The 72089-nt window shown below is 41.0% G+C and overlaps 1 protein-coding gene across 1 annotated transcript; it reads right to left on the bottom strand.

Annotated features, from left to right (window-relative positions):
• Window positions 1-30781: 30781 nt before the first annotated feature.
• Window positions 30782-71346, bottom strand: pdia4 (protein disulfide isomerase family A, member 4). The gene is made up of 10 exons (XM_043690136.2): window positions 71142-71346; window positions 52671-52842; window positions 47080-47285; window positions 41017-41155; window positions 40543-40748; window positions 37862-38020; window positions 37267-37418; window positions 36759-36915; window positions 33720-33953; window positions 30782-31483 (listed from the first exon to the last, which is right to left on the bottom strand). Exons 1-10 carry the CDS (start codon window positions 71221-71223, stop codon window positions 31068-31070), a joined length of 1923 nt encoding a protein of 640 aa, XP_043546071.1. The 5' UTR covers window positions 71224-71346; the 3' UTR covers window positions 30782-31067.
• Between the last annotated feature and the right edge of the window lie 743 nt (window positions 71347-72089).

Here is a 72089-nt window from a genome sequence, read left to right as displayed (position 1 = left end):
ATCTGAATTAAACTCCATCTGCCACTTCACAGCCCATTGGCCCATCTGGTCCAAATCCTGTTGTAATCTGAGGTAACACTCTTTGCTGTCCACTACACCTCCAATTTTAGTGTCATCTGCAAACTTACTAACTGTACCTCTTATGCTCGCATCCAAATCATTTATGTAAATGACAAAAAGTAGAGGACCCAGCACCGATCTTTGTGGCACTCCACTGGTCACAGGCCTCCAGTCTGAAAAACAACCATCCACCACCCTCTGTCTTCTCCCTTTGAGCCAGTTCTGTATCCAAATGGCTAGTTCTCCCTGTATTCCATGAGATCTAACCTTGCTAATCAGTCTCCCATGGGGAACCTTGTCGAACACCTTACTGAAGTCCATATAGATCACATTTACTGCTCTGCCCTCATCAATCTTCTTTGTTACTTCTTCAAAAAAATCAATCAAGTTTGTGAGACATGATTTCCCACGCACAAAGCCATGTTGACTATCCGTAATCAGTCCTTGCCTTTCCAAATACATGTACATTCTGTCCCTCAGGATTCCCTCCAACAACTTGCCCACCACTGAGGTCAGGCCCGCCGGTCAGTAGTTCCCTGGCTTGTCTTTCTGCCCTTCTTAAACGGTGGCACCACGTTTGCCAACTCCAGTCTTCCGGCACCTCACCTGTGACTATCGATGATACAAATATGTCAGCAAGAGGTCTCGCAATCATGTCTCTAGCTTCCCACAGAGTTCTCGGGTACACCTGATCAGGTCCTGGGGATTTATCCACCTTTAATCATTTCAAGACATCCAGCACTTCCTCCTCTGTAATCTGGACATTTTGCAAGATGTCACCATCTATTTCCCTACAGTCTATATCTTCCATATCCTTTTCCACAGTAAATACTGATGCAAAATATTCATTTAGTAAATAGGTGCTATTTGAAAGATTTTCTCGCTTTAAAATCAAGACTACCTTGTTCAACCATTTTCCTTTATTCTACTAATACCTTTCCTGTATCTTTTTAATCCTATTCTTGTACTTACTTAGAGCACAGAACATAGAACAGTACCGCACAGAAACAGGTGGCCCATCATATCAAGCTGACCCTGACGTCATTCTAACTAATCCATCAGTCTGCAATGGTCTGTATCCCTATATTTCTTGCCTGTTGTAGATTCACCGCAGTTCAGCCAGTCTATGCTGACCATAATCCCAAACTAAACTAGTGCCACCTGCCTGCGCTTGTCCCATATCCCGCCAAGTATTTCTTATTCATGTACTTCACCAAATGTCTTTTAATCGTAACGGAACCTACATCAACCACTTCCTTTGGAAGTTCATTCACACACGAACCACTCTTTGTTTAAAAAAAGCCATCCCTCATGTCATTTTGAAATCTTTCTCCTCTTATATTAAAGATATTGGCACAGCAGGTGAAGCAGCATCCAAGGAGCAGGAGAATCATTCCTGACGAAGGGCTTATGCCTGAAATGTCGATTCTCCTCCCCTTCAGATGCTGCCTGACCTGCTCTGCTTTTCCAGCACCACACTTTTTGACCCTAATCTTCAGCACCTGCAGTCATCACTTTCTCCTTTCACTAAAAATATATCACATAGCCTTGAAATCCCCCTCCCTAGGGAAAAGACACTTGCCAATCACCTCATGATTTTATAAACCTCTATAAGTGTCACCCCTCAACCTCCAACACTCCAGTGAGAAAAGTTCCAGCCTTTCCATCCTCTCCTTATAACTCAAACTCTCCACTCCTGGCAACATCCTGGTATAGCTCTGCTAAGCCTTCTCCAGCTTAATATCCTCCCTGTAATAGGGCAACCAGAACTGGACAAAATGCTCCAGATGAGGCCTCACCAATATCCTGTAAAACCTCAACATCATGTCCCAACTTCTATATTCAGAATATTCTATAGGAATATTCTGAAGGAAAGTGTGCTAAACACCTGTTAACCAGCCATTTACACGTTACACAATCTTCACAGAATTATGTACCTGGACCCCTAGGTGTCTACAACGCTACCTAAATCCCTATTTTTAAATTTATAAGTCATACCCTTATATGTTACACCATATAACATATAACAGTGGAGCAGCACGGTGGATCAGTAGTTAGCACTGCTGCCTCACAGAAACAGGGATCTATCTAACTCTCTGATTAACTTATATATCTCAATTAAGTCACCTTTCAACCTTATTCACCCAAGTCCTCCAGCCATTCCTTGCAAGACCTTCTATACCAGGCAACATCATAGTAAATCTCCTCTGACTCTTTTTTAAAAGCTTCCACATCCTTCCTATAATGTGGTGACGAGGACTGCATGCAATACTCCAAGTGTGGCCATACCAGAGTTTTGTACACCTGCAGCATGTTCTTATGGTTCTGAAACTCAATCCCTCTACTGATAAAAGCTAATACACCATTTGTCTTCTTAACAACCCTATCAATCTGGGTGGCAACCTTCAGGGATCTATGTACATGAACACCGAGATGTCTCTGCATGTCCACGCTACCAAGAATCTTACCATTAGTCCAGTACTCTGTATTCCTCTTACTCCTTCCAAAGTGAATCATCTCACAGTTTTCTGCATTAAATTCCATTTGCCACCTCTCAGCCCAGCTCTGCAGCTTATCTATGTCCCTCTGTAACCTACAACATCCTTCAACACTATCCATGACTCTACTGACCTTGGTGTCATCTGCAAATTTACTAACCCATCCTTCTACGCTCTCATCCAGGTTATTTATAAAAATGACAAACAGCAGTGGACCCAAAACAGATCATTGCGGTACACCACTAGTAACTAAACTTCAAGATGAACATTTCACATCAACCACCATCCTCTGTCTTCTTTCAGCTAGCCAATTTCTGATCCAAACCAATAAATCACCCTCAATCCTATACCTCTATATTTTCTGCAAGAGCCTACTATGGGGATCTTAACCAAATGCCTTACTGAAATCCATATACACCACATCAACTGCTTTACCCTCATCCATCTGTTTGGTCACCTTCTCAAAGAACTCGATGAAGTTTGTGAGGCATGACCTACCCTTCTCAAAACCATGTTGACTACCCCTAATCAACTTATTCCTTTCTAGATGATTATAAATTCTATCTCTTATGACCTTTTCCAACACTTTACCCACAACCGAAGTAAGCCTCACTGACCTCTAATTACCAGGGTTGTCTCTACTCCCCTTCTTGAACAAGTGACCAACATTTACTATTCTCCAGTCTTCTGACACTATTCCTGTAGTCAATGACAACATAAAGGTCAAAGCCAAAGGCTCGGCAATCTCCTCCCAGGCGTCCCAAAGAATCCTAGGATAAATCCCATCTGGCCCAGGGGACTTATCTGTTTTCACGCTTTCCAGAGTTGCTAATACCTCCTCCTTGTGAACTTCCATCCCATCTAGTCTAGTAGCCTGTATCTCAGTATTCTCCTTGACAACATTGCCTTTTTCTAGTGTGAATAGTGACAAAAAATATGAATTTAGTGCATCCCCTATCTCCCCTGACTCTATGCACAACTTCCCACTCTATCCTTGATTGGCCCTAATCTTACTCCAGTCATCCTTACGTTCCTGATATACCTATAGAAAACCTCAGGGTTTTTCTTGGTTCTATCTGCCAACGACTTCTCATGTCTGCTCCTGGCTCTTCTTAGCTCTCCCTTTACATCTTTCCTGGCTAACTTGTAACTCTCAAGTGCTCCAACTGAGCCTGCACATCTTATCCTAACATAAACCTTCTTCTTTGGCACAGTGGCTCAGTCATTAACACTGCTGCTTCACAGCGCCAGGGACCCAGGTTCGATTCCAACCTTGGGCAACTGTTTGTGTAGAGTTGTGTAGAGTCACCCTGTCTATGTGGGTTACCTCCAGGTGCTTCAGTTTCCTCCCACAATTCAAAGATGTGCAGGACAGGTGAATTGGCCATGCTAAATTGGCAATTGTGTTAGGTGCATTAGTCAAGGGTAAATATAGAGTACGGGAATGGGTCTGGGTAGGTTACTCTTTGGAGAGCCGGTATGGACTTGTTGGGCTGAAGGGCCTGTTTCCATACTATAGGGAATCTAATCTAATTAGAATCTAATCTTCCTCTTGACAAGACATTCAACTTCCTTAGTAAACCACAGCTCCCGCCCTCAACAGCCCTGCCTGACAGATACATACTTATCAAGGACCTCCAGCAGCTCTTCCTTGAATAAGCTCCACATTTCAGTTGTGCCCACCCCCTGCAGTTTCCTGACCCATCCTATGCATCCTAAATCTTGCCTAATTGTATTATAATTGCCTTTCCCCCAGCTATAACTCTTGCCCTGCGGTATATACCTATCTCTCTCCATTGTTAAAGTAAACATAATTGAATTGTGGTCACTATCACCAAAGTGCTCACGTACCTCCAAATCTAACACCTGGCCAGGTTCATTACCCAGTACCAAATCTAATGTGGCCTCACCTGTTGTTGGCCTGTCTACATACTATGTCAGGAAACCCTCCTGCACACACTGGACAAAAACTGACCCAACTAAAGTACTTGAATATGGTATTCCCAGTCAATATTTGGAAAGTTAAAGACCGCTTAACAACTATCCTGTCACTCTCGTTCCTATCAATAATCATCTTTGCTATCTTTTCCTCTACATCTGTGGGCCACAGAAAACTCCCAACAGGGTGACCTGTCGTTTCCTGTTTCTAACCTCAGCCCATACTACCTCAGTAGATGAGTCCTCAAAGGTCATTTCTGCAACTGTAATACTGTCCTTAACTAACTATGCCACACCACCCCCCTTTTGCCATCTTGTCTGCTCTTCCTGAAAAATGTAAATCCCGGAATGTGCAACAACCATTCCTGTCTCTGCTCTACCCATGTCTTTGAAATGGCCACAACATCAAAGTCCCAGGTACCAACCCATGCTGCAAGTTGACCCATCTCATTCCTGAATTAGAGATAGTCAGCATGATTTTGTGAGGGGCAGGTCATACCCCACAAGCCTTATTGAATTATTTGAGGATGTGACAAAACACATTGGTGAAGGTAGAGCTGTGGATGTAGTGTATGTGGATTTTAGCAAGGCATTTGATAAAGTTCCCAATAGTAGGCTCGTTCAGAAAGTAAAGGAGGCATGGGATACAAGGAAATTTGGCTGTCTGAATACAAAATTGGCTGGCCCTTAGAAGACAGAGGGAGGTAGTAGATGGAAAGTATTCAGCCTGCAGCTGGGTGACCAGCGATGTTCTGCAGAGATCTGTTCTGGGACCTCTGCTCGTTGTCATTTTTATAAATTACTTGGATGACAAAGTGGAAGGGCGAATTAGTAAGTTTGCTGATGACACGAAGGTTGATGGAGTTGTGGATAGTGTGGAGGACTGTTGTAGGTTGCAACAGGAATTTGGCAGGATGCAGAGCTGAGCTGATTAGTGGCAGATGGAGTGCAACCTGGAAAAGTGTGAAGTGATTCATTTTGAAAGTTCGAATTTGAATGCAGGTTACAGGTTTAAAGGCAGGAATCTTTGTAGTATGGACAAACAGAGGGATCTTGGGGTCCATGTCCATAGATCCCTCAAAGTTGCCACCCAAGTTGATAAGGTTGTTAAGAAGGCATATGGTGTGTTCACTTTCATTAGCAGGGGAATTGAGTTTAAGAGCCGCGAGATTATGGTGCACCTCTATAAAGCCCTGGTTAGACCACACTTGGAATATTGTGTTCAGTTCTGGTTGCCTCATTATAGGAAGGATGTGGAAGCTTTAGATAGGTGCAGAGGAGATTTACCAGGATGCTGCCTGGACTAGAGGGCATGTTATGTGAAGAAAGAGTGAGGGGCTAGGTCTTTTCTCATTGGAGCGAAGAAGGATAAGAGGTGACTTGATAGTGGTGTACAAGATGATGAGAGGCATAGATAGAATGGATATCCAGACTTTTTCCCAGGGCAGAAATGGCTATCAGAAGAGGACATAATTTTAAGGTAATTGGAGGAAGGTTTAGGGGAGATGTCAGAGGTAGGTTCTTTATTCAGAGAGTGATGGGTGCATGAAATGCACTGCCAGCAGTGGTAGTAGAGTCAGAGACATAAGGAACATTTAAGTGACTCTTGGAGAGGCACATGGATGATAGTAAAATGTGGGATATGTAGATTAGTTTGATCTTAGAGTAGGGTAAAAGGACAGCACAACCTCAAAGAGCGAAGGGCCTGTACTGTGCTGTACAGTTCTATGCTCCATTTTTTCATCTAAATCATTTGTATAAATGACAAACAAAAGTGGACCCAGCAGTGATCCCTGTGGAACATCCCTGGTAATAGGCTTCCAGTCCAAAATACCACCCTCCACCACCAGTCTCTGTCTGCTGCCGTTAAGCCAAGTTTGTATCCAATTGGCAAGTTCGCCCTGACTATCACGTGACCTAACTTTATTAATTAGTCTACCATGTGGAACCTTGTCAAAGGCTTTGCTAAAGTCCATGTTCATGTGTCTGTTTGAATGCCTCCTAAACATTGTTAACATACCTACTTCTATCATTTCCCCTGGCAGTGTGTTCCAGGCACCTACCACCCTCCTTGTAAAAAACTTGCCTTCCTCATCTCCCTTAAACTTTTCCCTTCTCACCGTAAACCTATGTCCCCTAGTATTTGATATTTTCCCCTGGGAATTAAGACTCCAAGTACCTACCCTATTCATGCCTCTCATAATTTTATACACTTCTGTTTGGTCAACCATCAGCCTATGACACTGTTGTGAAAATGATCCAAGTTCCTGAAACCTTTCCTAATAACTAATAGACTCAAGTACAGGCAATATCTATCTTCTCAAAAGCCTACAGTGTGATGACCAGAACTGTACACAGTATTTCAGATGTATCATTATTCAAATAGCTGCCCTGTAACACTGCCATAACCTTTTGCTTTGTAAGCCTATGTATTCCCTCCCATGAACCATCTCCCCCTTTGTTTGGTTTAAAGCACTCTCTTGATTCAAGAGCACTCTCGTGCCCCAGCATGATTCAAGAGAAACCAATCTCACTGGAACAATTCCCTTCTACTCCAGTCCTGCTGCCAGTGCCTATGAACCCATTCCTCCAAACCAATCTTTGAGCCACACAGTTAGCTTTTTGACTTTATTTACCTTATGCCAGTTGTGTGTGGCACAGGTAGAGTCATATAGTATGCAAACAACTCCAAGTATGATCCAACTTACCCATACGACCAGAAATGCTAAGTTCATCTAGTCCCATTTGCCCGCATTTGGCTCATATCCCTCTAAACACATCCATCCAGATGCCTTTCACATGTTGTAATTGTACCAGCCTCCATCACTTCCTCTTGCAATTCATTCCACAAAAGCACCATCCTCTCAGTGAAAATGTTGCCTCTTAGGTCCCTTTTATATCTTTCTTGGCTATTCATCCTATCCATGCCCTTTATGATTTTATAAACCTCTGTAAGTTCATCCCTCACCATCCAACACTCCAGGGAAAATAGCCCCACACTATTCAGACTTTCCCTTTAGCTCAAATCCTCCAACCCTGGCAATATCCAAGTAAATCTTTTCTGCATCATTTCAAGTTTAACAACATCCTTCCGAAAGCAGGGAAACCAGAACTGAATGTAGTATTCCAAAAGTGGCCTAACCAATGTCATGTACAGCCACAACATGACCTCCCAACTCCTATACTCAATGCAGTGACCAATAAAGGCAAGCATGCCAAAAGCATTCTTCACAATCCTGTTTACTTGTGACTCCATCTTCAAGGAACTATCAAGTTGCGCCCCAAGGTCTCTTTGTTTGGCAAAACTCCCCAGGACTTACCATCAGGTGTAAACGTCCTGCCCTGATTTGCCTTACCAAAATGCAGCACTTCGCATTCATCTAAATTAAACTCCATCTGCCACTCTTCAGCCATTGGCCCAGCTGATCAAGGTCCCATTGAATTCTGAGATAATCTTCTTCACTGTGCATTACACCACCAATTTGGACGTCATCTGCAAATTTACTAACCATTCTTTCAAAATTTACAGACAAATCATTTACATAAATGACAAAAAGCTGTGGACTCAGTACTGATCCTTGCAGCACCCTGTTGGTCGCAGGCTTCCAGTTAAAAAAACCTCCACCACCACCCTTTGTCTCCTACCCTCAAGCCAATTTTGTGTATATATATTATATATGTCTAGCTCTCCCTGGATTCCATATGATCTAAACTTGCCAATGAGTCTACCATGCTCACATCCATATAGACAACGTCCACTATTTTGCCTTCATCATCTTCTTTGTGTTATGGACCAGGCCAGACCCCCTCAAAACATTTCAAGGAATTAGCCCAGACCCTAACTTTGCTAGTTGTTTTAAGCAGGTGTAACACAGATATTCCAGGAGTGATGCAGCTGGTCAAACCACTTATTTTTAAACAAAACAGAACTTATTTACAAGATTACTGAAGAACACAAACAAAAGAGAACAGACTACTTAGTAACTTAACCTATCCGAAAACCCAACTAATCATCCCAACTTAACAATGCTGTTACAAGAATGGATTAGTAAGTTTGCCGATGACATGAAGGTTGGTAGAGCTGTGGATAGTGTGGAGGGCTGTTGTAGATTGCAACAGGACATTGGCGGCACGGTGGCACAGTGGTTAGCACTGCTGCCTCACAGTGCCAGAGACCCGGGTTCAATTCCCGCCTCAGGCGACTGACTGTGTGGAGTTTGCATGTTCTCCCCGTGTCTGCGTGGGTTTCCTCCGGGTGCTCCGGTTTCCTCCCACAGTCCAAAGATGTGCAGGGTCAGGTGAATTGGCCATGCTAAATTGCCTGTAGTGTTAGGTAAGGGGTAAATGTAGGGGTATGGGTGGGTTTCGCTTCGGCGGGTCGGTGTGGACTTGTTGGGCCGAAGGGCCTGTTTCCACACTGTAATCTAATCTAATCTAATCTAAAACTGGGCTGATAAGTGGCAGTAGGAGTTCAATCTGGAAAAGTGTGAAGTCATTCACTTTGGAAGGTCAAATTTGAATGCAGAATACAGGGTTACAGACAGGATTCTTGGCAGTATGGAAGAACAGAGGATTTCGGCGTCCATGTCCATAGATCCCTCAAAGTTGCCACCCAGGTTGATAGGGTTGTTAAGAAGGCGTATGGTGTGTTGGCTTTCATTAGCAGGGGGATTAAGTTTGAGAGCCGTGAGGTTATGATGCAGTTCTACAGAGCCCTGGTTAGACCACACTTGGAACATTGTGCTCAGTTCTGGATGTCACATTATAGGAAAGATGTGGAAGCTTTAGCGATGGTGCAGAGGAGATTTACCAGGATGCTGCCTGGACTAGTGGGCATGTCTTATCAAAAAGGTTGAGGGATCTAGGGCTTTTCTCATTGGAAAGAAGAAAGATGCGAGGTGACTTGATAGAGGTTTACAAGATGTTGAGAGGTATGGATAGAGTGGATAGCCAGACACGTTTTCCCAAGGTGGAAATGTCTATCACAAGGGGGCAATTGGAGGAAGGTTTAGGGGAGATGTCAGAGGCAGGTTCTTCACACAGAGAGTGGTGGGCATGTGGAATGCACTGCCAGCAGTGGTAGTAGAGTCAGATACATTAGGGATATTTAAGCGTCTCTTGAATAGGCACATGGAAGATAGTACAATGAAGAGTATGTAGTTAGTCTGATCTTAGAGTAGGATAAAAGGCCAGCACAGCATTGAGGGGTGAAGGGCGTGTACAATGCATACTGTTGTATGTTTTATGTTCCTACCCATAACAACCCCATGGCACAAAAGGTAGAATCAAACACAGGGTCTTACAGGATCCTCCTCATGTCAGAGAGAGAGAAGGATCAGTGTGGACCTGCTTCTTTGGGTCCAGCAGCTTTTACAAGTGCCTGACTGCTTTCAGTGAATAGTCAGACTGTCAAAAAAAAACAAACCAAAGAAAAGCTGAACTGGGAGAAATGGCCGCTTTCTTTTCATTGTGCATTTGTTTTTTTTAATCTTAAAATCCTTTTACCTGAGGCAATATCTGTTAGCTATAATCAACTTGGCCCTAAAACCAATCGAAACCCAGCCTTTTTGGGAGTCTGTGCCTTTTACAACCTCTCTGAAAAAACAAGCTAAGGGAAACATAACCTTGTTAAAGGGGCAGCATCATCACAGTTGTCACTTTTTTCAAAAAAACTCAACCAAGTTAGTGGGGCACAATTTCCCACACACAAAGCCATGTTGACTATCCCAAATCAGTTCTTGCCTTTCCAAATGAATACAGATCCTGTCCCTCAGATTCCCCTCCAACAACTTGGCCACCACCAATGTCAGGCTCACCGGTCTATAGTTCTCTGGCTTTTCCTTCCCACCTTTCTTAAATAATGGCACCACATTAGCCTCCCTCCAGTCTTCTGTCACCTCATCTGTGACTATTGATGATACAATTATCTCAGCAAGGGTCCAGCAATCATCTCCCAAGCTTCTCATAAAGTTCTGGGATACAACTGATCAGATCTCGGGGATTTATCCATGTTTATGTGTTTTAAAATATCCAGCACTTCCTCCTCTGTAACATAACTCTGTTCAAGTTATCACTGTTTATTTCTCCACATTCTCTAGCTTTCATATTTTCCACAGTAAATATTGACATGAAATACTTATTTAGTAACTCACCCAACCCCTGCAATTCCACACATAGACAGCATTGTTGAGCTTTAAGAGGCCTTATTCTCTCCCTGGTTGCTCTTTTGCCTTTAATATATTTATCAGATGTTTTTGGATTCTCCTTATCCCTATTTGCCAAAACTACCTCATGTCCCCTTTTTGCCCTACTTACTTCCCTTTTGAGTATACGCTGATTGCAGGTATACTCATTGAAGGATGCACTCAATTCTGTCTATACTGCCAGATGCCGCCTCCTTATTCTTAACCAGAGCCTCAATTTCTCTAATCATACAGATTCCCTACAATATCTGGATTACTCCCTGCACCATGATGGAGGATGAATAATGGATGGATCAGATGAATGCGTGGCTGAGGTGTTGGTGCAGGTGGCAGGAATTTGCATTTTTTGATCATTGGAATCTCTTCAGGGGTAGAAGCGCCGTGTACAAGAAGGTCAGTCTGCACCTGAATTGAAAGGGGACCAATATCCTGACGGGGAGATTTGCTAGTGCTACTCAGGAGGCTTCAAAATAGTACAGCAGGACCCAAAGACATAGTGAGAAAAGGCATAAGTCTGAGGCTAGTACAGCTGAGAAGATCAGCAAGTCAAATAGTCACGACAGGTAAGAGCAATGCAGAGATCAAGGTAATACTGAGAAATTAAACTGCAATTATTTCAAAAGAAGAGGGCTGCCAAGTAAGGCAGATGAACTTAGGGAATGGTTGGGAACATGGGACTGGGATATCATAGTTATTATAGAAACATAGCTCAGGGAAGTGCAGGACTGACAGCCTAATGTTCTAGAGTATTGATGCTATAGGAAGGATAGAAAGAGGGAGAAAAGAGGAGAGGGAGTGGTGTTTTTGGTCAGGAATATTTTTAAGGCTATACTTGGAGAGGATGCTCCTGGGAGTACATCCAGTGAAGTTATTTCAGTGGAACTGAGAAATAAGAAAGCAATGATCACCTGATTGGGATTGTACTGTTGGACCCCAGTCGTCAGCAGAAATTGAGAAGCAAATTTGTAAGGAGATCTCATATATCTGTCATGATATGATTGTAATGGTTGGGAATTTTAAGTTTCCAAACATGGACTGGACTGCCATAATGTTAAGGACTTGGATGGAGAAAGACTTGTTACGTGTGTACAAGAAAATCTTCTTATTCAGTACATGCTCCTACTAGAGAAGGAGCAAAACATAATCTTCTCTTGGGAAATAAGGTAGGGCAAGTGACTGAAATGCCAGTGGGGTGCACTTTGGGGCCAGTGATCATAATTCTATTGGTTTTAAAGTAGCTATGGAAAAGGATAGACCTAAACTAAAAGTTAAAGTTCTAAATTGGAGGAAGGCCAAGTTTGAGCCCATTCCAGGCTCATCAGTTGCCGCTACACTTTGGCTTTGGATCCTGAAGAAGTCACCTTCTTACAGCCTTCCACCTTCACTGTCGATGCAGTTGCTGCTGATTCTGCTATGACTGAGCTCTCCTCGGATGGTAAATAGAAGGAAAAATTAAAAAGAAAACCAAAAATGAGAATAAAAGAAAGAAAAGTGGACAGAGTGGACAAGCCCCAGGCTCAGGAACCCAGATACTGCCTACTCCACTACCAACATCTTGATGCCAGGTCTTGAGTGTTGTTGAAATTCTTGTCATCCAGGTATTCGGTGACCGAAGTTAAGTTACTTTGACCTGTTGCTGTAACCATCATATTTACATGGATGGTTCAGCTCAGTTTCCAGTTAATATTGGTAGTGGTAATTCAGCTATGCTAATGTCAAGGGATAATAGATAAATACCCTGTTGTTGGAAATAGACATTATTTTGCTCACAGCCACAGACTGCTTTTGTAATTTCGGAGTCATGAATGGTGCTGAACATTGCTCCCTAATAATTGCACATTCCTAATGCATCATGGCAAAACTTCCAGACCCGACAGACCTGTACGTTTAAGATAATTACATAGTATTGAGTGACATTCCAGCATCAACTTCAGTCAATTTATCTTATGGAGTAAGTGTAACGTGCTTAGCCAATTGTGTTTGCAATGTACTTTAATATACACAACCCAGAACACATGTAACTCTGATATTGTCGTTATGCGAATAGTGTTGTTAATAAACATGCTTCCTCACCTAAGGACCCCAAAACTGCATTGGGGCAGCACAGTGGTTAGCACTGTTGCCTCACAAAACCAGGGACCCAGGTTCGATTCCCCCTTGGGCGACTGTGTGTGTGGAGTTTGCATATTCTCCCTGTGTCTGTGCAGATTTCCTCCGGGTGCTCTGGTTTCCTCCCACAATCCAAAGGTGTGTAGGTCAGGTGAATTGGTCATGCCCATGGTGTTAGGTGCTTTGGTCAGGGGTAAATATAGGGTAGGGGAATAAGTCTGGGTGGTTTACTCTTCGGAGGGTTGGTGTGGACATAAAACATAGGAGTGGAAGTAAGGTAATTCAGCCCATCGGGTCCACTCTGCCATTCAGTCATGGCTGATGGGCATTTCAGCACCACGTACCTGCAATGTCCCTGTATCCCTTAATTTCTAGCGAGATTAAGAATTTATCAATCTCTGCCTTGAAGACATTTAACATTCTGGCCTCCACTGTGCTCCTAGGCAATGAATTCCACAGGCCCACCACTTTCTGGCTGAATAAAAGTCTCCTCCTTTCCATTTTAAATTGACCCCCTCTAATTCTAAGGCTGTGCCCACGAGTCCTAGTATCCCCACCTGACGGAAACAAATTCCCAGCGTCCACCCTTTCTAAGCCATGCATTATCTTTTAAGTTTCTATTAGATCTCCCCTCATCCTTCTAAACTATTAATGAATACAATCTCAGGATCCTCAGCTGTTCATCGTATGTAAGGCCTACCATTCCAGGGATCATCTGTGTGAATTTTCACTGGACATGCTCCAGTGTCAGTATGTCCTTCCTGAGGTGTGAGCCCAAAATTGGACACAGTATTCTAAATGGGGCCTGACCAGAGCTTTATAAAGTCTCAGTAGAACATCACTGTTGAGATAAATGACAAGATTACATTTGCTTTCTTAACCATGGACTCAACCTGCAAGTCAACCTTTAGAGAAACCTGGACTAGTGCTCCCAGATCCCTTCGTACTTTGGCTTTAGGAATTTTCTCACCATTTAGAAAACAGTCCGTCTGTCCCTGTCTTCTGTTTTCGGAAGTGAAAGACCTTGCATTTTCTCACATTGAATTTCATCAGCCTTTTCTTGGACCACTTTCCTAAACTGTCTAAATCTTTCTGCAGCCTCCCCACCTCCTCAGTACTACTTGCCTGTCGGCCTAACTTCGTATCATCAGCAAACTTTGCCAGAATGCCTCCAGTCCCTTCATCCAGATCATTAATATATAAAGTGAACAACTGCATCCCCAACACTGAACCCTGCAGGACACCACTTGTCACTAGCTGCATTTCCAAAAAAGAACATTTTATCCCAACCCTCTGCCGTCTGTCAGACAGCCAATCCTCAATCCATGCCAGTAGCTCATCTCGAACACCATGGGCCCTCACCTTACTCGCAGTCTCCCATCGAGGCACCTTATCAAAGGCCTTTTGGAAGTCTAGGTAGATAACATCCACTGGGTCTCCCTGGTCTAACCTACTTGTTACCTCTTCAAAGAATTCTAACAGGTTTGTCAGACATGATCTCCCCTTACTAAATCCACACTGACTTGTTCTAATCTGACCCTGCACTTCCAAGAATTTAGAAACCTCATCCTTTACTATGGATTCTAGAATTTTACCTACAACCGAGGTTAGGCTAATCAGCCTATAATTTTCCATCTTTTGTCTTGATCCTTTCTTGAACAAGAGGGTTAGAACAGCGATTTTCTAACCATCTGAGACTTTCCCTGACTCTAGTGATTTTTGAAAGATTACAATCAACGCCTCCGTTATTTCTTCAGCCACCTCCCTCAGAACTCTAGGATGTAGCCCATCAGGACCAGGAGATTTATCAATTTTAGATCTTTCAGCTTTTCTAGCACTTTCTCTTTTGTAATGGCTACAATACTCAACTCTGCTCCTTGACTCTCCTTGATTGTTGGGATATTACTCATGTCTTTCACTGTGGAGACTGACTCAAAGTATCTATTAAATTCATCACCTATTCCTTGCCTCCCTGCATCAATTTGGAGTGGCCAATTTCTACTTTTGCCTCTCGTTTGTTTCTTATGTACTGAAAGAAACTTTTACTATCATTTCTAATATTACTGGCTAGCGTACCTTCATATTTGATCTTCTCCTTCCTTACTCCTCTCTTAGTTATCCTCTGTTTGTTTTTGTAGTCTTCCCAATCTTCTGATTTCCCACTGCTCTTGGCCACTTTCTAGGCTCTCTCTTTTTCTTTGATACATGTCCTGATTTCTTATGTCAGCCATGGCCATCTAATCCCCACTCCCTGGATAATCTTTCTTTTCTTTGGGATGAACTCTGTACTGTGTCCTCAATTACACCAGGAACGCCTGCTGTCTTCACCACTGGACTCTGATTCCAGTCGATTTTCGTCAGTTCCTCTCTCATGTCCTTGTGATTACCTTTATTTAACTGTAACACCATTACATCTGATTTTGCCTTCTCTCTTTCTAACTGCAGTTTGAACTCTATCATATTATGATCGCTGTCACCTAAGTGTTCCCTTACTTTTATAAAGTCTGGTTCATTACATAGCATTAAGTCCAGCATAGCTTGCTCCCTTGTGGGCTCCATCACAAGCTGTTCCAAAAAGCCATCCTGTTAGCATTCCATGAATTCCCTTTCTTTGGATCCACCGGCAACATTATTCACCCAGTCCATTTAAATATTGAAATCCCCCATGATCACCGTGACCTTGCTTTTCTGACATGCCCTATCTATTTCCCGGTACATCTTGCACCCCGGTCCTGACCACTACTGGGGGTTCTGTACCATAACTCCCATTATGGTTTTTTGCCTTTGTGGTTCCTCAACTCCACCCACACAGACTCCACAGCATCTGACCCTATATCAATCAGCGCCATATATTTAATTTCATTCTTAACTAGCAAGACAACCCAATCCCCTCTGCCCATCTCCCTGTCTTTTCCATAAGTTATAAATCCTTGGATGTTTAACTGCAATCACGTCTCTGTGATGCCTACCACATCATAATCATTCACAATGATTTCTGCTGTTAATTCATCTACTTGGTTTACAAAATTATGAGGGGCATGGATAGGATAAATAGACAAAGTCTTTTCCCTGGGATCGGGGAGTCCAGAACTAGAGGGCATAGGTTTAGGGGGAGAGGGGAAAGATATAAAAGAGACCTAAGGGGCAACGTTTTCACGCAGAGGGTGGTAGGTGTATGGAATGAGCTGCCAGAGGAAGTGGTGGAGGCTGGTACAATTGCAACATTTAAGAGGCATTTGAATGGGTATATGAATAGGAAGGGTTTGGAGGAATATGGGCCGGGTGCTGGCTGGTGGGACTAGATTGGGTTGGACCGAAGGGTCTGTTTCCATGCTATACATCTCTATGACTCTATGAGTACCACGAGCATTCAGGTAAAGCACCTTAATGCTAATTTTCTTTTCCTCGTGATTTCCATCACCTCTAGTAGTATATCCTAAGTTATCCTTCCTTTTTGCTTCACGCTAGTCTGCCTAGAACTTAAACCCTGCACACATGATAACCTGCTGCTTATCTTTCTACTTGACCCCATACTCGCTGTTGCTTTCCTTTTCCCTTCCCCCTGACTCATAAGTCCTTGTGACCACCTTATATATCCTTTACACCAGATCGGTTCAGGTGGAGACCGTCCCATCGGTACAGATTTCCCCGGTTACAAAACTGATGCCAATACCCCATGAAATGGAATCCCTCTTTCCCACACCAATCTCTTAGCCACACATCTACTTCCCTAATTTTCTTATCCCTATGCCAATTAACACGTAACTCGGGCAGTAATCCAGAGATTATGACCCTCGAGGACCTGTTCTTCAAATTTCTTCCTAGTGCTTGACACTTCCCAAACAGATCCTCCTTCCTAGCCTTGCCTATGTTGTTTGTGCTAACGTGGACCACAACTGAATCCTCTCCCTCCCATTCCAATATTCTTTCAAGCCGATCGGAAATGTCCTGTACCCTGGCACCGGGCAGGCAACACACCATGCGGGACTCCCGATCTGGATCACAAAGGGTACTATCTGACCCCCAAATTATAGAATCCCCTATAAAAACTGCATGTCTTTTTGCTCCCCCTCTTGAATGGCCTTTTGCACCATGGTGCCGTGGTCAGCTGGCTCATCCTGTCTACAGCCCTTTTCCTCATCTATACAGGGAGCAAAAATCTCATACCTGTTGGACAAGGTCAAGGGCTGAAGCTCCTCCACTCCTGATTTCAGAATCCCCCTACCTGCCTCACTTACAGTCACATCCTGTTGTTCCTGATCACTAACTGAATTTGAATTACTTAATCTACTTGGTGTGACTGCCTCCTGAAACAGAGTGTCCAGGTAACTTTCCCCCTCCCAAATGTGCCGCAGAGTTTGAAGCTCAAGTTTCAGATCATCAATTCTGGTCTGGAGTTCTTCTAGCAACCAACACTTGCTGCAAATGTGGCCACTGCTGTTCACAATGGGATCAGCCAGCTCCCACATCATACAGCTACTGCACATCACCTCTCCAGCCATCTCTACTTATTTAATTAATTTATACAAATTTATGAGTTAAATAATTTTTAGTACTTCTCTGTCATCTTATTCAACTAACCAACTAATAGTAAACTTTTAATCAATCACATGATACACAAGAAATATCTATTGAAACACCTTCCGTTAGCAAAACGTGAGAGTCCTTTTATTTGGTTAAAGGAGGAGGGCGGATGGGAGCCAAACACATGTAGTGTCTTGGGATTCAGCTGCTGCCAAAATATATACCTGAAACTCCAGAGGTAAGTTTTTATACTAAAAAAAATACCTTCCTGTGGGGCACTGGTTCTGGCTTTTGCTCCTCCTGCTCCAATTGCTGCCGAAAAAATGAAGAAGCCTGAAACTACTTGTTAGGCCAAAGGGCCTGTTTCCATACTGTAGGGAATCTAATCTAATCCAACTCTGTGTGGTCTCACCAGGACCCTTTCCTCTAAATCCCTTGAAATAAGTGCCAACATTCCATTAGGCTTTGTAATTACACACTGCATCTGTGTTAGTTTTCTGTCTTTCACGCACAAGTACACCAAGTCCCTTTGAGTGCAGCATGTAAACCAATCGCTGAAAATAAGCATCCGGTTGCAGCAGGCAGTGAAGACAACAAATGGTATGTTGGCCTTCATAGCAAGATGATTCCAGTGCAGGAGCAGGGATGTCTTGTAATTGTACGGGGCTTTAGTGAGAACACACCTTGCAGTTTTATGTGCAGTTTTTGGTCTCCTTACCTGAGGAATGATACTCTGGCTATGGGGAAAGTACAAAGGAAGTTTACCAGACTGATTTCTGGGATGGCAGGACTGATGTAAAAAAAGAGAGTGATACAATTGTAATTTACTTTGTTTTGCACTGTATTGAATTTTAATTGTCATTTCAATTATTTAGTTGCAATTTATAAAAATATTGTTACAGATATGAAAGTGTCTAAAATTCAGACCCTGAACTGAATGCAGTAGGTGGAACAAATTCAGGGTCATGAAGAGTTTTAGAACATAGAAAAGTACAGCACAGAACAGGCCCTTTGGCCCACGATGTTGTGCCAAGGTTTAATCCTAATGTAAAATATAATAACTTAACCTACGCACCCCTCAACTCACCGCTATCCATATGCATGTCCAGCAGTTGCTTAGATGTCCCCAATGACTCTGCTTCGATGTCCCCAATGACTCTGCTTCCACCACCACAGCTGGCAACGCATTCCATGCATTCACAACTCTCTGCGTAAAGAACCTACCTCTGACATCTCCTTTATACCTTCCTCCTATTATCTTCAAACTATGACTCCTCATACCAGTCAATCCTGCCCTGGGGAAAAGTCTCTATCTATCCAACTCATTATCTTGTATACTTCGATCAGGTCTCCTCTCTTCCTCCTTCTCTTCAGAGAGAAAAGTCCAAGCTTATTCATAAGGCAAGCCCTCTAGTCCAGGCAGCATCCTGGTAAACCTTCTTTGCACCCTCTCCGAAGCCTCTATATCTTTCCTATAGTAGGGCTGCCAGAACTGGACACAATATTCCAAATGTGGTCTAACCAGGGACTTGTAGAGCTGTAGCAAAACCTCGCAGCTCTTAAACTCGATCCCCCTGTTAATGAAAGCCAAAACACCATATGCTTTCTTAACAACCCTATCCACTTGGGTGGCAAGTTTGAGGGATCTATATACTTACACACCAAGATCCCTCTGTTCCTCCACACTGCCAAGAATCCTGTCTTAAATGCTATATTCAGCATTCGCGTTCGACCTTCCAAAATGCATCACTTCGCATTTATCCAGGTTGAACTCCATCTGCCATTTTCTCAGCCCAGCTCTGCATCCTGTCTTATGTCACGCTGCAACCTGCACCTCGAACCTTCGTGTCATCTGCAAATTTACTAACCCACCCCTCAACCTCCTCATCCAAGTCATTTATAAAAACTACAAAGAGCAGAGGCCCAAGAACAGAGCCCTGCGGGACACCATTCAACACTGAACTCCAGGCAGAATACTTTCCTTCGACAACCACACACTGCCTTCTGTCCGCCAGCCAATTCTGATTCCACATAGCCAAATCTCCCCGTATCCCATACTTCCTGATTTTATGAATGAGCCTACCATGGGGAACCTTATCAATTGCCTTGCTGAAGTCCATATACATCACATCCACTGCTCGACCTTCGTCTTGACACCTCCTCAGAGAACTCAGTAAGATTGGAGGCATGATCTGCTCCTCTCAAAGCCATGCTGACTGCCTTTAATCACACTATGCTTTGCCAAATACTCATAATTCCTATCCCTCAGAATTCGTTCCAAACCTTTGCTGACCACAGATGTAAGACTGACTGGTCTGTGATTACCAGGGATTTCCCTATTACCCTTCTTGAAAAGAGGAACAACATTCGCCTCCTTCCAATCCTCCGGTACGACTCCCGTAGAGAGTGAGGAGGCAAATATCCTCGCCAGCAGCTTTGCAACCTCCTTTCTTGCTTCATTGAGTAGCCTGGGATAAATCTGGTCTGGCCCTGGGGACTTATCAATCTTAATATTTTCCAAAATTTCCAGCACATCAACTTCATCAATTTTGTTTTGGTCAAGACTGTATTCCGGTTCCTCAAAGTTTTCATTCACAACATGTTCCCTTTCCTTGGTGAAAACCGAAGCAATAAAAGAAACTCATTTAGGGCTTCCCCTACCTGCTCAGATTCCACGCACAAGTTCCCTCCACTATCCATGATCAGCCCTACCTTCTCCCTGATCATTCTCTTATTCCTCACATAGGAGTAAAATGCCTGTGGGTTCTCCCTAATCCTTCTTGCCAAGCTTTTTTCGTGCTCCCTCCTGGCTCTCCTCAGTCCATTTGAGTTGGAAATATTGACTTGAATAGCTTTTGAAAATGTCTGCACTTGCAGTCAAAGGTAGTGTACTTGCAAGGGAGTCATAGAGATACACAGCATGGAAACAGACCCTTCATTCCAGCTTGGCCATGCTGATCAGATATCCCTTTGCCAGCACTTGGCCCATATCCCTCCAAACCCTTCCTATTCACATACCCATTCAGATGCCTCTTAAATGTTGCAATTTTACCACTTCCTCTAGCAGCTCATTTCATACACGCACCACCCTCTGCGTGAAAAGTTACCCCTTAGGTCCCTTTTATATCTTTCCCCCCTCACCTTAAACTACGCCCTCTAGTTCTGGACTCCCCCACCCCCAGGGAAAAGACTTTGTCTATTTACTCTGTCCATGCTCCTCATGATTTTATAAACCTCTATAAAGGTCATCCCTCAGCCTTCGATGCTCCAGGGAAAACAGCCCCATACTATTCAGCCTCTCCTTATAGCTCAAACCCTCCAAACCTGACAAAATCCTTGTAAATCTTTTCTGAACCCTTTCAAGTTTTCCTTCCGATAGGAAGACCAGAATTGCACGCAATATTCCAAAAGTGTCCTAACCAACATCCTATACAGCTGCAACATGACCTCCCAACTCCTGTACTCAATATTCTGACCAATAAAGGAAAGCATACCAAATGCCTTCTTTACTATCCTATCTACCTGCGACTCCACTTTCAAGGAGCTGTGAATCTGCACTCCAAAGGTCTCTTTGTTCAGCAATACTCCCTAGGATCTTACCATTAAGTGTTTAGGTCCTGCTCTGATTTGCTTTTGCAAAATGCAGTATCTCGCATGTATCTAAATTAAACTCCACCTGCCACTCCTCAGCCCATTAGCCCATTAGCCCATCTGACCAAGATCCTGTTCTACTTGGAGGTAACCTTCTTTGCTGTCCACTACATCTCCAATTTTGGTGTCATCTACAAACTTACTAACTATACCTCCAGTGGATTGGTAACAGTGTTTGACCCTTTAGTTTCTTTATTCGCTATTTTGCAAACCTCTAATAACTATAAAAAATGCGTATGCTGTGGAATTGTTTGTCTCGTTGAAGTGTTGTGTTATTGAAGATTGGGAACCACTGCTTTGGGTAGTGAAGCTTATTTTAAGTGCAATCACTGAAATTAACTTACAGCCTATTCCCTTAAACAGCAATGAGCTACATGGTAATGTTAGTTCAAAGATAAATATTGACTGGAACACACACTCCGAACTGTGATTTCCATTCCACTACTGTTATCTTTAGAGTCAACAATAACGTACTTGACCCATGCAGCCTCTGCCTGCAGCCTTTAGCAATATGATGCAGAAATTGGATCAGATTCCAAATGTTATACTTCATTCAATGTTGGCCCCTCCACTGGATGGAGTAAATAATCAAAGTCTCTCCTGGGGGAGAGCAGGGGGAAAGAGTCCAGATCTAGAGGGCATGAGTTGAGGGTGAGACGGGAAGATATCAAAGGGACCTAAGAGCAACATTTTCATGCAGAGGGTGGTGCATTTATGGAATAAGCTGCCAGAGGAAGTGGTACAATTGCAACATTTAAGAGGCATCTGGATGGATATATAAACTGGAAGGGTTCAGAGGGTTATGGGCCAGGTGCTGGCAAAGGGAACTAGATTAGGTTGGAATATCTGGTCAGCATGGACGAGTTGTAATGAAGGGTCTGTTTCCATGCTGTACACCTCTACGAATGTATGACACTACTACCTTTGACTGCAAGTGTAGACAATTTCAAAAGCTATTCAAGTCAACTATTTCCAACTCTTCATGACCCTGAATCTGTTCCACATACTGCATTCTGTTCAAATGTCTGAATTTTAGACAGTTTCATATTTGTAACAATATTTTTATAAATTACAACGAAATAATTGAAATGACATGTAATTAAAATTCAATACAGTGCAAAACAAAGTAAATTACAATTGTACCAAGTTAGTGGGAAACCTGGGTCTGCTGGCATGCATAAAGCCTTTTGATCCAAGGAGGAATTGAGGGGAAGCTGTAAAGCTTGCTCCACTGGCCAGTTCTCCATCTTTTTAAAAAAAAAATGTCAACATTCAATGTGCTAGTTTGCAAAAGTTATGCTTTTAAGAACCAACTTGGTCCAAAATTGCCAGATATTCATATACTACAATCAATTAAAAACAGGCATCTCTCCAAACTTCAGCTTTGTGTGTTCCATCAGTGGTTCTGCATATTTCTTTTCCTTTTTGCATCAGCTCTTGCAATTAATCACAATATAGTGAATAAGTAGATCACGTATCCAGGCAGTCTTCTATTGTGGTCGAGGGAGAAATAGAAACCAAACTTCTCTTGCTGCATTGAGACATTTGAATAGGAAGCTATACACATTGGTCTGCTGCTGTCTCTGCCATAGCCTCTGTCAAAAATCCCAGTTGACCTGAAACCTTAAAGTTTATCTGCAATGGTCAGGATTGTCATGTTCTGCCCCTGCATTTTAGTATTCAGCTCATTTAAATGGCTGAAAATGTCTGAGACGTAGTGAACTCGGATACTCTGTTACCATTCTGCACACAAAATAGTGAGCAAGCATGATTTCAATGGAGTGATTTTATGTAGTGCATGATTTCCACAGCTTGCACTAATATTGCAGCTAGCTCTGGTGGCATTGTTTTGGCTACAGCAGAGGATAATGATCGATCTGAAGCTGAGGATTTTGCTCTTTCATCTTACTGACAGATCCTTTGACTTTCCCAGTCATAGAGTCTACTTTGTCAGTGCTGCTCCAACACATGGCCCACTTGAAGAAAAGTTCACTTTCCTTTAAGTATGTGATATCATATTTTTACTAATTGAAGTAGCTCCTTACAAAATAAAAAAAATCTGTAGAGGTGACATCAACATTCCATGCGTTGGTATAAGTAGACACTGCCAGCTTCCGAACAATGAACTTATCTGCAAACTTTCCACTAGTAGCTAACTTCTCTTGCAGCGTCTCCTTGGTATCAGCTGATGCTGTCAATTTGTTCTTTTTTTTTTATAGATATTTTTATTAGAAATTTAACATTTTTACAAGTTTACAAAAATAAACAAAACTCTCAGATATAAACATTGATATACAATTAGCTCAAATATACAATAACCATAATTTGACAAAAATAGAAAAAAAAAACAAAACAAAAAAAAACGAAAAGAAAAAAAAACACAAACAAACAAAACTCAACTATCTACTAATCTAACCTACAACTAACCAGGGTGTATATTTAAGTCTCTTACATGCTCGGGATGTGTTAACATCAGATATGATAAAACCCGTATTCGTGCGGGATTCCTCCCCCGAGGGGCCGCGGACCAGCCAGGTCTGTAGTCTCAATTAAATAAAAGCCCTTGTTAGGATAGCCGAAATATCTGTATTTATGTAATTCAAAAAGGGCTGCCATATTTTATAAAATAATTCGGTCTTTCGGTGCACCATATTTGTAAGGAAGTCAAGGGGAATACATTCCATAATTAGTCTGTGCCAATTTGAAAGTCCAGGGGGGCCCTCCGCCACCCAGTTCATCAAAATATTTTTCCTTGCACAGAAAGAAAGAATAGAAAATAGTCTCTTCCCGTACGTGTCCAGGGAGGGAAAGTTCGAAAAGCCCAAGAGGAGAGATACGGGGTCCACTTTTATTTCCGTTCCTAAAATTTCTGTCAGGGTGCTTGCTACTTTAGTCCAATATCTACGGATCTTATGACAGGTCCATAAGCAATGTACAAGAGTGCCCACCTCTATTTTGCATTTAGGACACATTGGAGATGCTCCTGCCTTAAATTTTGCCAATCGAACCGGTGCTATATGGGCCCTATGAAGTATCTTCAGCTGGATAGCCTGGGTTCTGTTGCAAATAGTAATTCTTCTAGCATTTTCCCAGATATCATTCCACGTTTCTGTGGAGATTTCTAGTCCCAGATCCTGATCCCATGTTTTAAGCAGATTATCCATATCTCCCGATACTTCATCATGTAGCAAATGATAAATATTACTGACGGAAGATACCCCCACTGGTCGTAGGACACTACATTCTCTATCGGATTTATAAAGACTATCTAATAACGTAGTCTTCTTCTGTATAAAATCTCGAATTTGGAAGTATCGAAAGAGGTCTCCATTGGGTAATCCGAATTTCTGACGCAGCTGTCCGAAAGACATCAGGACCCCATCCTTAAATAAATCCCCGAGACATGAGATACCCCTGGATCTCCAGAGTTTAAAAGTGGCATCTGTTAACCCCGGTTTGAATCCCCATGCTCCCACTATCGGTGCATAGGGGGATGTTTTATGTGAATTACCCTCATTTTGCCGCATTATATTCCAAGCCTTGATTGTATTCAGTATTATAGGGTTTTTACAGTGATCTGTAATGATTTTCCTCTTGTCTGAGAATAAGAGGTTAATAAGTGGGTATTTTACTTGAGAAGCCTCGATGTCCAACCAGATTGATTGTGGATCAGACAAGACCCAATCAGCTATATAACTTAATAGGGAACTTAATTGATATTTCCTAAAATCTGGGAAGTCCAATCCACCCCTTGCCTGTGGAAGCTGTAGCTTCTTCAGCTTAATAAGGGGCCGCCTATGGTTCCAGATAAAGGAACTCAGCCAGCCGTATAATTTACATAAAGCTGTCCTCGGCAGCATCACCGGAAGCATTCTCATAGGATATAGGAGACGGGGCAGGATATTCATTTTGATTAATGCTATTCTACCCAACCAGGAAATTGGCAGGTCTCCCCATCGCTGGAGGTCCTGCCTTATCTTTTCCAATAAATACACAAAATTAGCCTTATACAACTGACCAAATACTGGGGTAATAAAAATGCCTAAATATAAGAAACCCTCCAGGGACCAGCGAAAGGGAAAAAGGGAACCGTCCGCTAAGCGGGGTATCACAGCAAGGCCACCCATTGGCATTGCCTCCGATTTTGAAAAGTTAATTTTATAACCTGAGAATGCACTAAATGTATTAATAACTTGGATTAAGCGAGGTATGGACGTCAAAGGGTTACTGAGGAATAGAAGAACATCATCTGCATAAAGGGTAATTTTATGTTTACCTGTACCAATCCTCGGGGCCACTATATTAGGATCAGCTCGTATAGCTTCTGCTAGTGGTTCAATTATTAGCGTGAATAACAATGGCGAGAGGGGACATCCCTGACGGCAGCCCCTACCCACACTGAAGCTATCCGAGCCTAATCCATTGGTAACCACAACTGCTTTGGGATCACTATACAATGTTGAGATCCATTTGGTAAACACCTGTCCAACACCAAACCTCTCCAATGTGTAAAACAAATATGACCATTCGACCCTATCAAATGCCTTTTCCGCGTCTAATGAAACCACTACTCCTGGTATCTTTCCCTGATGACAAGCTTGAATCATATTCAGAGCCCTTCTAACATTATTGGATGATCTACGGCCCTTAATAAACCCCGTCTGATCCTCCTTTATAATATGTGGCAGTATCCTTTCTAATCTCAGTGCTAACGTTTTAGAGAGGATTTTAAAATCTACATTTAGCAAGGATATTGGTCTGTATGATGTACAATCTTCTGGGTCTTTTCCTTTTTTAAGGATAAGAGAGATATTTGCCTCTTTCAACGAAGGCGGGAGACAGCCCTGACTATATGCATAGTTATACATATCCATAAGTGGACCAACCAGTATTTCTGTAAATTCTTTATAGAATTCAGCTTGAAAGCCATCTGGGCCCGGCGTCTTACCATTTTGAAGGTGCCTAATTGCATCAACTATTTCTTGGGGTGTAAGAGGAGCATTTAGGACCGATACTTGTTCCGGAGTTAGGTCTGGAAAAGTCAAATTTTTAAAAAATGACTGCATCCTCTTCGTCCTATCTTCACAATCCTGTGATTTATATAACTCAGAATAGAATTTTCTAAAGGTCGCATTAATCTTTTTATGATCATGAGTCAAAATACCCGTACTTTCCTTGATAGACATAATAGTCTGAGGGGCCTTTTTTTTCTTTGCAAGAAATGCTAAGTATCTACCCGGTTTGTCGCCATATTCATATAACCTTTGCTTTGCAAATAATATTTCCCTCTTAGCCGTTTGAGTAAGTGTAGTATTTAGAGCTGTCCTAAGAGCTGTAATCCTTTGCAATTTAATAATAGAGGGTCTATCAGTGTATGCTGTTTCAGCCGCTTTTAAGCGGGCTTCAAGCAGACGCTGTTGTTCTCCCTTTAATTTCTTCTGGGTCGCAGAGTAGGAGATGATCAAGCCTCGCGTGTAAGCTTTGATGGTCTCCCACATCATTGACGGGTTGCTAGCTGTACCTGAATTAATTTCTAAAAAAGTTTTAAATTCTTGCGAGAAGTACTTTACAAATTTACTATCTTTCATTAAGAAGGGGTCCATACGCCAATGCCGAGGGGATGTCCCACTGTTCCTCGCCTTAGTTTCCATATATACAGCAGCGTGGTCAGAAATTGCTATATTACCTATTTTACAGGATGATATGGAATTTAAAAAAATTGAGGGGGCAAAAAACATATCAATTCTGGTGTGACATTTATGTGGATTAGAGTAGAAAGAAAAATCTCTACCCTGTGGATGAAGACATCTCCATACATCTACTAATCCTAATTCTTTGTTCAGATCCATCAATTGTCTAGATCTGGGAGATACTCCTGCAGTACTCTTGGGAATCCTGTCTATTTCCGGATCCATAATACAGTTAAAGTCTCCCCCTATAATTATATGACGGGCATCAAAAGCCATCAATTTTGAAAAGGCTTCCGTTATAAATTTAAAGGGGTGTGCCGGGGGGCAGTACAAATTTAAAATCCCATATTCCTCTCCATTTATGAGAGCTTTAATCAAGATATATCGTCCAGATTCGTCTTTTATCTGCTTTAGGATTTTGAAAGGGAAATTCTTCCGAACAAGAATAACAACTCCCCTGCTTTTTGAGCTAAAAGAAGAAAAAAAGGCCTGATCAAATCCGCCCTGTCGTAATTTCAAGTGTTCTTTATCTGACAGGTGTGTCTCCTGTAGGAGAGCTATATCAACTCTTTCCTTCTTAAGATTTGATAATATTTTCTTCCTTTTAAGTGGCGAATTACTCCCCTTGACATTCCAGGTGCACCACTTAACCGATTGATCAACCATAATCCTCTGGGCCAATCCGAGACCCCTCGGGAGGGGGAACCCTATCCAGAACATCCCGAGCATGGAACATGTAAAATTTACAAAAATAAACCCTCTTTAATACACCCACAACAATACAGTAAAAAACTATTTCTAAATAAAAAAAATATAAAACGTATCTAAGTGGAGACTTTCCCCCTTGTTCCCAGGGGGCATCACTTCCTCTCCAAAAATCCCTCATATCCTCTCCCAACCAATGCCCCACCCTTGACCCAGGCACTCCTCAATAACGTGAGGAAAATTCAAATATAATACAAAGCTAGAGTTAACAGTGAGCACCCCACCCCCACCCCTACCAACACCTGGGTATATTTGGTAATGTTAATACCATATATAAACATATAACTATAAAATTACCAGTTCAACAAATAATAATTAAATATGATAATACAAAATAACGAAGGGAAAAACAACCCCGCTCCTAAAGACAGAGGTAAAATCGAATAAGGTAACCACCTCCCCCCACCAACATTAACCAAATCCCCCAGCTTATATATATATACACATATACACACACACACACACACACACACATATACATACACCTCTCATATATACATAAAATAATAACAGAAAATAACTCCAAGGCGGGGGGGGGGGGGGGGAGAAAATCAAATCCCTCTCCCCACCCCCCATAATAATATTAAGCAATAAGGTAAGAAAAAAAAAGGGAGGGGATATAAACCAAAACGGGGGGGGGGGGGGGGGGGGGGGGAAGGCAGACCAACATCCATTATGTCCTACAGTTTATCTAAGAGAGTCCAAGAATTCCTTAGCCTTTTCTGGTGATCCAAAGTTATATACAGATCCTTCATGGTTAAAGCGTAACATCGCTGGGTAGCGTAAGGAGTACTGTACATTTAAGTCCCTTAAACGCTTCTTCGCCTCGTCGAATGCCTTCCTCTTTCGAACCAGAGCCGGGGAAAAGTCCTGAAATAGCATGATCTTGGATCCTTTGTAGATCATAGCTTGGGGGTCTTTTCCGAGATTTCTAGAGGCTTCTAGGAGTATCTGCCTCTCCTTGTAGCTCTGCAGCCGGAACAGGACCGGGCGTGGGCGCTGGTTCGAGCCGGGCCCGCGTATTGCTACCCGGTAGGCCCATTCCACCCTTACCTGGCCTGATCCAGCTTGCAGATTTAAAAGTTGTGGCAGCCACTGCTCCAGGAATGCTGTAAGCTGGCCTTCCTCTTCCTGCTCGGGAAGGCCCAGCAAACGAATATTTTTTCGACGACCTCGATTATCGAGGTCGTCAATATGATTTTCCAAGGTCCGGACTCGCTGCTCGAGAGTCCGGACCTGATCCACGGCCGATTGAGCGGTTGTCTCCGAGGTCGCGGCCTTTAGCTCCGCCCCTCCGACTCGGCGTTGAATTTCTTCAATTTCACGGTCGTGCTTCTTCAGCGCGGCCGACAACGACTCCCAACGGTTCCTGGATTCGACGATAAAGGCATCGATCTTCGAGTCAAGCTTGGAAAGCATTTCTGCAAGGCTTGCTACTGTAGGTAAGTCCCCCGGGGCGGCTGTGGACGCCTCTGCTGCAGCTGGAGAGTGTGGGGGAGGGGTTCCTGCTTGCTGAGAGCTGCGGGCTCCCTTCCCTTTAGTCATTTTAACTTAGGATAAAGTTGCTTAAATATAATATTGCACAACTAATTGAGTTACTAAACTGTTAAAAATGATTTATAAATGATTTGGTGAGCTTGGTAGGGGGTAGGTGACCCACTGTGCCCAGGTCTTGGGAGGAGCACTATAGACTCAGTCTTACTGGGTCGCCGCCATCTTGGATCCCCAATTTGTTCTTTAACCACATCAGAAAGTGAAATTTTATCTCTCTTTTGCAGCATCAAAAACATATCACTATCTTTTCTTCCCCATATACAGGTGAGATAAAGGCTTCAGCAATAAAATGGGGATTCTTTGAATCAGTCACCAGGTAACAAGAACTTGATCTTTATCAAAACTTGCACACACAAGACAGTGGATCTGCTTCATGTTTCCTACTTTCAAGCATTAAGTATTGCAAAGGTTTTCAAGAGCTGGATGTTTTGTCTGAAAATGGCATTTTGACTTACTTTTTAACCAGTGTTGCCAACTTCTCAGATGGGACATTCAGGGAAGAGGAAAGCTGCATCCCCTGTTCATGAACATCCAAAGGCTAGTTACTTCTCATTATCTGGACAGTTCTTGTTTTTTTTTCTTCCCTTTGGGTTTCAATTACCTCTTGCCCAGAAATGTAATATTTCTCCTGATCCAAGAAATTAAAATGGGTTTTGCAAAGAAATGTGGATATGGTCACTTTAGTTACATGTGCTGATGTCATCAAAATGAGACAAAAGCTAACAAAAACATTTCAATACCATTGCTTGGTTTCTACACTCATTCACAAAGAGCATCATTTTCAATTTTGCCTCTTGGCCTTCGGATTTTAGAACTGAAAAGCAGATAACTCACTTCTAGTTTGATAATTTATCACCAGGAGTTTGAGTTGTAATTTTACTCAATAGAATGTTGTTTAAGATGAAACATTTGGCAGACTTTTTTTAAAAAAAACCTTTGTAAGAATGTCACAACACTAACACAAGTATTAAAATATTTGGTGTCCAAGAAATGAAAGGAGTTTGATAAATTAAGTTCCTTTTTGTTTTCATCCTGCACAATTAAGCCTAAAATTGGGATTAGAAACATGTGGCATTGTATACAATGGTAATTTTTGATGTAGATTATTTAAGAGTCACTGCACTGCATAGTTTTAAAAAATGGAACAGAAATGGCACAACAGAAGAAAAGAATTTAGGAAACCTTTTCAGAATCTAATACATTGTGCGCACTTTGTTTCCTTTGTATTGCTCATTTTGCTGTAACTACTGCAGGGCATAGACAAGGCCAGAATCTGGAACAGGCACATTCTCATAATGACTTTGAACTGAAGAATTAAAATTCAGATGAACTTCCAGTGACAATCCAAGAGTACTGCATCGGTCTTATCCTGAGACCTTCAAGAAGCTTGAAGATAGAAGCTGGAAGATGGAGCCTGGAAAAAGGCGGAAAGAGAAGATAAAGAGAATTGTTCACAATACATGATTTCTCAAATGGTAGACATTATGCCTTTGCTTCTGGCATTGGGTGTGAAGTCAAAATTGCTGTCAACAGTTCAATTAAGATTAAAAGCATCTCTACAACTCCTGCAGAGTAACTGCACAATAGTCTTGTATTAGATCAGTGAACAAGATTCTTAAATAGGGAAATTCAAAGTTTAGGAAGGTTTGTCAAGTCATTTTGTTATGGAAAAAAACTGTCCATCTCAGATTAACAGTTGCAAAAGATAAAAACAAAACTACTAATCCAGTTAATATGAAGGACAAGGGAAAAAGAAGAGGTTAGAGAAAAAAAATCTTCCAAAAATAAATTCTTTAGGTTGTCTTTATTGGAAGGCTTTTTTTTTAAACCAAAATATAAATCGAATGACAAACCATATAAACTTCACAAAACAGTGATTTCACACATTCTAGGTAAATACCTCAATCATACAGGTAGAAACAAAATTTCTCTGGCAGGCAAAAGTTCAATCTCTTATCCCAGTGATTTATTTTTAGGTATTAAGATTTCGAAACTGGTCATTTCAACTTAAACCCAAACTGCATGGTTGGAAGCTTCCAAGGTTCCCTATAAATGAATAAAGTAGCAAAGACTCATTATAGTTCATCTTTTCTTCTTGATAGTTTGGTTGCATGTTCTTCCACAAATTTGCTCAAAGATTCAAGGTCTCGGTCACCCTTATCATATTGAATAGGATTGTCTTTATTACTACTTGGAGCAAAATAGATGGTAGGAAATCCCTCCGTTTTGTACTTATCATTTGGTACGTCATTTGCTGTTGCATCCATCTTTGCAATGATTAGGTTTTCTTCATTTTTATATTTCTTTCCAAGTTCTAAATACACTGGCTCCAGTTTTTTGCAATGTCCACACCACGGTGCATAGAATTCTATCAGGACATCTTTCTTTTTGTCCATAACTATTTCAGAAAACGTTTTGCCCACCACCACTTTTACTGGTCCTTTGTTACTCTTTGGAACTGGTTGTGACTTGACAATTGGCTTTAATTTACCTGTTAAAAGATAGGCAAGGAATTTGTGAATACATGCAGCCCTTAATGCACAAAATAATTCAGATCTAGTTATTGAGCATATTTACAGCAAGTTAATAGAAAAATCTCAAGGCACTTCAAGGTGCAAGGAAAAACAATAAATATCAGGGTGTCAAAAAGTTTGATGAAGTAGGGTTAAACTCTTCCTTTACAAAAAAAAGGAATAGATGTTCAGTAGAATTCTAAAAAGCATGATGAGGCACACTTGCTGGGAAGTGAAAGATGGACAAGAGGCTCCAAAGAGAAAAATGAGAAAAACATGAACAGATGAAAACAAAAGTGCTGGAGAAGATCCAATGAAAAAGAGTCACAAATTCCTATAATCTGATGGCCTACACCCTAAAAAGGTTCTAACAGAGATGACAGAAGAGCTAATGGTTGCACAAGTTAGGTTTTCCCAGATTTTCGATCTGTCCCAGCAGAGTAGACGTTACCAAATACAAGAGAAAACAACAATAGAACAAAAGACAAATGCTGGCATTGTCAGCAATGCCCACATCTTGTGACTGAAGATACTACAAGATTACTGCTTAAGTGCCACAAACACGAGTGTTGGAGCCTTATTTACAATCTACATTAAGATTGAGGATGAAGGGATAAAGTGTTTTGGGGAAAAAAGGTGGGGAAGTGGAGTTGAGGATTGTCAGAATAGTCATAATCTCATTGCATGATTGAGCAGTCTCAGTGAGCCAATGGCCTACCTCTGCTACTTTACCTCATGCTTTATTTGACAAGAGATTGAATAATATATTGAAATTTCTGAGTGATACAAAGTTAGGTGGGAATATAACCAGAGATGGTGAGGACTACAGATGCTGGAGATCAGAGTCAAAAAGTATGGGGCTGGAAAAGTACAGGTCAGGCAGCATCCGATGAGTAGGAGTGTCAACGTTTTGAACATACTTCCTGATGAAGACTGTTGATTCTCCTGCTCATCGGATGCTGTCTGACCTGCTGTGCTTTTCCAGCGACAGACGTCTTGATAATGTAACCAGAGATGTTGACAGATATTGCACATGTAGACAGTAAATGAATGGACAAAAATGCAGCTACAATAGTATGAAATTTCAAGTGAGAATCCGCATCTTGTTGTGGCCTCCTCCACACTGTCAGCAAAATCCACCTATTTTTAATGAGGACTCCCACCCAAATTCCAACTGCTAAATCAGTTTCCTGCTAATGATTAACCTATATTTGATGGGCATAACTGTCAATGCTACGAGTTTGTCAACTAGATGCCTTAACCAATGTGCAGTTTTAAAAGTTTAAGTCAGAGTCTGGTCATTCAAATCATTGTTTGAGAAAACTCATCTGGGAGATTCCCCCCCTACATCCAATTCCAAAGTACTTATACTTTATCACACTCTAACCTTTTTGAAATAGAGTCCAAGTTATACAGCATGGAACCAGGCCCCTTGATCCAACTAGTCCATGCCAAATATAATACCAAACTAACTATCCCACATGCCTGCTCCTGGCCCTTATCCCTCCAAAGCCGTTCCATGTACTAATACAAATATGTCTTTTAAATATTGTAAATGTACCCACATCCACTTCCCCAAAATTCACTCCACATGCAAATCACCCTCAAAAAAAAAAATCTGCCTCTTGCTTCTTTTTTTTTTGAAACCTCTCTCCTCTCACCTTAACAGTGTGCCCCCTAGCCTTGAAATCCCCCATCCTTGGGAAAAGGCAACTACCATTAACTCTATCTATACTCATTATTATATAAACTTCATCAGGTCACCTTTCAACCTCCTACACTCCAGTGAAAGAAGTCCCAGCCTTTCCTTATTACTCAAACCTTCTATACCCAACAACATTCTGGTAAATTTCTTCTGGATTTCTCCAGATTAAAATCCATCTTATAACTGGGTGGCTAGAACCGAACACGGTATTCCAGAAGAGGCCTCAATGTCTTGTACTACCACAACAGGAGTTCCCAACTCCTATCTTCAAATGACTGAGCAATGAAGGCAAGAGTACCAAATGCTCTTTAAACCACCAGTCTGTATGTGACACAAACTTTAAAGAATCATGTACCTGAACCCCAAGGCCCCAGTGTTCTACAACACCAGTATTTCTGAATCTGCTGGTTTAGAGAGAAATGTCCTGAATTCAACAAGTGTCCTCAAACTAAATATAAATTAGACCGTTTAATTTTCCTCATAGTAGTCACATTTTAAAGTGATCATACCTTTCTTAAATGCCATCACAAATTCTCTCAGCGTATCAGAATCAAATTCTTCTGGTTCCATTGCATACTTCTTGCCAGCTACATCTAGAATTGCTGCATTCACTTCTTCACCACTGTCTGCCAAACCCAGGCTATTTAGTTCTGATGAATAATCCTCTTCATCAGCAATGGCAAAGGTATACTCAGGAAAATCCTTAGCTACTTCCAATACTTTCTTCCGCCAGTACTGTGTAGCTGGAATTACAAGCAACATACAAAAGTTAATAGTCAGCATTCAGCATTTTGAGTTAAGTACACAAACGGAAAACTTGTCATATTTGATACTCCCAAACAAATGCACCGCCAACATTTTTGGTGCTTTTTAAAAAATATAAGCGCACTGAGAAAAATGCCCGAAAGAAACAGTGGGAGCAACAAGAGTTGTAGAAGGACAAGAATGGGTAAATGAGGAGGTGGGTAAAAGTACAGTAAATCTCTATTTAAAAATCAACTTAACTTTGTTCTCATTTAAAAGAAAGCAATTGGGTCTGCAACTTTTATGAAAATCATTTCAATGTTCAATGATACATTTGATACTATTTGGAGCTACCCCATTAGCTCTCAACTTGCCAGCTTCGTCCATGCCTCCCTTTTGCTAGCCCTTGTACTTGCTGACTCCCACCACACCAATTCGCTTTCCTGAACCTGTGGTCCCCATTCAAATGTCAGATCCAATTCAAAACTCCAGATTTGTGAAAGCGAGCTCTGATGGCACAGAAGTGTTGATCAGTGATTGTTATAATGCACAGTGTTTTTGCAAAGATGAATGAAGGAGTTGCTCTTCCTGCCCGTCATCATTCAAAAGACCTCTCACTGTTCAGGAAAGAAAAGCAGGAATATTCCAAAAAGAAAAGAAAGAAAGATAGATTACAATATCCCTAGCCCAGCACTTCTGTACCATGGAGACCACACACTTAGATAATCCTGGGAAGATCTGACAGGAACTGGATCTTGTTCAGAAATACAGGTACAGGAAAGGGCAGTGGGGCAAGGCAAAGGGAGTTTGTTGTGAGGACGGACTGTGTGGGGAGAGGTCACAATTCAGAGGGTCAGGGAAAATGAAGCAGAGGATCTACTATGACTAGGAAAAAATCAGATTTCTTGCAAACAGCAGCAAAAATCAGTGTGTTAAGACCAATTGTGACAACCTGTCACGGCAGTATGATGGCCACCCTAATCCAAAATTACTCTAAAACTCTTAAAAACTCAGGAACCCACCTTCACTTTGAATTTGAAACCACTTTCACTTTGTATTTGAAGGAAATCACAAGATGTGGGGCCATGATTCCATTGCCTGCTTTTAAATACTAGTAAATTGTTTTGCTAAAAAAAAATTCTAGAAAAAATAAATCAAATTAGCTGCAAGTTATCAAGCAATACTTTGCTGTGGAAGATACCAACAGACTCCCAAGGCCTGTTAAAAATTTAGAGTTCACCTGAAAATTAAGTGCTGTTACAAAAAAAAAAATCACAGCGCACTGAAAACTATTCCCTTTACAAGATCCTTGTTTAAAATTTAACAAACTACAGGCTGCCACAAAAGCAACTGAGATAATCACAAACTAAATTTTAATTCCATGTATGGAGTCAGCTATTACGAGGGGGCATAGCTTTAAATTAAGGGGTGGTAGGTATAGGACAGATGTTAGGGGTCGATTCTTTACTCAGCGAGTTGAGTGTTCATGGAATGCCCTGCCAGTAGCAGTGGTGGACTCTCCCTCTTTATGGGCATTTAAACAGGCATTGGATAGGCATATGGAGGATAGTGGGCTAGTGTAGGTTAGGTGGGCTTGGATCGGTGCAACATTGAGGGCCAAAGGGCCTGTACTGCGCTGTATTTTTCTATGTTATATGTTCTAATTTCATAAGCCTCTATTGTGCAAGAGAGGCGAGGGATGATACATGGTATTTTTTTCTGGGCAGGTTGAGAATGAATAATTTTAATGAGAGGGAATGATTTTAATTTTTGAAACACAAAAGCTTGCTAATCTAACTATGTAACTGCAACACACACCAAGGATAAGAAAATCAAGAACTGTAAAATTTGACAAATGACCTGACAGTCTTTTGTCTGTGTAGGTCAAAGGCAAGTTCAACCTAGGTCTTACTCCAACAGTGGGATATATTTATGTATTCACACGAATTGGCTGGAAATGGAAACAGTGGATTCTCTTCCCTACTCAGGAAGGCTAGGAGACAAAATTGTAGTATACTCATCCAGCATTCAGAAGAGTGATTGAACTGGAGGTATTTCTGATCTGTATAGGGCATGTCCACAAGGAACTAGCTCAGGATATTGTCTTGGAAAAGTCTTAAAACGAGGCTGTGTCAGTGGAGTTTAGGAACAAAAGACAATCACCCAGCTGGGAGTGTAGTACAGACCCCCAAACAAGCAAACCGCAGGCAATAGAAGAAACGGCAATATGTATATAAACAATTCACTGAAGCACATGAAATTCCTATAGTTAATCTCTAATTTTTAACATCCCTAACATTAGTTGGAACAGTCATGATGTAAAACGGACAGATTTCTTGAAATGTATTCAGGTCAGTTTTTTTTTTAAAAAAACAACTCCAATAAGGGACAGTGCAATGCTGGACCTTATTCTGAAGAGCAAAGCTAGATACATATTTAGAGAGGATTTAAGGAAATGTTTTTTTCACCCAGAGGGTGGAAAAATTTCAGAATACACCTAAGGGTAACAGAAACAGAAAACCTCATATCCTTTCTGGGGGAAAAAAAGGAATTAGATGAGCACTTGATATCTCATAACATTCAAGTTACAGGTCAAGTAGTGAAAAATGGAAGTCGCTTTTTGTTGATGCAGACTTAATTGGCCGAAGGGCTACTTCTGTGTTGCATGATTCTATAGTGTCAAACTGATTGCAACTTGTAAACATTTTGACTCTAAATGGAATAAGGTCAGATATGGAGTAAGGTCATAAAACAAACGTAAGTTACTCTTAGATTTATTTTAGAATAATGTGCATAACACTTACCCACACGATAATCAAAACTGAAGTCCACGCCATAGTACACCACCACTAACGGACGTTTGCTGTATCTTTTTGCATCATTGCTTTGCTTACGATGGCCAACTAAAGGCAAAGCATTATTTGTAATAAAATCTGTCACTTCAGAAGGAGGTAACGAGTCCTGCAATGATAATTTGTGAATAAATTTGCATAAATGGGTATTAATTCATAAGGCAACAAGATTAAATATTTCAACTACATTCTTGGAATAAATTTTAGGATGAGGCAATGTGGAGAGAGTGAAGGCAGTACTTAATCTTGAGACACTGATTTAAAGGCAATAGAAGATCTCAACTTTGGGATTCTACTGTCACCTTCAACTAGAAAAGTTAAATGCCATGAAATGATGAAGAGGACTTGAGTATATGGAAGGATGCGTGCAGCCTGGAGCATTAGGAATTTAATATCTAGAACCAGCGTTCATGACAAATTCAGGACTATGACAGGCAGCAAATTGGAGGATAGCACATACCTTGATTGTCAAAGTATGCATTTTGGGCTCATATGCAGAATTAAATTTTTCAGGTTGCATCATAAGTAGCTGTCCTGGTGATGCTTTTAAGAAGTCCCGTATTTCACTGCTGAAGGTGTGATGCAATCTATAGTCATCTCTGATAGAGTTACCTAAAAATTTAAAAAGTTATTACACATTCATCCCAACAGAACTCATGACATTCACTGCAAGAATATGACCAGCTACTTGTTAGACCTGCTAAACTATCAATGGCCAGAAGAAAGAAAGTCATCTTGATCACAGACTTCTTTTTGTTAATAACAGGCAGAATTAATATTCCAAATTTGATTCGAGTAGTACATTTTCTTGTAATCACCTGAAGCCTCTTGGGTATAGATTTTTGTTCATTACTCCCAATCAATTACACAACTTGCCCTGCATGGACTTCACTAGCTCCATTACAAAATATTAATTGGAGAGCCCAAGACAACAGCTTTGAAGCTTATTCTGCACAAGGATCAACAGTGAATTTTCGAACTGGATACACAAACCAAGCCAGAGGCTAAAACCACAGCCTGTACAATTATCTAGTACAGCATTATAAATTACTCACCAGCATCTTGATAAATGTTATAAGCTGGATCTTGTTCACTATTAAAAATGCCTATAATTATGACATCATCACCATCCTTAAGGAATTCTTGAACTTGTTTAAGAGCTTGAATTTGTTTGGAAGGTGGGCCAGATTGTTCAATCATATATTCAGTAATACCTAAGTAAATAAAAATGAGAAGCATGACTTTTATTAAGACAACAACACAGACCGTAACGTACAGAGCTTACACATTACACAGTATTCTAACTCTCAACAATTTCTTCCCTTGTAAGGGAAATAGACTTTTCCTGGAGCTTAATTCACAAAACATGTAGAAAATATTAGTTTGGCAGAATACTATGTATAACCCCACAAAAATGAGCAGTTCAGTAAGTCAATGGACAATGGAATCAGTAAATGCTTAAACTGCTGTGATTTTTTTTTTTAAGTCAGCTAATCTATACCAAACTAAGAGAAGACACTAATCTGGACTTGGTTTTAGGCAATTAATTTGAACAGGTGAAAGGAGATCAGTTTGATAGCACTATGATGGGAGGTTTCTCCTCCTGCTCTCCTAAAGTGGGTAAAGAGAAATTTCTAATGAGCAGAGATGTGATTTTGCACAAGTTGACTGAAAACAATTCCTTGATAGTCAGAAAATCAAGTGACATTAAGGAGGAAGAGTTTGAGGGACTTCAGAATACATATCAATAAACAGGGCTGGTTTTGCTTTAGAGAGTCCCCACCCTATCAGCTATCAAACAAGCATAGAAAGCAGGATAAGCAAAGGGAAAAAAAAGTGTCAGATGCCAGAGCTCAATGACAGTGAAGGGGTGAAATGAAAAAGAAAATTAGCAAAAGTAACATTCGACAAAATATTGACGAATTTTAAAAAAGTAGAAAACCAAAGGCGGTCTACAAGTATGTAAAGTGCAAAGAAGCATAACTTAAAAAGCAGGGTCTCCGAAAACAGAAAAGTAACTAGTGTGTGAAAGTTGAAAATTCAGATATTGTTACATTCCACTGCACCAGGTATTGAATAATAGTTTTGGAGTGACTTATGTACCTTACTTGTAAGGTGATGCAAACACACCACCACATAACCCAGAATTTCAGTGGGTTTTTAATTCATAGGTCCACAAGGGAGTCTTTAGTTAAAGCCCACCATCTGCTTACTACTAGTTGCAATTATCAGGCATTTTCTGATCTCGTGTTTTGCATCCCTTTTCAGTGAAAGATAAAGCACAAAAGTTGTACAGAGTAGCTAGACAATTGGATGGCATAGGCAGTGACAGAAAATACAGATGTGCTCACCATCCCCAAAAATGGAATGAAGCATTAATCCAGATTAAAAAAGCATCTGAGATTGCCTTAGAGAGTCTGACTACCATTTTGGTATGTTAACTGGCATAGTTTGTTGAAAAAGAGGATTAACTAGGATAGTAATTACATACCAGTTAGCCTAAACCTGGTGGTAGATAAATTATTGGAAAAAGGTTTGCGGTATGAAATGACTTGTCACTTAAAAAGGTATGGATTAATCAAGGGCTTTCAATATGACTATTAAAAGTCAGATTATCTACAGTTGCAGGAGCTTTGGCTCAGTCACTGGGCAGGAGACCTAGCCACAGATGCTATGGCACACCAGGAAAAGGCAATAAATCTAGACACTATTCCAGGAGGCAATGACATCCCCAGAGGAGGGGGTCATCTGATTTGGCCAATAGTCAGTCAAGTAAGGAGAGATCAAGAACAGTCTCACAGGTTTGAGGTTTAGGTTTTTCCAGCTTGTTTGGATGACAGCAAGGGCTATGGGGTAAATGAACTAACTGACAATGACCACTGGGCACATATAATAAACAGCACAAAGTCCAATTGGTTCTGGCTGTATGTCCAGCTGCAGGTATCAGGATATCTGGGCTATATTACTTGCAGTGAGAGGGGGTGGATCCAGTGGTCATGGTCCATGTCAGTACCAGAGGTAGAACTAGGAATGAGTGAAAAGCTGGCTGTTTGGACAGTCTGCATCAGAACCATACTGGATCACATAATTAGGCTAGAAAAGGCAGTCTTCCACGAAATTAAACAGGAATGGGAAAAGAGGGAACAAGCTTAGGGAGAATCAAGGCAAGACAGCAAAACAGAGTCCTTTTTACAAGTTTGTAAACTGCTGTGGCCAAGTACAGATTTTTGAAGTAACCTACTGTTTTCAGCCTGCCAAACCTGAAAAAACAAATCCCTTTAAATTTACTGCTATCTGTCCATTACTCAAGTCTCAATTCAAGCTAACATATCAGAGAGACCCATGAATCCCATTTTAGTGATCATATATTACATTTGCTCAAACTGTTTGCTGAATTTCCACGTTTAAATTTCTCATCTTTTTTATGTTCAAAGAAATAGAAGAACACGAAGGGCAGAAACTTTTGACACTATACATGGACATGCCTTTCCTTTTTTTAAAAAAATTGAGGCCAACTTGTTCATGTTCATAATCTGCTGCAATGGGCTCAATGTAAACTGGAAGCTGGAATGGATACTTAAGGCCATTCGTAGAACATTCTATAACAATGGCCCTGCTTCACAGTGAGCATTAGTCACAGGTCCATTCTAACATCAAATTGTTAAAAATAAACACATTACAGATCCTCACTATTTAAAAGAACCAGCTTTCAACAGACAATAAAATGCCACATTACCATATGTATCCCTTGGTCCATTATATTCAGAGGGTTTACCCTTGCGGAAAATTTTCAGGGTAGGATAGCCAGTGACCTGATACTTGTTAGCAAGCTTTGTTTCAGTAGTGGCGTCTACTTTAGCAAGTAAAATCGGTACTGGACGCTTGCCAAGTTCTTGGGCAGCTTCCTCATACTGTGGAGCAAGCTTTTTACAGTGTCCACACCTGCAACAAAGTCAATACAATTGGCATTATACATAAAATCATAATAGAAGTGCAAGCTACAGACTAAAATGCACACAGTTCTTTTTGAAAGCTTCATAAGGTAATATTTCTTTCGACAATGCATAACTTCAGATTATTTTGCAGACATGCAATAAGGTATTATTTTACTATTTCCACTGCTTTGTGGCACATTTTATTTTTAAAAATGGTAACACTCAAATTTTCAGATACATGATTAATTTAAAAAATGAAAAGTGTGTACACTGACCAAGGAGCGTAGAACTCAACGAGGATGATATCAGCTTTATTAACCACATCATCAAAATTATCTTCCGTCAACACGAGTGTTGCTTCAGGTGGAGGAACCCAGTCAGGGGAAGCTACTTCTTTCACTTTAGATAAAATGTCTGCAGAAAGTTTTATGATATTAGAACAAAGGATAATTGTTGGAAAATAGTATTACATACTCATTTGAAAAATGTAATTATTTAAGGATACTGGGAGCAAACAGGATCCACGTGAGGCTGTGTTGTGAAGAGTGTTATGTAAGCCATTGTTGTGTTTGATTCTATAGCTGTAAAAAGCTCCAAGATGACATTTAAGTGAAAAAATGCACAATTCCAATAAAAAAAAAATTCATAAAAAGGTGCATGCTCTGCTAGCTAGCTGTTGCACTTTAAAATGAAATTTTACAGTTACTTCTCAATCTTCAGAAAGATGGAAAGTGCATGGATCAGTACTTGGGGCTACGATGTTGTGGCCATAATGGAGACTTGGGTTTCACAGGGGCAGGAATGATTGCTTGATGTTCCAGGGTTTAAGAACGTTTAAAAAGAACAGGGTAGGTGGAAAAACAGGAGGGGGTGTAGCATTGCTAATCAGACGGTTTCTGTAGCTGTAATGCACTAAGGTTGTTAAGGAAGGTTTATCTACTGAGTCAGTATGGGTGGAAGTTAGGAACACCAAGGGAATAGCCACCACATTGGGGGTTTTCTACAGACCACCTAATAATGGCAGTAGAGAGATTGAAGAACTCATAGGCGGGCAGATTCTGGAAAAATGCAGAAGTAGCAGGGTTGTTGTTATGGGTAATTTCAACTTTCCCAATATTGACTGGAACCCCCTAAGTGCAGATGGTTTGGATGGAGCAGTTTTTGTCAGGTGTGTTCAGGAGGGTTTCCTTACTCAGTATGTAGACAGACTGATGATGGGAGAGGCCATTTTGGATTTGGTGCTTGGCAATGAGCCAGGACAGGAGTCAGATTGCACAGTGGGAGAGCACTTTGGTGACAGTGATCACAACTGCCTCACATTTTGTGCCCGAAACGTCGAATCTCCTGTTCCCTGGATGCTGCCTGACCTGCTGTGCATTTAGCATAGCCCTGGAGAGTGAAAGAACCAGTTACTGAGGAAAGATATTTAATTGGGGAAAAGGAAATTATGACGCTATCAGACAGGAGTTGGGAAGTTCAGACTGGGAGCAATTGTTCCACAGAAAGGGCACAGCAGACATGTGGCAGTTGTTGTGAGTGATGCACAAATTTGTTCCTCAGAGACAGGTAAGAAGGGGTAAGATTAAGGAACCTTGGATGATGAGAACAGAGGAGCTTCTCATTAAAAAGGAAGAAGGTAGTGTACGCAAGGTGGAGGTAGCAAGGATCTAGCACAGGTTTAGAGGATTACAGGCTTGCTAGAAAGGAGCTCAGAAATGGACTGAGGAGAGGCAGGAAAGGGCACGAAAAAGGCTTGGCAAGAAGGATTAGGGAGAACCCAAAGGCATTTTACTCATAAGTGAGGAATAAGAGAATGATCAGAGAAAGGTAGGGCTGATCAGGAATGGTGGACGGAACTTATGTGTGGAATCTGAGCAGATAGGAGAAGCCCCAAATGAGTTTTTTGCCTTGGTTTTCGCCAAGGAAAGGGACCTTGTTGTAAATTAAGGCTTTGAGGAACTGGGATACAGTCTTGACCAGAACAAAATTGATGAAGTTGATGTGCTGGAAATTTTGGAAAATATTAAGATTGATAAGTCCTCAGGGCCAGATCAGATTTATCCCAGGCTACTCCATGAAGCGAGAAAGAAGGTTGCTAAGCCACTGGCGAGGATATTTGCCTCCTCACTCTCTACGGGAGTCATACCAGAGGATTGCAAGAAGGCGAATGTTGTTCCTCTTTTCAAGAAGGGTAATAGTGAAATCCCTGGTAATCACAGACCTGTCAGTCTTACATCTGTGGTCAGCAAAGTTTTGGAAAGAATTCTGAGGGATAGGAATTATGAGTATTTGGCAAAGCATAGTGTGATTAAAGGCAGTCAGCATGGTTTTGTGAGGGGCAGGTCATGCCTCCAATCTTACTGAGTTCTCAGAGGAGGTGTCAAGACGAAGGTCGAGCAGTGGATGTGGTGTATATGGACTTCAGCAAGGCAATTGATAAGGTTCCCCATGGTAGGCTCAATCATAAAGCCAGATTGGGTGTCCCACATGGTGTGTTGCCTGCCTGGTGCCAGGGTGCAGGACTTTTCTGAATGGCTTGAAAGGATACTGGAGCAGGAGGGAGAGGATTCAGTTGTTGTGGTCCATGTTGGCACAAACAACATAGGCAAGGCTAGGAAAGAGGACCTGTTTGGGAAGGAATTTGAAGAATTTGAGACCTGATCGAAGTATACAAGATGATGAGTGGAATAGATAGAGTCAATAGCCAGAGACCTTTCCCCAGGGCAGGACTGACTGGTATGAGGAGTCAGTTTGAAGATATTAGGAGGAAGGTATAAAGGAGGTGTCAGAGGTAGGTTCTTTACGCAGAGAGTTGTGAATGCATGGAATGTGTTGCTTCCACCACCACAGCTGGCAGTGTCATTGGGGACATTTAAGCGAATGCTGGACATGCACATGGATAGCAGATAGTTGAGGGGTGCGTTGTTTGTTACTATATTTCACATTTGGATTAAATCTCAGCACAACATCATGGGCCAAAGGGCCTGTTCTGTGCTGTATTTTTCTATGTTCTATGTTTGAAATGTATACATTTCTTTAATAAACAAAATGTGAAGTATTTAAACAAAAAGAGACAAACATGTTTCTGTAGAGAGCAACAAGGACTTCGAGACTCATGTCACATTTTAGATACTGGACTAATTTTGTTTTGATGTCTCTTCACACCCACTATTTCAAATTGTAACGTTTCAGTCTTCCATACAAACACTACTGACAGCCTTTGACAGTGTTGTTTCATTTTAATTACAAATTGTGGATCTGCTTGTCCTCTACACGCCAAGCTGCATTCATTCCAAGTTCATTTTCATCCAAGGTTCTCAATTAGAATAGAAACATTAACGTCACAAGCTAACCCAAAGTCCAAACTGAAAAAACATGAACAAGCAGTTTTCATGTTCTCATTTCATATTTATTTTGTAGAAATCTTGTCATGACAGTAATTAGTTCAAACAGTTCTATTGGAATCATTACAGATTTGTAAAAATATTTGATCACATGGTCAAATCTATTAACAAAAGTATTTGGCATTGTGGATTGCTACCTTTAGGTTTCAACAAGGTGGCATTTCCCTAAAAATTCAATATGCAATGCTGCAAATTTGGTTTTAAACAATAGAACACATTTATGATGTTTTGCAAAAAAAGAGAGAATAAATCAAACTACTTATAACAAGTTGAAAGATTGTAAAATATAGTAAAAATCTCATTAATCTCAACAACATTCCTTTCTTGCACTCACACCAGAGAATTCTAATCTCTATCACATTCAAAGGGATTAACCCTACTGTGGCTTCAATTCCTATTGAGACTGATATATGAAGATTCAGGGAGAAGGCTGAGATGATCTCAGCTTCAACTTACACTTTCAGGTTTTAATCAACCACTTCTGGTCTGGAACAATCAGACTAAGCTTCTTATAGTGAAGTACTCTAACAGTTCTAAACTATCTCCCTTCTTTAGATAGACTTTTCAACATCGGTTCAGCCAAGACTTCTGCAAAACTGCCAAACTGAAACCCAAGAAAAACTTTCCCAATTGTGAACACCTCAATGAAGCTACAAAACAGTTGCAGAATGTTGCAACTGAAACCTAATCCACAACAGTCTTCTCCTTTTGCTTGTAAAACTCACCCAATGAAACCAAAACTCATTTCTCTCCCCAAAGTTTCTTGCTCGCTGTGCTAGAGGATACATTTAAGTGGACAAATGCACAATCTTTACAGAAGTAATATCACTGGCTAGTGCTCAGGCATGTCTTTTTTCTAAATTCACCCAGTTGTGAGCTGCTTTCTTGAACTGCTGCAGTTATGGTAATAGGTGGATCCACAATACCCTTGTGGGAAGGCCAGGATTCTGACCCAGTGAATGTGAATAAATGGCAATATATTTTCATGTAATGGTGGTGAGTGGCTTGGAGGAGTACTTGTAGGTGGTGCTGTTCCCACGTATCCACTGCTCTTATCCTTCTAGATGAAAGTGGTTGTAGGTTGGGAAAGTGTTGAACTAAGGATGTTTAGTGAATTTCTGCACTGCACCTTGTACATAAGTATACATTGCTGCTGTTCCTGGAGAAGGGTTATACCCGAAACGTCAGACATCTCCACCTCCTGATGGTGCTCTCCCAGTCTCCTGCTTGTTTGGGTCAGTGGTGGAGTAAATGAATGGCACCGCATCCGCAAACAATCAAGCAGGCCACTTTGTCCCGTATGGTGTCAAACTTCTTGGCTGTTCCTGGAGCTACACTCATCTAGGCAAATGTGGAGTATTCCATTACACTCCTGTATTCCTGGCATTGGACCCGCCTGTGCAGCCACTATGGTGAGCTGCAGTGTGTTGTTTGGGGGGTGGGTAGGAATTCAATGGTGTTGCCATCTCTGAATATGAAAAGGTGGTTGACAGATTGCCTCTTATTGGTGATGGTCATTGCCTGGCATTCGTGCCATGCATGATACTTGTCACTTCCAATTCAAACTTGGTTATTGTCCAGGGCTTGTTACATTTTGACATTGATTGCTTCAGTATCTGAATCACTGCAAATGGTTTTGAACATTGGTAAACATCCCCCACTTCTATCCTTATGGTGAGGGCAAGTTATGAATGAAGCAGCTGAGGATGGTTGGGCCTAGGACATTAACCTGAGAAATACCTGCAGCAATGTTTGGAGTTGATGATTGACAAAAAACCATAACCAGCTTCTGATGGGCCAGGTCTGACTTGAACCAGCAGAAAAGTCCAAGGATTCACCATCCTTAAGGGATGATGACTTGATGGGCAAACAAAAAATCAATAAGTATTTTTGTGGAGTAAATAAGTTGTTGTTTACAGTGTCAGAAAAAATAATAATCAGAAAAGATTTAAAGTGACTGCTTAAAACCAAGGAAGAGGAACAGACCATGTAGCCGGCTTAGCCCATACGATCATTTAAAAGCATGAGCAATATGATCACAGTTCTAACTATATTTTTCTGCCGCTCCTCCATCCTTTTGTTCAGAGAAATTAAAAATCTGTAAAAGAATTACGTGACACATGGAAAGTTTCTAGAATAAGCACAGGAGATGTTGAACTTAGGATGGACTGTGTGAAACGATATCGGAAGCAGATTAAAATGATAACATCCACAAGGGAGCTGGATTTTAAAAAACCTGTCACTTTGAAAGCAAAAACAAAACAACTGGGAAAAACAAGGCAGCAGATCTGGACAGTTCTACTGAAGAGCTAGAGTAAACATTATGGATAGAATGGTTATGCTGCATCATTCCAACATTGATTCATTCAATCTTCTACATCATTGCTACCTTCTAGCAGATGGAATGATGCCTGGTTTTCAATTTTAAGTACAATAATTGCTGGCAGGACGTCACAAGCAAAAAATAACTACTGGAGAGTCAGCATTTATGAACACTAACATTTGTAGAACTCACGTAATTGGGCATGACAGGCTCAGATTATGGTGATCAACCTGCTGGACTACCTCAGTCATCAACCCATTCCAATTGGCTAAGATTTTTAAAATATTCAATAAAATTTAAATCTCTACATGGAAGACAGTAGTGCATTTTGTGATATTGCCCAATATATCGACTAGGATACACATCACAAAATGGTATTATCTTTTTGAGATTAAAGTATCCTTCGGAGATGTACCATACCAAAATAACCACTGATTTGTCACAGTGAACAAAGCAAGCAAGGCTACAGCAATTGCTCAGTTAAATTCTAGGACAAATAAATATTGTTAATCAATGTATGAACGCTTCAGCCTGTTGCAAAAAAATCTATGGTGCACCTATTAAAATCTTCAACATCTATTCAGAATAAGAGAGTAGAAAATTTCACTTACCATCCTTTCCAACTCGTCCTTTGTAGTGGATTGGTTCTCCATTTTTTATAATTTTGAATGTGGGGTATATGCCGATGTCAAACCGAACGCCCAGGCCAGATTGTGATGGGCCATCAACTTTTGCAACATAGATGGGAGGATCATGTTCTTTTAGTTCACTAGCAATCTTTTCGTATGCTGCTGCAAACTGCTTACATTGTTCACACCTACAGATGTGTTTGAAGAGTTCAAGAGATTAATGTCATACTAAATGCAAGGCCTCTTTGCAAAATGTAATATATACATAGAACATTTCAAAGAGTCAGTAATATTTAAAAATATTAATTCTGAAAACTGACTTATTTTCATGGCATCTTTCAGAACTCAGGGTGCCCCAGTGTTGTAAGCCTATTAAGCATCATGTTGTAAGTTTGTTCGCTGAGCTGGAAGACTGTTTTTCAGATGTTTCGTTACCTAGCATGGTGACATCAATGAGCCTCCATTGAAGCGCTGTGTACTGTCCAGCTTTCTACTTGTGTCTCGGTCTGTTGTGCTGTGTGATATCACTTTTGGTTTTTTTTCCCCAAGAGGTTTGGTAAATGGGATCCAAATCAATACGTTTGTTGGAGTTTCGGTTTGAATACCAGGCCTCTAGGAATTCCCGTGAATGTCTTTGTTAAACCTGTCCCAGGATGGATGTATTGTCCCAGTTGAACTGGTGTCCCTCATTGTCCGTGTGTATGGATACTAGTGCTTGTTGGGGTTGGTGGCTAGTTGGTGTTAGCGTACTTTGGTGGCTAGTTTCATGCCTGCCTGTCTGATGTAATGTTTGGTGCAGTCCTTGCAGGGTATTTTGTATATGACACTCATTCTGCTGGTTGTTGGTACAGGGTCCTTTAGATTTATCAAGAGCTGTTTCAGTAAGTTGGTAGGTTCATGGGCTACCATGATGCCATGGGCCAGTGTAGTCTGGTCGTCAGAGATTATCACAACCTGAGCTACAAATCTTCACAAAAATCACCTGTTAAGTATGTTTGAAAAGGTAGTCACCATTGTAATGTAGGAAATAAATTTGCAAACAGCAAGCTCAAAAGAAAGTGATAATGATTAGGTAGTTTGTTTTAGTTGTGATCAAGGAATACACATAGGCCAACAGATCAGGAATAAGCTTCCTTGTGTTCTTCAAATAGTGCTATGGGATTTTTCACATGCAGAAGGATAAGGTTTCATGTCTCATTTGAAACATGCCAGCCTTCATGCAGCTGACTCTTCCAGTGTAGTAGTGAGGAGGTCTACATGTTTGTGTTTGAGCCTCAGTGACAGTGTTGAACTATGATGGTTTGAGTCAGTCAGCAAAGCTGCCTACTCAGCCATGGATCAAATGAAGCTTCAAAACACAGTTTAAAAATTCTTTCCTAAACAATTTACTATGCCTATTTCAAGCTCATTACACAAAAAACAATTTTTAAAAAAAAAAACCACTTAGGTAGCAGCAACAAAAGTTACTATACAGAAGTGTGATACATTTCAATATGGAGAAAAGTGGTTAAATTTTAAAATGGGGTCTAGGAACAGAGACCTGGTAGCACAAATACACAGTGTGGGAAGGTGGGGTGTAAAGTTGATACAGCTGTCAAAAAGCATTGACATTCTCCATTTTGTAGACAAAAGTTCAGAGTACAAAAGGAATTTATGTAAACTTTACAGATCACTAGTTATCCTTCAGAATATTATATACCATTCCAGAGAGGACATCAGAGCCTAGAAATGCATGTCAAAGAGATTTGTCATACATGGTACAAGGGTTAAAGAGCTTTAATTATTCAGACACTAGAGAAATGTGCTGCTTAGAGCAAATATGATGTGGTAGATTTAGAGGAAGGCAAAGTTATAGAATCACACAAACGTTACGGCTCAGGAGGTCATTAGATCCATTACCTCTCCAAATGAGGATCATAATTTGTGCCATTCTCCTGCCTTTTCCACAGCCTTCCATATTATTTAAATAGATACATATATCCAACTACGCGTTGAATGGTTCAAAAGAACCTGTCTCCAACACACTTCCAGAAAATGCATTCCACATTTAAACCAAATCAAATTTGCTTCTTTCTAAAATCATTATAAAACTATGCCCCTTCAACTACTATCTTTTTGTTAGCTGGAACAGCTTCTCTGTCTATCTATCTAGTCTCTTCTGATTTTGAAAGTACTGTCATGTATTCTCTTAGCCTTCGTTGCTGCAAGTAAAACCAATCTTTCCTCATAACTGAAGTTTCTCATCCTTGGAACCATTCATTTAAATCTCTTCTGTACTCTCTTCAATGTGTTCCCACAATGTACCACCCAAACTGCACATAATACTCCTGCTGAGATCCAATAAATGTCTAATACAAGTTCAGTGTCATTTTCTTGCTCTTGTACTCTACTACTGATAAAGCACAGAGTACTGTGTTCTTTGTCAACTACTCTCTCCACATGTCCTGCCACCTTCAAAAGTGTCACGCACATGTACACCAAGGTCTGTCTGCTCCTCCAGGCACTAGTTTAGATTGTCTGTCTACATTCTTTCTATTCCTATACCTCACTGGATACCATGTAATAAATCAAGCACTACGATACCTAGAGTTGTCACAAATTGAGGAATTAAAAAAAAAATTAACTCACCTTTTAGACTCTGATAAAACTCAGAAGAGGTTTCTGTACTTAAGTTACTATTTATTGGAATCATTTGTTACAACAGATAGACCTGTAGTTACAAGTGTTTCATCAATGCAAATTTGCTGTAATGCAATTGACAAATTGGGGACACTTTCTACAGTGTGAACTTTTAAAACATGCATCAGCTGTAATGTAATGAGACGGAACCAATACCAAGTGCTGTTCCTAAAGCGTGATTTTTCTCTAACACAGGGTTGCACAAGAACAAAACCATCATATTACAGAAGAATTGATTTATAGATAACAATCATGAACCAGACATAACTATACCACTTAAAACACTAACGTACTTATGAAACTCTGCTACAAGTACACATACATACAGACAGAGAGGAAGTTAAAAATGGGTACTATGGACAGAGGAGATAATCAGAAAGTCAGTTTAGTGGTACTCGTCGACAGCATTTGCAGAGATAACCTTTTTGCTCATTCTGACAGAAGAATGCAATTGCTCGATCTTTCCAGGTACTTATATTTGATTGCAGAAGGCACAGGATTACTAGGTTGTATCAATAAAAATGGACTTAATTAAAAGTCAGATCATACAGCTACTGATAAAAGGAGAAATAAACTAGCTGACTGCTATCAGGCTGAAGATAGGAGTTAGGATATCTGGTCAGTATGGATGAGTTGGACCAATGGGTCTGTTGATGCGCTGTACATCTATGACTCTACAGCAGAGAGAAGATTCTATCCCTTCCCCCCAGTTATTTTACTATTTCAGTCTGCAACTAGAAATACACAGAAAAAAATCTTTACATGTATCAAAATGCATCCTCACCACTCTGCATTGAGCTTCATCTGCCACCTATCTGCCCACTCCTCCAACTTGGCCACGTCCTCTCAAGGTTCTACAAACCTCCTCAATTTATCATGCTTCCAAGTTTCGTTACCATTTGCAATTCTGAAATAATGTACTGTACACTAAGATCTCATCATTTACATGAAGAAAAGCAAGGTCAAACCCTGGTAAACTGCATAAACCTTCCTGTAGCCCAAAACATTAGATTAGATTAGATTACATTAGATTAGATTAGATTACTTACAGTGTGGAAACAGGCCCTTCGGCCCAACAAGTCCACACCACCCCGCCGAAGCGCAACCCACCCATACCCCTACATGTACCCCTTACCTAACTCTACGGGCAATTTAGCATGGCCAATTCACCTGACCTCCACATCTTTGGACTGTGGGAGGAAACCGGAGCACCCGGAGGAAACCCACGCAGACACAGGGAGAACGTGCAAACTCCACACAGTCAGTCGCCTGAGGCGGGAATTGAACCCGGGTCTCTGGCGCTGTGAGGCAGCAGTGCTAACCACTGTGCCACCGCGCCGCCCACCCACTGTGCCACCACGCCACCCACTTGACTAACCATTACTGTTTCCTATCACTCAGTATATTTTGTATCTCATGTTGGTACTGTCCCTTGCATTCCTTGAGCTATAAGACTTCACACAATCCTGTTATGTAGCACTGTATTGAAGGTTTTTTGAAAGTCCATGTACACAGAATTACCCTCAATCCTCGTTACTTCTTCAAAAAAACTCCAAGTTAATTAAACATGATTTCCCTGTTAGAAATCTATACTTGCTGTAATCAAATCATTCTTTTTCATGCAACAATCAGTTCTATCCTGATAACTATTTTCAGAAGCTTTCCCACCAGTGAAGTTAAACTGACCATTCAACTGCTGAGCTTATCTTTACAAGCTTTATTGAATAAAGGTATGTTTTTAATTCTCCAATACGGAAGAGTGGAAAGATTATGGTTAGTGCCTTGCAATTTCCCTTTTTTTCCCCCCCCATAGATGCATTTCATTTGGCCTAAGTACCAACAGTTTGGTACTTCACTTTTGAACTCTAGTGACAGCTTCCTCCTGTTACGATGGCCTAGAAAGCATTTACTTCCTTGGTGAGAGAGAGATGAAAAATATTAAAATCTAATAGCTTAGCCATGCTCCTTGCCTCCATTTGAAAATCCCCTTTTTGGTCCCTAACCAGTACTAATTCTCCTTTCAAAACACACTGCTCAGTTCCTTTCTTGCCCCATTGGAAACAGCACTCTAAATGGACTTTTCTTACTCTAGATTGACCAATGTATATAGAGTTTAGAATGACAATGATTTTTGTCCTAAAATGTTCCTGAACTAACTTGATCCACTTGACACACCTCATTTCTAAGAGCCATGTCTAAGAATGCATCCTCTCATGTTGGTCTGAACACAATGCTGGAGGAAACGATCCTGAAAATAATCTAGGAACATTTGCCCCTCAGTACCAATATCTCAGCCTGTATTTGGAAAATTAATAAGTTCCTAATTACAACTGGATAAATGTTAGCATCTAAATCTTCCTGCAAATTTGCTCCTCGGCATCCTTCCCATCAGTTGGTGGTGGATAGACTATATCCAGCAACGTAACTGAACCTCTGTTCTTTAGGTCTAGTCAATTTGATTTCTGCCCTTGAACTCTCAGGACATCTTTTTTGCCAGTACTGCAGTGCTCTTAACCCCTCTTCCTTTCTTATCTTTTCTGAATACTACGTATGGAGAAATATTTAATACTGGATCTTGCCCTTCTGTCACAATATGCTTCCACAAGGCTTTTAACTCTAAAATCACAGAGGAGAAAGAGGAAGATTATGGACTAAAAAAACTATTGAACAAACTGTCAGAAAAATAGATTCAATAGCAATGATCAAAAGAAACCATTTACCAGTACTACAGGCAAGGAGCAGAGAATGTGGAACAACAAAATATCTGTGTCAGGAGAGGCACAAATACGATGGGCTGAATAATGTTCTGTTGACTAATTTTGAATTAACTTCATAGTAAAAGGTACATTATTTCTGAGAACAATAATCATGAATTTCATTGGAGTATTACCTACCAGGGGGCATGAAATTCGATTAGCACAACTTCCTTGCCTGCAATGAAGGAATCATAATTTGCATCTGTCAAAATCCAAACCCCATTTTCTTCCTTGACAGAGTCATCATCGTCCTCTTCATCATCGTCCTCCTCCTCCTCATCATTATCATCATCCCCATCTCCATCAGATTCTAGAAACAGTCAAATAAAATCAATCTTGCAAGGATACTAAATAGGTTATGCCTGTTTTTTCCTAAACTATTAATCCAAACATTTAAATAATAATTGCTAGTCATTAACTACATTTGTTTTCAAATGTACACACAATACATGCTGTCATATTTAGTGACCTTTATAACTACAGTAAGCTTTGTTTTAATTGGTACCTTATGAACCAGCACTCACCAGAAACCAGTGAAAAATTATACACTTCAAATAGTTTACTGCATTATCCCAATCTCCACAATGTCAGAATGTGTGTGTGTATACGCGTGTACGCATGTGATGAGAAGAGAATTCTCCACGGAGAATTAGCTCAAGAAAAATTAGTTACTCCACCATAAGAGTAGATGCTGATGAGTGTTGACATCCATACGTGACTGCTTGATAAAATCAATTTACTACTAACTGCTTTTAGATCTCAACATTTTGTATTACTGCTAATCCTCAACCACCTTACTGAGTAATAAATTTGAAACAGGATCTGATGATCAATCGGGTAGGACAAGTCAACAGTTTATTACAGCAAACAGGATGCTGAACTAGAGCAGATTCAACGAAAGCTTTTAAACAACGACTGTCTCAATTTAGTGGAATAAGTATTCTATATCTGTCGAGCTTCTTGCAAGGTGGAGTCTGATATGAGATCATGTAATTTTGCTGGGATATTTAATAACTTAATGGATTTAATACACAGAGGCCAAGCTACTGTTTTATGTTTCTATAGAAACAAGTAGGTCAAGAGATGGAGCTGGAGACACCAAAACTGAAGAACATAAGCCCAGAGATACTGGGGAGATAGTTAACTGGACATTTGTTCCAGGAAGGAGTCACACCCTGTTAGGACTTCAAATTTAGTCTGTGGTTAAATGTGGTTTAACTGTAAAAGAGCACATATAGGGATTCCAAAGGGAGCAACGCTGAAACCGCACCCTTGCAATGGTCCAACAGGTTTGAGATTCTAGAGGTTGGTGTGGACAAGAGCAGCGACTGGAAGAATAGGAGTAAACTATGCTATGCACCATGGTGCTGGGGCCGCTCAAGTGGGAGAGTAAAGAAATGTAGTGGCAATCAGATTAGATTGGTACAGAAATACCATTCTTAACAGCTGACAACACAAATCCTGAAAGGACAACTCCTCAGCAATGGAGGGAAAAGATTGAGTTGTGGCCCATGTGGGTATCAATCACAGACAGAACAAAGAAAGATTCTGCAACACAAAAGGGACTTGGGGGTATGTGAAAACAAAAGCTAGCACACAGGTAAAAGGGAAAGGTAATGGAATGTTAGACTTCAATCCCTTTGTAATAAAGGGCCAAGAGTAGAGAAGTCTCACTGCAACGGTTCAAAATACCGATAGACTACATAGGAGTACTGCGTGCAGTTCTGCTTCTTATTTAATGGAAATATTGGGAGGTGGTCAAGAGAAGGTTAATAGGATGATTCCAGTATGGAGGGATTGTCTTATGAGCAAAGATTGAACAGGTTGGGACTTTACCCATTGGAATTTAGAAAGAGAGAGGTTCTCTCATTTAAGACCATGCATGTTTCAAATGCATGAAGATGGATGAATTCCCAGGATCTGATCAGGCATACCCTAAAACTCCATGGGAAGCTAAGGAAGTGATTGTTGGGCCCATCGATGAGATACTTGGATCGATAGCCAACTTCCGGCACCTTACCTGTGACTAACGTGGTACCATTATTTCAGAAAGGTAGTAATGAATAGCTAGGAACTACAGAAATGAGCCTAACATTGATGGTGAGCAAGTTGTAGGAGGGATTCCTGAGAGACAGGGTTTACATATTTTTGGTTAGGCGTGAACAAATTAGGGACAGTCAACATGGCTTTGTGTGTGGCAAATCATATCTCAAACTTGATTGAGTTTCTTGAAGTCGTAACAAAGAGGATTGATGAGGGCAAAGCAGTGGACATGATCTGTATGGACTTCAGTAAGACTTTTGGCAAGGTTCCTCATGATAGATTGGTTAGCAAGGTTAGATCACAGAATACAGGGAGAAATAGCCATTTAGACACAGAATTGGCACAAAGGTAGAAGACAGGGTGGTGGTGGTGGAGGGTTGCTTTTCAGACTGGAGGCCTCTGACCAGTAGTGAGCCACAAGGATTGGTGCTGGGTCCACTGCTTTTCGTCATTTATATGAATGGTTTGGATATGGACATAGGAGGTATGGTTAGTAACTTTACAGATGACACCAAAATTGGAGGTGTAGTGGACAGTGAAGAAGGTTACCTCAGAGTACATCAGGATTTTGATCAGATGGTTCAATGGGCCGAGAAGTGACAGATGGAGTTTAATTTAGACAAGCGTGAGGTGCTGCATTTTGGAAAGGCAAATCAGGGCAGGAATTATACACTTCACGGTAAGGTCCTAGGGAGTGTTGCTGAACAAAGACCTTGGAGTGCAGGTTCATAGCTCCTTGAAAGTAGAGTCTCCTGGGGTGGGGTGGGGCAGGGTCCAGAACTAGAGACCGTAGATTTAGGGTGAGGGGAAAGATTTTTAAAAAAGGACCTAAAGGGCAACTTTTTCCACAAAGAGGGTGGTGTGTGTATGGAATGAGCTCCCACAGGAATTGGAGGAGGTTGGTACAATTACAACATGTAAAAGGCACCTGGTTGGGGATATGAATAGGAAAGGTTTAAAGGGATACGGGCGAAGTGCTGGCAAATGGGACTAGATTAATTTAGGATATCCAGTCAACATATAGGAGTTGGACTGAAGGGCCTGTTTCCGTTCTTTTTATCTTTATGCCTCTTAAGGGGTTTGACAATGCTGAATGGACATGAACTGCAGCAGTTCAAAAAGGCAGCTCACCATCACTTTCAAGGCCAAGTAGAGATAGACAATAAATGCTGGCCAGCCAATAACACCCACATGCCATCAGTGAATTAAAAAGATGCTTCCCCTCTTGGGAGAGTCTAGGATCAGATAACAGAGTTTCAAACTAAAGGGGCACCAAGTTAAGCCTGAGATGAGGAACAATTTCTTTTCTCAGGGTTGAGTGCCTTTGGAACTCCTTGCCACAAAGAGTTGTGGGAGCAGAGTGCATGTACATACATGAGGGCGAGATAGATACTGCCAACAAAAAGCAGTTTCTGAAACTCTTTCTACAATGCAGGGTTGCACATGAACACAACCATTGCATAATAGAAGAACTGACTGTATCTCACGGTCTTAAAAAGGGACCAAATACAGAGAGTAGCCAAATCTACGATCAAAACATGTAGAAAAAAAAACACTAGTTGTGCAAATGGGTGGCGAGAACATCTGAAAGCACAGTAGACCATTCAATCCAGAGTCTGCTCTGTCATTCAATAAAATCATAGTTGACCCAACTGCAGCCTAAACTCTAGTCCCCATAATCCTCAAATCATTGGATGAAAGTGCTGCTTTCAGGAATCTGTTTGAACAGTTTGGGTTTTACAGGAATATTCATGGACTATTTTCATCTTCAAAACAGATTAGATAAAAAAACGATGCAAGAGAAAATCTTGGCAGACAAGTTCATTGTGGATTTGGGAAAGCTCCTTAGGACAGTGTCCTGGAACCAAACAACTGCCCATTTTAGAAGCAGTAACATGCATGGCAATGCATAATGATATAAGCCTTTAATAGTAAAAGCGGTCTTCCTGATAAGATTGATCTAACATGGTGAACTTTACATTAGATTACGGCAAGAAAAAAAAATTAATGGGTAGGGGAATCTAAACTAAAATTATGGAACAGTTTAAAATTAAAAAGGAATCTGCCATTTCAGATAGATATTTATTTTTCAAGTGGGTCATTTAGAAATTCTGTACATCAAATAAAAGCAGGGAAACTGACTTTTGATGTAAGGAAATCAAACATTACTATCTGGCAGGAAAGCTGAGACAAAGCTACAACCATATCATCCAAGGTCTTATGGAATGGTACAGCAGGGTCTCTAGGTTGTAGGAGCTGTTACTTCTACTTCCATTTCCAAATGGAAGTCTTCCTATTTCAGATACCCACAGACAAATATGGTGGCATAGTGAAATTGTTATTACACAGGCAATAAAACGCAGAGACAAATTCAAATTTTGCTGTGGCAGCTGAAAGTTTGAATTCAATTTAAAACTCCAAAATAAGGTTCAAGATCAGACCACTTCAAAATCTGGCTCAGGAAACCTACTGTTATAATGCATTTTGACCTATGTAATTCAGATACAGAATTATGTGGCTGCGCTCAATGCTATAGCAAGTCACTCACCCTCAAACATGCAGCTTGATAGTGTCCAAGAAAATAACGATAGAGGCCATAGGAAAAGTCAAGGGACAAAAACATGATAGAAAGCACATCTGATTTGGTTTGTCCGAAAAATCCTGCTCACAAATATTAAGAGGACCCATGCCAAGAGAAGTACTCCACAAACGCATTAATGTTCCACCATACATTCTGACATACATTCAGCATCATATCTTCAGCAAAAATCTGATTTGAGAAAGCATCCACAAATTTGCCAGGACAATGATAAACATCAAAGTGAAGGGTATCTGGGAGCAAACACCGGACTCCATATTGACCAACTTCAACATCCATTACCAAACAAAACTCAGTAGCACAAGAACAGAAATTGCTGGAAAAGCTCATCAGGTCTGGCAGCATCTGTGGAGAGAAATCAGAGTTAACATTTCAGGTCAAGTTATCCTTTCTCAGGGTTGTTCTGAGGAATGGTCACTTGATTTGAAATGTTAATGGGTTTCTCTCCACAGATGCTGCCAAATCTGCTGAGCTTTTTCAGCAATTTCTTATTGTTTTTGATTTACAGCATCCATAGTTCTTTCAGTTTTTAAACTCAGTAGCACCCTATAGGTTATGCCTCAGATTTAGGCATATCCAGCTTAAAAAGTGATGAGATTATTTAAAGGGCAAAATCAACTGGGATAGATGCCTATTTCCAAGACAATCTTGGCAGAAGTCACTATCAGCCAGCTCCTGTAGAAATGAAAAACACGTTGCTACCGAGCACACCCTGTGCTGCGTGACACAACTGCTATACTTAATAGAACCATGGAACAGCATGGAAGCAAATCATTCAGCCCATTTAGTCCACACTGACCCTCCAAACAGCATCACACCCATACCAATCACTCTAACCTACCCTTGTAAACCTGCATTTCCCCAAGGCTAAACCACCTAACCTGCACATTCTTGGAATGTGGGGAGCATTCAATGGAAACCCACGCAAACAGTCGCTTGAGGGAATCAAACTAGGGTCCTTGACACTGAGGCAGCAGTGCTTTTTAATTATTTCTGTTTCAAAAAGTATTCAAGTCAGAACATTTGACTGTTGTCAGTGTAATAACTTTGGCTATTACAAAGCACAAAGTTTATACAAGCCACTGTACATTTATCACAGACTTAGGTAATTTCAATAGAAATCTAAATGTGGGTATGAGTGCTGGTATAATATAGTATTTCATCATAGAATTTTGGGGAAAACACACATTGTTGGAAAACTACAAATTAGTTTGTTTTTGAGTTGCATATTTTCCAGTATGAAACAGCTACTGAAGGATCGGGGCTCAATTGGTTTCATACCCTGCTATACCTGGTAAGGTGCTGAAAGCTGCAGCAGTGACAAAAATCTGAGGTGAAGAGGAAACACATTGTTATGATACATAATACTTCTTGGCCATTCTTGTACAAGTTCATGAGTAGAATGGTCAGTGAAGTGAGGGGTTTCAAAAGCAGCCTGCATCCAAACGTGGCATTTTCACAGGACAGAAAAATGAAAGGAAAGCAAAATCGAGCAATTCAAAGCTGGGCATTCAGAATGCATTTTGGGAAATTAGTATTCCACCATATAATCTTTAGATTCATGGCTCAGCACATCTCAGTTTAACTCCTGGGCAGTAGAGGGGATGCTGGAGAAGCTCAGAGCTGGATTTTTTTTTTAAAAAAGAAAATGAACAAAGCATTGCTGTTCAAAGCTTGTATTCCTAAAAATCTTGTCTTGTGGTGATCTCAGAGTTAACTCTTACAGCTTGGGAAGATCTGAACAGAGCGATCAATCTACATAACAGGGATTTGGGAGACCTTGTCCATGAACCACAAAAAGCTAGTATCCAAAGTTCAGCAGGTAATAGGGAAGACAAATGGAATGTTGGCCTTTATTTCAAACAGAATCAAATATTAAAGTAAGGAGGCTTTGCTACCCATGTATGTATGTACACATAGTCTCATAGAAGGCACTAGTCAGACCACAGTTGTAACACTGGGAACAGCTGAGCTCCTAAAGGAAAGATACACTGGCATTGGAGGCAGTTCACAGAATATTCACTAGACTGATACCAAGTATGGAGGGTGTCTTTTGAGGAGAAGGCCTGTACTTGTTGGAATTTTAACGAATGCATGACAGGTGACTTCATTGAAGAATACAAGAATCTTGGGGGGGCTTAACAGGATAGATGTGAACACGTTTTCTCTTGTGGGAGAATCTAGGACTAAGAGGGCACAATCCCGGTATTAAAAAAAGGTCACACATTCAGGATGGATATGAAAGATGACTTTCTCAGAAGGCAGGCTATTTCTGTAATTCTTTATCATAGAGGGCTATCAAGTTGGATAGTTAAGTATATTCAAGGCGGAGATAGACATTTTAAGTCAATAAGAGAATTAATAGTTATAGACATACGGTAGGAAAGTAAAATGTGAGACTTTCAGGTGATTATCTCATTGAATGGCAGAGCAGACTATGGTGGAGTGTGCTACTTTTTTCCATTTTATGGTCTTAGTTCACTTTCCAGTCCTGGTGATATTTTGGTAGGAGTGAATGGCAGTGGACAATTAAATAATTAATTAGGAGTAGCTCCATGAATATTTCCATCCTCAGACATTCGCAAAAGCCAAGGTTGAAAACAATCTTTAGTCAAAAATGCTGAATGAATGATTTATTATCTCCCAAACTCTCCATTACAAATCTAGAGTTCCACATAATCCTTTTACTCTACATGACAAAACACACTGTATAAACTAAAACCATCAACCCTGCCCTCAACCGGACAGTGCAGAAGACTTGTGTTCTATGAATTAGATATTTCCCTGGTCACGTTACCCCAATTTACCTACCAGATAATATGAAAAACAAAAATGCTTATAACATCTTGGTCAGAAACAAGAAAAATATGCACCCTGGCAAAGTAGTTCATTACAGGCTTCATAACGACAGACAGTGAAAATTGAGCGCAATGGAAATCAAGAGGAAAACTCTATGGGTTAGTCAGGCCAAGAACAATAGAAAATTGGCATACTTGTAGGGAGAGACTCACCTCCAAAACTCACTAAAGTTCATTTCTACATACCCTACTGAAATCAACCACAGAAGGAAACAGCAGGGGCATGTGAACGAAGTGAAAAAAAAAATCACTGACATTGTTATCTCTTCATTGTTGCTGGGTCAAGAGTTCAGAATTTTGACCTAACAGCACTAAGAATTATCTTCATCACATGGACTGCAGGAGTTTAAAAAATGGTGGTTGACTACAGCCATCAACTAATGATAGGCAAATGCTATTTTTAACCACAGCAAACAACCACAAGTGACTGTAAGGTGACATACCACAACCACATGCAAATCAATATCTGTCTGCTACCCAACGTGCGTTAATACATACTATTACTACCACTGAGTGGTATATTCTCCAGATGTTGCATGTTTAAAGATCAACATTAGCAAGGTATTTAGCAAAGACATTAACTTGTAAATTCATTAAAAGAAAGTTAGCTCAGCTTTTGGCAGATAGCTGCTGTCTCTGTACATTTTTGAATGCCATTAATCACAATGAGCAGTTCAGTGGTAGTGATTGTGCACTGGTGATAACTTTTGTCTATTGCAAAAGGTCAATAAATCTACAGGCATCCACAGGGCTGCACTGGAGGCAAAGTTTTGTAAAAATTATTCACTTGAGACAGAGGTATCACTGGCTTTATTGCCCATTCCCAATCTCCCTGGAGACTGAAATGCTGCAGTCCATATTGGTCAGAAAGTTCCAGAGTTGACCCAGAGACAGGAAAGAAATGGCACAGTTCCAAGTCCATGTGGTGTGGGCTGAAGATGGCAGTGTGGCAGGCAGTTTGGAGATTTTTTGTAGTGAATCATGTAGATGTTACATACTTTTGCTATTGCACACCAGCAGTGAGGGGAGTAAATACTGAAGGCTTTGGATGGGGTGCCCATATAGAAGAGTTATAGGAACTGCACTCATCCAGACACAGAGCATCACATCATACTCCAGACTTGAGCCTTGTAAATGGTAATCAGGCACTGTGGAGACAGGAGGGGAGTTATAGAATTCTTAGTCTGTGACCTGCTCTTGTGGGCACCATGGTGTATATAGCTGGTCCAGCTCATCTTCTGATCAATGGTAATACCCAGCCATTGACAGTGGGGTAAATTATTGAATGGTAATACTATTGAACATCAAAAAGGATAATGGTCAGATTGTTGGAGATGATCATTGTCTCACAAATGGTACTGCCATTTTTCAGCCCAAGCCTAGATGTTGCCCAAATTTTGCTGGACGTGCACATTGGCAACTTCGGTCAGAGTTGTTGAAGGTGAAGGTGATGCTGAACATTGTTTGCTGCTGATGGAAAACATTCCCACTTCTGACCTTATGATGGAGAAAACAGGTCATTGATGAAACAGTTGAAAACGTGTGGACCTCAGACACTAATCTGAGGAATGCCTGCAGAGATGTTCTTGAGCAGAGGCTATTACCCTCCAACAACCACAATCACCTCCCTTTTCATGCTTGAGAGAAAACTCTCCATTGGTACAATCCTATGATTCACACTGATCCTGTTTTACAAGAGCTCTGACACCATACTTTGTCAACTGCTGCCTTGATGTCCAGGACTGTCACACTCACTTCAAGATTTCAGCTCTTTTGTCCACGATTGCATCAAATCTGCAAAAACAGGTCAGGAACTGGTACACCCTTGTGGAACGCAAACTGAGCATCAGCAAGCAGATTGTTCTTTTGTAGGTGCTACTTGACAACACTGTTGACATCTTCGATTAGTTTGCTTGTCAAGTGTAGAATGAAAAGGGTGCCAAGGTTGAATTTGTTCTGCTTGATTGCTCTGGTATGCTTATCGAATTTTTCCACATTGTTAGCTAGATGGCAGTGCTGTAACCTTATTGGAGAAACTTGGTTGTGTGTAGCTAGTTCTGAAATACTAAGTCCCAGAATGTCTACTGGAACATTATCAAGATCTCCAGACTGTGCAGTAGTCAACGCTGTCAAGCATTAGCTGGCACCACATCACATGAAAGAACTAGCATCTATCTAGAGACTTTAGGAGTCTGCCACTTCATCTGTTATAGAATCATAGAGAAGTGTAGCACGGAAACAGCCCCTTCGGTCCAACCTGTCCACGCTGACCAGATATCCCAACCCAATCTAGTCCCACTTGCCAGGACTTGGCCCATATCCCTCCAAACCCTTCCTATTCATATACCCATCCAGATGCCTTTTAAATGTTGCAATTGTACCAGCCTCCACCACTTCCTCTGGCAGTTCATTCCATACACGTACCACCCTCTGCGTGAAAAGGTTGCCCCTTAGGTCTCTTTTATACCTTTCCCCTCTCATCCTAAACCTATGCCCTCTAGTTCTGGATTCCCCCACCCAAGGGAAAAGACTGTCCATTTATCCTACACATGCCCCTCAATTTGGTAAACCTCTATAAGGTCACCCCTCAGCCTCCGACAATCCAGGTAAAACGTCCCCAGCCTATTCAGCCTCTCCCTATAGCTCACATCCTCCAATCATGGAGGCATCCTTGTAAATCTTTTTTGAACCCTTTCAAGTTTCACAACATCTTTCCAATAGGAAGGAGACCAGAGTTGCATGCAATATTCCAACAGTAGCCGAACCGATGTCCTGTACAGTTCAACATGGCCTCCCAACTCCTATACTCAATACTCTGACCAAAGGAAAGCATACCAAATGCCTTCTTCACTATCCTATCTACCTGCACTCCACTTTCAAGGAGTTATGAACCTGCAATCCAAGGTCATTTTTGTTCAGCAACACTCCGAGGACCTTACCGTTAAGTACACAAGTCCTGTTAAGATTTGCTTTCCTAAATTGCAGTACCTCGCATTTATCTAATTAAACGCTATCTGCCACTTCTCAGCCCATTGGCTCATCTGATTACAACAGGATCTTGATCAGAGGTAACCTTCTTCACTACACCTCCAATTTTGGTGTCATCTGCAAACTTACTAACAATACCTCTTGTGCTCACATCCAAATCATTTATATAAAAAGAAAAGTAGTGGACCCAGTACGGATTCTTGTGGCACTCCACTGGTCACAGGCCTCCAATCTGAAAAACAACCCTCCATCACTACCCTCTGTCTTCTACCTTTGAGCCAGTTCTATATCCAATAGGCTAGTTCTCCCTGTATTCCACAAGATTTAAAGATTCTACTGTGGGGAACTTTGTCAAATGCCTTACTGAAGAACGTATAGATAACATCTACCGCTCTGCCCTCATCAATTCTCTTTGTTGCTTCTTCAAAAAACTCAATCAAGTGTGTGAGACATGATTTCCCACGCAAAAAGCCATGCTGACTATCCCTAATCAGTCCTTGCCTTTCCAAAGACATGCACATCCTGTTCCTCAGGATTTCCTCCAACAACTTGCCAACCATCGACATCAGGCTCACTGGTCTATAGTCGCCTAGCTTGTCCTTACCGCCCTTATTAAACAGTGGCACCACATTCGCCAACCTCCAGTCTTCTGGCACCCCACCTGTGACTATTGATGATACAACTATCTCAGCAAGAGGCCCAGCAATCACTTCTCTAGCTTCCCACACAGTTCTAGGTCACACCTAATCAGGTCCTGGGGATTTATCCACCTTTATGCATTTCAAGCCATCCAGCACTTCCTCCTCTGTAATATGGACATTTTTCAAGATGTCACCATCTATTTCTCTACATTCTGTATCTTCTATATCCTTTTCCACATTAAATACTGATGCAAAATGTGCATTTAGTATCTCCATCTCCTATGGCTCCACACAAAGGCCACTTTGCTGATCTTTGAGGGGCCCTATTTTCTCCCTAGTTATCCTTTTGTCCATAATGTATTTATTAAAAACTCTTTGGATTCTCCTTAATTCTATTTGCCAAAGCTATCTCATGTCCCCTTTTTACCCTCCTGATTTCTCTCAAAAGTATACTCCCACGGCCTTTATACTCTTAAGGATTCACTCAATCTATCCTGGCGATACCTGACATATGCTTCCTTCTTTTTCCTTAACCAAACCCTCAATTTCTTTAGTCATCCAGCATTACCTATACCTACCAGCCTTTCCTTTCACCATAACAGGTTGATCATCTATGAGCCACTTCTGGCTGAAGATGGATACAAATGATTTGGACTCGTCTTTTGCAGCAACTTATCTGTCTCGTTGTTGAAAGTGGAGGTATTTCAATATGTCTAATCTGTTAGCTGCCCACCAACATTCAAGGCTGAATGTGGCAAGATTAGAGAATATTGGTTTTGCAATTACATAGCTTGGTCAATTGCATATTGCATGCATTGTATGGAAATGTATGTAATCCTGAGATGCAGCATCACTGGGTTGACCCCTCATGTTTTAGGTACACTTAGTGTTGCATTGGCATCCCCTCTCCTGTATTCTTCACTGAATGAGTATTGAGAACGTATATATTGATGTTCAACGTTTGAGAGAGAAGATTTGTAGCTCGGATGCTCGTTGTGGTGGTTCTGTTCACCGAGCTGGGAATTTGTGTTGCAGACGTCTCATACCCTGTCTAGGTGACATCCTCAGTGCTTGGGAGCCTCCTGTGAAGCGCTTCTGTGATGTTTCCTCCCGCATTTATAGTGGTTTGTCTCTGCCGCTTCCAGTTGTCAGTTCCAGCTGTCCGCTGCAGTGGCTGGTATATTGGGTCCAGGTTGATGTGTTTGTTGATAGAATCTGTGGATGAGTACCATGCCTCTAGGAATTCCCTGGCTGTTCGGTGTTTGGCTTGTCCTATAATAGTAGTGTTGTCCCAGTCAAACTCATGTTGCTTGGCATCCGCATGGCTACTAAGGATAGCGGGTCGTGTCTTTTCGTGGCTAGTTGGTGTTCATGGATACGGATCGTTAGCTGTCTTCCTGTTTGTCCTATGTAGTGTTTTGTACAGTCCTTGCATGGGATTTTGTATACTATGTTGGTTTTCCTCATGTTGGGTATCGGGTCCTTTGTCCTGCTGAGTTGTTGTTGGTTTGTGTGCTGTTAGGAGTCCTAGTGGTCGTAGTAGTCTGGCTGTCAGTTCAAAAATGTTCTTGATGTATGGTAACATGGATAGTCCTTTGGATTGTGGCATGTCCTCATTCTGTTGTCTTTCCCTTAGGCATCTGTTGATGAAATTGTGGGGGTATCAGTTTTTGGCGAATACATGGTAGAGGTATTCTTCTTCCTCTTTTTGCAGTTCTGGTGTGCTGCAGTGTGTTGTGGCCCTTTTGAACAGTGTCTTGACGCAACTTCTTTTGTGTGTGTTGGGGTGGTTGCTTTCGTAGTTCAGGACTTGGTCTGTGTGTGGCTTTCCTGTATATAATTGTGGTGAATTCTCCGTTCGGTGTTCTCTGTACTATCGCGTCTAGGAATGGGAGTTGGTTGTCCTTTTCTTCCTCTAGTGAATCTGATTCCTCCAAATGTGGCATTGATGATCCGGTGCGTGTTTTCTATCTGTGTTTTTAATGATTACAAAGGTGTCATCTACATATCTGACCCAGAGTTTGGGTTGAATTTGCGGTAAGACTGTTTGCTCTAATCTTCGCATTACCGCTTCTGCTAGGAGTCCAGAGATGGTGAGCCCATGGGTGTGCCATTGATTTGTTTATATATTTGGTTGTTGAATGTGAAGTTTGTTGTGAGGCACAAGTCCAGAAGTTTGAGTATGCAGTCTTTGTTGTTAGGTTCCCCATCTTGTTGGTCTGTTCTGTATATTGAAACTTTATTGCTGGAACAGCACAGCAGGTCAAGTTTCAATATACAGAACAGACCAACAAGATGGGGAACCTAACAACAAAGACTGCATACTCAAACTTCTGGACTTGTGCCTCACAACAAACTTCACATTCAACAACCAAATATATAAACAAATCAATGGCACACCCATGGGCTCACCATCTCTGGACTCCTAGCAGAAGCGGTAATGCGAAGATTAGAGCAAACAGTCTTACCGCAAATTCAACCCAAACTCTTATGTATATGCAAATTAGAATAGGGACAAGATTGGACATGATGGGTTTGCAAAAGATTTAACATTTGCTTGAAATTGGAATGTCCAAAAAGGCTGATATGGCTACGGTTCACCTATTAACAAAAAAAAAAAAAGCCTTTGGAAACATGCCTAGTGAAGCTATTCAGACTTTTATTACTTTAATCAGTGAACAAACAGACCCAAAAAGCCCTAATGGTCTCAACTGTGTCACTTAGCAACAGCCGTTAGGCTGCGGTAGTGGGCATTTTTTTTCCAGTACACACCTAACAGCTTTGGGCAGCTGGAGGGGTTCTGTATTGTCTGCCAGTAAAAATCAGAGCCCAGAGCTGAAAGCAGCACTACCTCTCGAAAAGTTTGAAACAAAACTGAAGAAGTTTCAATAGCAGAAGCCCCAACAGTTTATCATCGGAAACTAAAATGTAGTCTGAAGATTTTCCATTATTTTTCAGCAATCAGATCTCAGAAAGGATTTCAAAAACACAGGTCAGACAAAAACAAAATTGCTGAAGATAGATTACTGGGCCCGAAATATTAATGCTGCTTTCTCTCCACAGATGTTGCCTGAACTGCTAAGCATCTTCAGCTATTTGTTTCATATATCCAGATCCACAGTTCTATAATGTGGCAAAATGCAGAAGGATCGAGGGATCACCAGTGCTGCTCTTCCAATGTTAATTCAACTTGCCCAATTTAGTCCCAACATCCACAAGCAATTGCAGTGATATCCATCAGCTTTTCCATGTGTCAAATTAGTTGTGCAAAGCTTAACATTAAATTACTGTTGGCAATTTATTTTGCTTTTAAAAAAAGTGTTATAGGCTTAAAGCACACAATCAATTTGTGCACATTCAAGATCTCCCTTGAATTAATGCCCTATTGTCTTGAGGTGACAGAAACCAAAGATTTTTCTAACTGCTCAGGTAAATCTCAGGAGCAGGGACTTTAATGGCATCTTGGCCAATATTCACTTAATTTTTTTAAAAAAAACTTGCCAACTAGCTACTATGTTTAGGAATCCACAGTTGTCAAAAAAGATTTATTTTTAAGTACGTTAATCTGCGAAATGAATATTGCTTAAAAAGATATCCACTGAAAATTAGCATTACAATGAATTCTAGTACTGACTGCATTTATGTAGTGTAGTTATATCAGTTCACTGCAGTCACTAAGTTGCTTTTACCCTACAGAATTGAATGTACTGACTTTTTGTGATGTTTCATCTGGAGTATCAAATACATAGCTATGACAAAGAGTAATGAAAGAAAGATCATATTGTGTTACTGGGGTAAAAAAAAAAAGGAAGCCATTTGTTAATAAATGTTACTGGGAAATAAAGGGACATACTCGCCAGGTAATACACTGCACACTTCTAACACTCCCCAAAATAAAATGCAAATGTACTCACATGACAGGCTTGATACTTTCCAAATTTGAATCAGCCATACAACAGGATAAGAGTTTGAGAGAGCAAGAAATCTATCAAATCATAAAGGACTAAATTTCTACGAATGCATAGGAGGATACATTTAAGAAAGCAATAATGCACCTGATGGAACCTCAATTATCTGAATTTCAGATTATCCAAACAAGATAGCAATGTCCCATGCATGGCTAAATTATATTATCCAGCATTCGATTAACTGAACAAAATATTCCCCGCCTATGGCCTTCGGATAATCGTGGTTCCTCTGCAAATGTTTGAAAAATAAATTCCATAGGATCTTTTAAACCTTCTCAATCTGTAAGAAACAAAAATAGCATATAGATCTGTTGGATCACTAGTAAATTATCACCGCAATGAGTGAGAACAGTGCAATTACTAAAATAGTAAACCGCTATTTTGGAAGCGTTCACAAATGAACTTAAGGAAACCGTAATCGACTAGAAATTTTCAAAAAAATACACAAGTAGTAATTTTCAAAGAACTGAATGCAGTCACCTCTTTTCAAGAGATCACTATACTTGGCTAAGTGGTTTAAAAAAAGTGACAGACTTTTTAAAAAAATGGAAGAGATCATTTCATCAAGTTAGAACTACAAGCTCCTTTGATGAAATCTTATCTGAAGTTGATGAAAGAAAGATCTGCATATGCTAGACAGACAGTCAATGTAGTTTAGAAGTAGCAGACTGTGCTAAAGCAACCCATTAGATTCTTTGAAAGTAGTTGTCCTCAGTAGATAGGCAGTTCACTTTTTACCTAGTTCACTAAAGAGCAAGCTGTTATGGTTGGATAATATTTCAAGATTTAGTGAATTGACAATATTGTGGTAGGTAGAGAATGATGCTGCATCAATTGAATTAAATACAGTAGTGGTCCAGGTACATACACTGGCATATCGTAAATTGGAAGTAGTGGGAAATGATAAATAAAATCCAGAAAAAACAGATTTTTAACATTTCTTAAATGTACCCTCCTATGCATTCTTAGAAATTTAGTCCTTTATGATTTAATAGATTTCCTGCTCTCTCAAACTCTTATCCTGTTGTACAGCTGATTCAAATTTGGAAAGTATCAAGCCTGTCATGTGAGTACATTTGCATTTGGGGAGGGGGAGGGTTAGAAGTGTACAGTGTATTATCTGGCAAGTATGCCCCTTATTTCCCAGTAGCATTTGTTAGCAAATGGCTTCCTTTTTTTTTAAAACCCAGTAACACTATGACCTTTCTTTCGTTACTCTTGATGTCATAACCATATCTTTAATAAGAGTGATGAAACATCACAAGAAATCAGCACATTCAATTCTATAGGGCAAAATGAAGTGCAAATGAAGAAGTCACATAAGTAGATTCAAATTACTGAGATTTGGTTGAGGATGATTTTAAAATATAGTTCAAAGGAAACCTGATAGCAGCAGTACAAAAGGAAAGAGATTCTGGAGTTTTGATCGCCAGGACATTATACATAGCTGTAGTGTGTTCAAAAGGTAGCTAGCAAATGCACAATTATGTGTGCAATTGAGAGACAATTCTGAATTGAAGTCCAACCGAGGGTCATCTCAGACCCAGACTTCATTACTTGGATTTATAAATTTTAGACTTGATTCAAAGGGTATAATTAGATTAATCAGAGAAAGATGGAGTAGAATCGAGCAGATGTTGGATGACTTGAGACTTTCCACAAAGTAGATATAAAGCACTGGGGGCACTTGGCAAACCTCCAGGACAACTGTTAAGCCATAATCCATTCCCAAGTATAATGCCTACATTCAAAAAGTCAAGTGTATTGTTTACCTCAACTTTTAGAGGAAAAAAAGGACAAAAAAATCCAGCAACAACCAAAGGGACACATTCATATTACCAATTGTTTTATCTTGTGCGGAGGATAAACCATCTGCTAACATCCTAATACATACTTGGTTCTGAAGCACAGGACTTGAAACAATAACTTTATTTCTCCACAGATACTGACAGACCTGTTGAATTTCCCCAATCTTTGTTTGCTTATACTTTTTACTGCTTGTCATCCATCAACTCCATGACAACAAATTTAGTTGACATTTTAAATAAATCCATTTCCTGCTGTGCACTCATGAATGTCACACTTGCTAAAAGCACAAAATAGTCTTTAAAAGCAAATGTAAGAAATTTTCATTCATAGATCAGAAAGTTTATCTAAATGCTGAGACCAGAATAAGGTAATTAAACAACCACAGTCACTAACTTAAATGCTTAATGAATCACAGAAAATCTCATTGACAATTTCATAGAATAGCCAGAGGTGAAATCCACCTGATCAACTTTGTCTGGATTTGAAAACAGATTGCTGGAGACACTCAGCAGGTTGAGCAGCAGCATCTGTGGAGAGAAAGCAGAATCAACAGTTGTGGTCCAGTGACCCTTCTTCAGAAGCATCTGAGATTTTCTTGCAATTTATGTTCTAGTTTCTGATTTTCAGCATCCATGGTCTTTGGTTCTTTTGTCTGGAACTTTCAGCCACTACATCTGAGGGGACCTTCCACATTTTAGTTACCTTTGATTTGACCAGAATACCTAGCTTTGATTTTAAACATTGATGAATGAAGACTATAAGCATTTGCAAAAAAGTTAAACAACAGAGGACCCAGTCACCTTCCTCCATGTCCTTCCCCCAACTCCATACACACAGCTTTGGCAGCACACCAGCTGCTACCACAATCAACCCAATGCCAGTCACTAATGGTCCCCATTAGCAGCTATTGATTCTCCCTGACTGATCTTTACCCATTCCTTTTGTTTGCTCAAGTGCTGCTGTTCCCTCTCCAGGCTCCATCTCCAGACATCATTTATTATTCACCCCATGCTCCACAAACATACCAATTTTTTCCTAGCTACAATCCGTTCTGAAGGGTCACCGGACTCCAAATGCGACCTGCTTTCTCTCCAGAGATATTGCCAGACCCGCTGAGTTCCAACATTTTCAGTTCTTATTTCAGATTTCCAGCATCCACAGATTTGTTTAGCACCAAGTTGATGAGCCAAATGCTGAAAATGTTTCATACCAATCACAAACGCTTAAGCACACAAAGTATGTTCCACGTGTGTTAACTTCAACACTACCAACAAGTCAGTGGACAGATCACTATTGTTAGCACATTTTTGTATTTTATAAGTTTAGCAAACGTGCAACTAAGCCGAATAGAAAGCAACGCCTCGTATGAAACTGAGTCCATCAACATCGTGTGCCCTGCCTGCATCACGCCCGAAGTTCTGTTCTCAAAACAGATGAACAAGCTCACGATTTTGTCTACTCCTGCTCAAAGGGTCACAGGTTCTTTGGAGGACTTCAAAATCAAGTTCCGGCGCCTGCAAGTGGTGTCGCGACGCATCGAGACCGGTTGGACTGACTATCTTGGGGAACAGGAGCGAGTACGAAACCGATCTACAAATGAACCGATCTACAGGGGAGGTTGCATGCATGGGGCGGAGGGTGGAAACTGGCGGCTGCACTGGCTGGAGACGAGCATCCGTGAATGCCACCTGAGCGGTGCTTACCCGTCTCATCCTGGGCCAACGCGGTCAGGGCGAGCTGTGTCAGGAGGAGGAGCAGTAGCAACGACACTTTCTTCAGCTCCATTCGAGCTCAGTACGGTTCTAGTCCCAGAGGAGCTCAGGCGTTTCCCCCTCCCCCACCTCTGAGACTCTACCTCGCGCTCAACAACTGTCTCCCACTTCAAAAACTCCAGCTCGCGCTCTCTCGCGGGTATATCCCCGGGCTGCCGCGCCTGCGCGAGTCGGACGGAGACGCGTCGCTCTTCCCATTCGGCAAGCTTCCCTGAGCTGCCCGTTTCCTATTGGCCGGCTAGGCTACCCAATGGGATGATGCCACTCGGAGAGTCGGAAAGGCGGGGGTGAGCGGAGCGCAGGTCGACGTGGGAGCAAGTGAGTGGCGGAGTAGTGGGGCTTGTCTGGGCAACCGCTTGCATTGATGTTACTGTATGGGTGGGTGCGAAGTATTATATTCATTGTAAACCTGAGTCACATGAGCCTTTACATTTAAAGATTCAGGTCTCAGAGTGGCAATACGTCACTACACGCATAAGGTGGCGGTTGCTATTCAAAATCCAATTCTCTCACCCAGAGGGCTATGGAAGGTCAGCCTTCCAGACTATTCAGAGATTTACAGATTTCTAAATACCAAATTAGATAAAGGGATAGTTTTGAGGAAAAGAGCATTGCCATCACTTAATTCCATACGATCTACCCCTCGGGGTTTACCATTGATGAAAAACTTACTGGAGCAGCCATATAAATATTAAGAAAGTGAGAATTTTGCAGTGAGGAACTACAGGCTTTTATTCACCCTTTCCCTGGTCCTTTGGGTTTACTCTGGATATTAATAACCCAAGGAGAAAGTGAGGACTGCAGATGCTGGAGATCAGAGCCGAAAATGTGTTGCTGGAAAAGCGCAGCAGGTCAGGCAGCATCCAAGGAGCAGGAGAA

Source organism: Chiloscyllium plagiosum, unplaced genomic scaffold, assembly GCF_037043375.1.
Source record: "Chiloscyllium plagiosum isolate Xiang-an unplaced genomic scaffold, Cpla_swu_hap1 HiC_scaffold_5, whole genome shotgun sequence".
Taxonomy (NCBI): domain Eukaryota; kingdom Metazoa; phylum Chordata; class Chondrichthyes; order Orectolobiformes; family Hemiscylliidae; genus Chiloscyllium; species Chiloscyllium plagiosum.
Note: the sequence above shows the minus strand (reverse complement) of the source record. Positions and strands in the feature narration are given on the sequence as shown.

Excerpts from the sequence above, each read along its gene's own strand:
- pdia4 (XM_043690136.2), bottom strand. The coding sequence starts at position 71,223 with ATGGAGCTGAAGAAAGTGTCGTTGCTACTGCTCCTCCTCCTGACACAG. Across the intron at positions 33,954-36,758 it reads CAGTTTTGATTATCGTGTGG|CTACACAGTACTGGCGGAAG; the intron begins GTAAGTGTTATG and ends TTGTAATTCCAG. Across the intron at positions 31,484-33,719 it reads TGTGATGGCATTTAAGAAAG|GTAAATTAAAGCCAATTGTC; the intron begins GTATGATCACTT and ends ATCTTTTAACAG.